We start from the raw sequence: 72,089 nt of genomic DNA on the forward strand, positions 1-72,089 counted from the left end.
ACATTTAAATCAATATACATGTATTAGCATGTAAATGTAAGGCTCGTAGTATTTTAGACTTTTTGTGGGGGCGTGAATTGCATTACGTTTGGATTGAGGTCAAATGTACTCGCATGGTGTCCTGGTGCGTGATTCCTGCTGTACCCCGGGTTTCACACGTGATACATCATGCCAAGGAAGGTGACCGCTGTCACTCCCACGGAATTTGAAAACCATTGTTTTGACCACATGAACATTCGTGTGAATATATTACAGTGACGTGTATGTCATTGATACATCCATTGATATAGCCTTCATCGTGTTTATCCCGCAAAACAAAAACATCATATGACTTATCACGACTTTTCTCTAAGGTATACGAGAGTGAGTGGTGTAAGTCCAAACTACCAGAGTATTATCACAGTCGGAAAAGTTAAACTGTCTATACCATATTGGTACAGACACGTTTCTGTTCGTTACATTTTGACACACAAAGAGCATATGTTTCCCTAAAAAACAGATATCAAGAAATGGCAGTAGTATTCACTAGTAATGGAGGAGTCGGAGATAAAAGATAAGATGATACCTTCAACCTGCAATATAAGCACAGATATTTATTTTATTTATTTGCTGTGTGTGGGTTGTTTTTGTTTTTTGTTTTTTTTTTGTTTTTTTTGACATATTTTATTTTTCGCAGCAGAGAAATTTGCCAGGATTGAGGGTCCCTGGGATCAGCCCCAAGGACAATATTTTCTTAACAAAGAAGTCCTGTATTTCCTGGACTTCGAGGGTTGGGAAGCCTTGGGGTGAGTCCCTTGGGCAATAGGTATCCTCACACAGGAGTCCTTAACTTCTAGGGTTGGGGAGCCCTGGGGTCAATCCCTAGGACAATATATGTCCTCACACAGGAGTCCTTGACTGCCAGGGTTGGGAGCCCTGGGGTCGGTCCTTAGAACAATAGATGTCCTCACACAGGAGTCCTTAACTTCTAGGGTTGGGGAGCCCTGGGGTCGGTCCCTAGGACAATAGGTGTCCTCACACAGCAGTCCTGAACTTCTAGGGTTGGGGAGCCCTGGGGTCGGTCCCTAGGACAATAGGTGTCCTCACACAGGAGTCCTTGACTTCTAGTGTTTGGGAGCCCTGGGGTCAGTCCCTAGGACAATAGATGTCCTCACACAGGAGTCCTTAACTTTTAGGGTTGGGGAGCCCTGGGGTCGGTCCCTAGGACAATAGATATCCTCACACAGGAGTCCTTAACCTCTAGGGATAAGAAGCATTGGGGTCAATCCCTAGGACAATAGGTATCCTCACACAGGAGTCCTTAACTTCTAGGGTTGGGGAGCCCTGGGGTCATTCCTTAGAACAATAGATGTCCTCACACAGGAGTCCTTAACTTCTAGGGTTGGGGAGCCCTGGGGTCATTCCTTAGAACAATAGATGTCCTCACACAGGAGTCCTTAACTTCTAGGGTTGGGGAGCCCTGGGGTCGGTCCCTAGGACAATAGATGTCCTCACACAGGAGTCCTTAATTTCTAGGGTTGGGGAGCCCTGGGGTCGGTCCCTAGGACAATATATGTCCTCACACAGGAGTCCTTGACTGCCAGGGTTTGGGAGCCCTGGGGTCAGGCCCTAGGACAATAGATGTCCTCACACAGGAGTCCTGAACTTCTAGGGTTGGGGAGCCCTGGGGTCGGTCCCTAGGACAATAGATGTCCTCACACAGGAGTCCTTATCTCTAGGGTTGGGGAGCCCTGGGGTCGGTCCCTAGGACAATAGGTGTCCTCACACAGGAGTCCTTAACTTCTAGGATTAAGGAGCATTGGGGTCAGTCCCTAGGACAATAGGTGTCCTCACACAGGAGTCCTGAACTTCTAGGGTTAGGGAGCCCTGGGGTCAATCCCTAAGACAATAGGTGTCCTCACACAGGAGTCCTGAACGTCTAGGGTTGGGGAGCCCTGGGGTCAATCTCTAGGACAATAGATGTCCTCACACAGGAGTCCTTAACTTCTAGGGTTGGGGAAGCCCTAAGGTCAATCCCTAGGACAATAGGTGTCCTCACACAGGAGTCCTTAACTTCTAGGGTTGGGGAGCCCTGGGGTCGGTCCCTAGGACAATAGATGTCCTCACACAGGAGTCCTTGACTGCCAGGGTTTGGGAGCCCTGGGGTCGGTCCCTAGGACAATAGGTGTCCTCACACAGGAGTCCTTAACTACTAGGGTTGGGGAGCCCTTGGGTCGGTCCCTAGGACAATATATGTCCTCACACAGGAGTCCTTGACTGCCAGGGTTTGGGAGCCCTGGGGTCAGTCCCTAGGACAATAGGTGTCCTCACACAGGAGTCCTTAACTTCTATGGTTGGGGAGCCCTGGGGTCGGTCCCTAGAACAATAGATGTCCTCACACAGGAGTCCTTAACTTCTAGGGTTGTGGAACCCTGGGGTCGGTCCCTAGAACAATAGATGTCCTCACACAGGAGTCCTGGACTTCTAGGGTTTGGGAGCCCTGGGGTCGGTCCCTAGAACAATAGATGTCCTCACACAGGAGAGACGTTTACAGTGTATGTCATTTTTCACGTAAAATACATGGTACATCTTCTTTTTTTTTTTCTTTTTTTTTTTTTGTCATAGTGTAAATCCGGTGAAAATGTAATCATCATCTTTATAGTTGTCAATGTCATTAATACTCGTAAACAAGTTAATCCCAAAATGTGGAAATTGACATTTTTTTAATGCTGGGTGCTGTAAAAGAACGTTCAATAAAATGTGTGTGTGTTTTAAACTCAAATTGTAAGCTGAAGCTTTTGGTATCTTTTATACAATGAAATGTCGATAAACACAGCCACGTGCTGACTGAAATGGATTAGGACTGACTTTCCTTATTCCACACATAAAATGTCATGAAGAAGTCTGATATCTGTTATTTAGATAATGAACTTATAAGTCATCACAGAGGACATATATTGAATCATCGGATATTACTGTTTGCTATAACGAGAACATCATTATTTATGATAAGTGTGACAGATAGGACATTTCATAGAAATTTTTATTATTTAATGGAAAGATAAACCACATATAGCTTCGTTAACTTTGTAACCCTGTCTGACGCCGTTTGGTTTATCGTTTACGTGGACGATGACATAAGATAATGACCATTATTTCTTCCATATCAATATCTTAGAATAAAATGGGATATTTATAGCTATAATATATATTTATACAAAAAGTGAACATCACCTACGTAATCCTAGGGCTAGATTATCACTATGTAATCTCGTTTTTATTCAAGGAATATGACAAAATCTAAGACTCCAGCTATATAACTATGATTAGTCTAGGGCAGAAAAAAAACTACTCAACAAAAACGCGCGTTAGCGTCTTTCAAACACCGTGTCTACCGTGTTGGATTGTCGTGGGTGGAGATAATTTTACCAACAAAAGACCGTCGAAAAATCATTATTACATTTTTTTGATGTTTTTCGCCGATTGCCACAGAAAAGGTGTCATTACAACGTTTAGTTTACCAGTAACTTTATCATCAAAAGTTCATCCAAAGGTCATGGGTATGTCTCGGCATATTTAATTGTCTGCTCGGAAAATATTCCGCCTAACGGTATCCGTTCCAAGAAGTCTCGGGCAATTCCAAGCATCTCTGACTCATGCTGAGCCCGTAAAGGCGACTGATGATTTCAGAAAAACTCCCATTTAGAAATGGCGGTCGGTCAGAAATAAAATCCCTACCCTATGTCCCTGAAAAAAATGTTTAAGTTACATCAAACTTTGAAAAAAAAAAAAAAAAAAATAAAGATGTCAAATTATCAAATTAAAAAGAAAGGAATAAATTCAGTCATAAGAAATGAAATTGTAAAACACCGATTTACGAAGTTGGTCAACTTCCTATATGTGAAATGTGCATGGTTATCGGCATTATGTATGGTCTATATATATATTAGCTAGTCAGTGTCTCACACTTTTTTTGTTTAATTGAATACATGCTTAACTAAACATAGATGAAAAGTTAAATTTTAAATCAAAATATCAGTTATTACCCCGTCCGAATTTGAACAACTTTGAAAAAATGCAACTCATACTGCTAGTACATAGCGAACAAATGTAAAGGTCGTAGGAAGGGACGGGCACATGTATGATAATCTCATTTCACGTCCATGTCTCGAGAAGTTATTGAGCACCATAATGTAATGCAAACTCCCAAAATGATTTTTTACAATTTTTATTTTATTCCTTATGCATCAGCATATAGGATTATAATATACATACAAATTATAATATATTTCACGGTTTACAAGATGGCAGAGAACACAGCCAGCATAATTCAAAGCATAATTAAAATACAACTCAATACAACATAACATTATGACGTCATCATGAAAAATGTCGTATACAAATGAGTAATATAAACCATCGTTTTTGAATGTAGGGAAAACATGTTCTTTTGATATTTATGATCATATAGATTCCAAAGTAACTGTGGGTGTTATAAAGATAAAGATTAACAAAATTAAAGGAAGATATCATCAATGACACAAACTGACGTTTAATTAGTCCGTGATCTCAGAAACGACGTCGTGTACATGTACCTGTAAAACCAAAATGATGCCAACTTGACCCTTAAAGTGACCTGGCGACAGCAGATAATATATATGACCTTTCAACCCCGTATGTAAATGAGGTGTCTAGATAGGCTGAGGGAGCAGTTCAGAACTTGTGTCCTGAAGGAGGAATTCGGGGATGTTTTCACTTCTTATTGTGTTTTGGATGTAAAAATTGGTATTGAGAGGCACGGTAGGTAAAAGATGAACGTTTCTTGATGGCGGTCGTATATAGTATGTCCCGTGTTAGTGTGAATAAATGTGATTTAAGTCGATTGAAGTAAAGGGGGATGCCGTTTCGCACGTGGAGGAGTTGCCAACCTTATTAAACATACTTTCTACAGTACACATGCCCAATATCATTTTTAATTAATATTTGATATGCAAGTACATGTGCGACAGAACAGTTTGTTCGTTCAATATATATAAATTAACAGGACGTTTTATAGATGGGATTGAACGTAAGCAAATTTTGAAATGAATTTTTATAACTTGTTCGTCCTATTTCAGAGAGAAAACGCATTAAACGCCTTAAAATGAAATTTTGTTACATTTGGTAGGGCACTTGTCCAAGTTGTTGAGAAAACTATGTAGCATTGTTGTTCTGGTAGGTTCCACACACACCTCAGACTCTGTGGGATTACCGTTCTGCTGAAAATGATACAATTTAGAACAATAAAAGAAAACATCTTCATGTACGTTGTACTGCACCATTTTACCTCGGAGTCATAACCCCAAGTTAAAACACAGTGTGGCGATAACCAAGGTGAATATGTCTATTTTTCAGTGAATGATAAGACATGGTTGAGATTTCCGCAAGTACGTTACGTTTAAGTAAAGGGAGATAACAAAGATACTTTTCTTTATTCCTGCACACCTAACTTATAATTATGTAGACAAGGTTAATAAATTATCCGGATGTAGTTCGCTGAAGGAGTACATTCCAAAGTTGGATATAGAGCTGATCGGTGGGTGCTTATTCAGACACGATAAAATTAGCGATAATCATTACTAGTCCCGCTATTTTGGACAAGATAAACACACCCTGATGTCCGCGAGGTATTGTTAAGACAAGGAAATCATGTCCGCTACCACTGACCATTGCACTATGGCCGTGTTTAGTTTCCGCCTCTGACGTCATAGTTACATGTTTTATCAGCTTCCCAACTTAAGCGTAAAGATTACTGACAACAGATCGGCCTGGGAGGCTCGCCGTGTCTCTGTAAAACTAACTGGATGTATTGTAACAATTTGGCACAGTCTGATAACACTTTGAAATATATATCAGAATTACGCATTACGTACTAAAAAGTATTTCTGAAACTGACTTGAATACAATGAACGTCTTTGTTGCCTTCAAATCCTGATGTTTATGTCAGACATTTGTAAGTAGGAAATTAAATTGTGTCTCAATAATACTATTTTTGCTCTGTGTCCAATGACAAAGCAAAACTTACTCCACTCCTTTTATTATAATATAGAAATACCATTAATGCTGCGAGCTTTGTTTGCTTTATATACAGATGACAATGACACAGAATCATGGCAAAATATTTGGGGTCACCTCTGCGGGTGACCTTCAGTATTATTTTACTAAAATGAACATAAAAACACATAAATAGACATATAAAAAGCAAATGTGAGCGGCAAAATTACGCCCATCAAAACACACAAATACATATAAAAAGGCAGAGATGAGCTTCATACGCTCATGCAAGTATCATATTTTATTTGAAGATATATCAATTGCTCAGATGGGAGGGATTTTTTTTTTCTTTTTCAAAAACAGTCACTCTAGTTAATTTTTAACAAAATTGTACTAATCAAAATTTTTGAAAATTTTTAATGATGGCGACAGTGATTTTTTTTCTGATGAAGATGTGGACACTAATGACCAATAAGTACAAGGTGAGCGGTAAAATTACGCCAAAATGACCGATATGTTTGCATATTGGTCATCCGCTAAACAATTATGTCTCGATAATACTATTTTTTGTTGTGAATAAAGTAATTTGTCAAGTGTGAAAGAGGAAGCTGTATTCGCAAGAGCTGATTTTCATATCGAGAAGAAAGAAATAGCCACTTTGTAGAAAGCAGTGACGTACATACATCTATGTATGTCCGTGGTAGAAAGGCAGAAAGGATGTCAGAGAAAGTGCCCATACAGGAGAGGGTGCTTGATACTGAAAGCTTGGTAGAAGTGGACAAATTAGTACATATGGTATTTTATTACATAATGCGTTTGATTTCCTTAACTATACACATACGCTATATGTTGAACTAATGCACGGCTGAAATGACTATTGCACGGTTACGTGCGAACTATTGAACACCTATGACGCTTTGGAATTTGGTCACGTGCAAACTATTGAACACCTGTGACGTTTCGGAATTTCGTCCTACCCTTTCAAGCGTCTAAAGTCGGATGTCAACACTGCCGACGACAGTCTGGTGACTTCTAGGCCTACATGGAAGTTGAGATGTCAGTGACTCTGTGTTTATAGTGATTATATAATAAAGCAAGTATATCATGGGTGTCTGTACATGTGCAATAGTCCAGAATAGTTGACCCTCGGTACAGGTAATCGACCGATGTTCTATTGCACTCGGCCTTCGAGTTCGGCCTCGTGCAATAAAACATCAGTCGATTACCAGTACCTCGTGTCAAATATTCTGGACCATTACACAGACACTCATGATATATGTATTATAATGTTATACAGGACATTCGAAGAAAAGAAGGAACATGAACTGTTATATTACTTATTTGAAATACATCATACGTAACTAATCAAGTGCGTCATACTCTAATAGATAAGAGTACATAATGCGTTTGAGTTTTCTTAAGTTTACGCATAAGCTATATTTTGAACTATTGCACAGCTAAAATAAATATTGCATGGTCACGTGCGAACTATTGAACACCACCTGACGTTTCGTTTGTTTGTCCTACCCTTTCAAGCGTCTAAGTCACTCAGTAGTTAACACTGCTAGACGACTGTCATGGCGACTTATGTGATTACAGGAAAGTCGAGATTTCAGTGATTCTAAGTGTGTTTGAGTGATTATGTAATAATACAAGTATATCATGGATGTCCGTGAAATAATTGAGAATATTTGACCCTCAGTACTGGTAATCGACCGAAATTCTGTTGCACCCGGCCTTCGGCCTCGTGCACAGACACCCACGATATATTTGTATACTATATTATATGAAAATAATGTTAGATGTATATACAAACAGACTTTTAAGCGGTAGATGTTTATGATAAGCCAAGTTAACACATTACATATCTTAGAATATAATAATGATATCCCTTTAATATTTTATATATAAGTATATCGCGAAGAAATATAACTGAGATTTGGGAGTGGCGACGGTATATTTGTCATAATTTTTAAATGTTATATTTGTGTTAATGATCTGTGACTCCAACATGCAATGTTGATACCAGGGGTAGGAATTCCTTTATTTGGCCAAAAACTGAAAAACAAATTTGGAATCATACTGTAGGGAACACACTCAGCGATTTTTCATGAATATTTGCTATAAAAGACATGATCGCGCTATATATTGAAACCATTATATCCTCCGATTAATCTAAATATATAAACACGCCCATACATATATAAATTAATACATGAATGTGTTATTTTAAACGAAAAGTAATCAACCTAAACCAAATGATATCGAGAACACTCCAAAAGATGGGATATTGTCAACACTGTATAACGATGGTTTTGTATTCGTCACCAACATGCAAGTTCAAACTAACACTAAACGGTGGTCGACGCGGGGACGGACTGTATAGTTTAATCCTTTTCTTAAAATGGCGAATTGTGTGCGACGCTCCTTTTCCGTTTTGTCTTTGCCCTGCAGAAAATTGTAGGCATTAATAACATTAACCTGTGTATGCTGTAAAATCCTAGAGCACATTATAGTATCCAACATTATGAACCATGCTGATAACTATAACATCTTTTACCTACTCCAACACAAATTAGATCATGCGAGATTCAGATTTCAGTTTCCCTAGATGATGTATCACAGACTGTAGATGATGAAGGCAGAGTGATGTCCTCATCATGGGCTTCTCTAAGGTGTTTGACAGAGGGAATCATTCTCTTTTCTGTCACAAGCTTAGATACTATGGAGTAAGTGATGAAGTCAACACCTGGATAGAAAGTGTACAGACAGCTACAGTATGTACGTATTAGTGGTTAAAAGTCTGAACCCTTCAAACTAACCTCTGGGTCGTATCATGGCTCTGTCATCGGCCCATGACATCCCCAATAACAACAACTCTAGATCTACTGTTAGGCTTTTTGTTGACGATACCATCATGTATCTGCCAGTAAGTTCTAAGTCAGATTTAGGTAAGCCTACAGAAAGACCTAGTCGTTGGGATACATCATTAAATCCTGATAAATGTTCCATCCTATCTATCTCCAACTATTAAAACTCATTACATTTCTCTTACAAACTACACGGAAAAGAAACTCAATCATGTACAAGACGCAAAAATATTTGGGAGTAACTCTCCAATCAAATCTCAAGTGGGAAGTCCATATTAGTAATATCTGTGCAAAGGACAACCTCAGCCCTGGGCTTTTTAAGAAGAAATATCAAAATAGGTTCCAAAAAAGTCAAAACGCAAGCATACTTCACCTTAGTAAGGTCAACCTTAGAGTATTCCGGGATCCACACTTTGAACACTGACATAAACAAGATTTAAAATGGTTTACCACAGAGCTGCCCGCAATGTCTCCAACCAATCTAGAAACACCTTTAGTGTTGGAGATATGTTAAACACCCTAGAGTGGCTCTCTTTAGCAAATAGAAGAAAAGACGCACGGCTTGCATCATTTTTATTCAAAATCAAGCATGACCTAGTAACTGTAAAGAAAACTGTCCCATTCAACCGCACCTTTTCTCTCGAAATTCCTTATCTAATTCATATCAAATTCCATTATATAGAACACTCATTAGAAAATTCTCATTCCTTCCCAGAACAATCAGCTGGAATGCTTTATCTCTACAACTTACTTCCTTTGATTCTCTATATTCTTTCAAATCTTCTATTCTTCAAGCATATTAGTAAACCAAAATTATTTGATTAATTCTAAACCAGTATTTTTTATCTCTCCCCTTTGCTAGTCATCTCCTATAGACATAGACATAGTCATGATGCTGACGTTGAACCTCCATCGAACGTTCTGTGAATATAAAGCTATGCGTTACAAAGTGTTGACGATATCCTATCTATTTTGGAGTGTTCTCGATATCATTTGGCTTAGGTTGATTATTTTTCGTTTGAAATACAAAATTCATGTATTCCTTTATAAATTTATGGTCGTGCTTATACATTTATATTAATCGGAGGGTAGAATGGTTTCAATATATAGTGCGATCATGCCATTTATAGCCAAATGTCATGACAAATCGTCGGGTGTGTTCCCTATAGTATATATGTATATTACATTTTTACCAGTGAAATATCAAAAACTATTCATTCTATAAAAGTGATATTTTTCACTAATGAAAAATATAACTTTTGCAAACATGGCCGCGTCCGGGTCAGGGTACGGGAGAAAGTACAAACGAATAAGGGCAATATATGAAAGTGACAGTGAGAAGGAATGACTTACTGTTACATGAGTGGAAGTTTGTTATCATCAGGACCGAGGAGTAAACAAAATCCGTGTGTTTGTCAGGACTTTCTCCCACTACTAGGCCTGCAGAACTGTTTTGTATGTCGCGTAGTGATCTCTGTTGTTTTGACGGGACTTTTATGAAATACTTATATTTTGACAATGTTATGGCAACATTTGTAAAAGATATAAACTTGGATACATATTGAAGTAAAAGAATTGATTAAAATATTTTTGAAGTAGTTTTTATATTTTTTGGGAATTTTTGTACTTTGGACTATATTTTGTAAGCGGTTAACGTATGCAAACTTTCGCTGTAGGCCCACGAGTGAAAAATATCAAAATATTAGCCACACGAGTGAAATATATTTGGTATATCTGAAGACACTGTTAGATATCCTCTATATATCCATCTATATATCTATATATCCTATATATATTCTATATATATATCTATATATATTCAGTTTTAAATAAAGGAATTACGTTCACTATTTGTTGAAATCAATAAATCCTTCTTGGTGTAGATCTTCAATAGGCTATGTGTCGATATACAAATTGAACGGAAAACAACAGTAATTTGCAAAAAACTCCGAAACGGACCGTGGATACGCCATTTTTGTATTACCGAGTCCATGTATGTGTCGTAGGTTCCTATCCATTGATACTCATTTTGAGAACGTGGTATAATTTGAATTTGACCTATATATTAGTTGCCGTCGGTGATATTGAAGACACTGACAAATCCGGAACATATGGTTCTATTTCCTTTGTTCCGGGAAGGGAGTGGGCTCCATCTAAATAAGTCTTGTTTCCATATTGCTGCATCGTTACATCGATTTTTAGTTTCAAAATTAACCATTTAGTTTGCATTCGGTATAGATGAAAAGAATAATTCGCATGATCGAAATATTTGTATATTCTACACATCTATCATCTACATTGTACTTTGCCTCATAACAAGAGTAATCCTGGCCTATTAATGGCATTAATACCTACATTTTTTCAAAAATCTAATGTTTCCGATGACGTCAGACATATTGTATATATAGCCCTAAATAACAGTTATCATCACAGACGTCGTTAGATGGCCTTGGCTGTTAATAGGACGTTAAACAAAACAAACCAAACCATCAACAGTTTTGTGTCGTCTGTCACACGTTCGTAAACTCGAAATAAGCGTTACTTATATATTAAACCGATACTATAACAACAAACAGAAAGAGTGTTTTTCTTACCTGTAGATGATTAACAGAACCAAAAGAGTGCTTTTCTTACCTGTAGATTCACAGACAACCAAAAGAGTGTTTTCTTACCTGTAGATTAACAGAACCAAAAGAGTGTTTTTCTTACCTGTAGATTCACAGACAACCAAAAGAGTGTTTTTCTTACCTTAAGATTAACAGACAACGAAAGGAGTGTTTTCTTACCTGTAGATTAAAAGAACCAAAAGAGTGCTTTCTTACCTGTAGATAATCAGAACCAAAATAGTGTTTTCTTACCTGTAGATTAACAGACAACCAAATGAGTGTTTTCTTACCTGAAGATTAACAGACAACGAAAGGAGTGTTTTATTACCTGTAGATTAACGTAACCAAAATAGTGCTTTCTTACCTGTAGATAATCAGAACCAAAATAGTGTTTTCTTACCTGTAGATTAACAGACAACCAAAGGAGTGTTTTCTTACCTGTAGATTAACAGACAACCAAAGGAGTGTTTTCTGACCTGTAGATTTACAGAACCAAAAGAATGCTTTTTTACCTGTAGATAATCAGAACCAAAAGAGTGTTTTCTTACCTGTAGATTAACAGACAACCAAATGAGTGTTTTATTACCTGTAGATTAACAGAATCAATTGAGTGTTTTATTACCTTTAGATTAACAGAATCAACGGAATGCTGACAACATGCAATTTGAAATAGGGGGAAAGGGTTCAAAAGTCACCAAACATGGGAAATATGAGAGGACGAATGAGAAACCTAGACCATTACCAATGTGTTTTCATTCTACAAAAAGGGATTTCTTTAAAAACATAAGGAATTTAAAATGAGATGAGGAATACACCAATATTTAGATAAATAACGATGTTATTCAAATCAGGGCAATAGTAAATAGGAGGGGAAAGTCATGTTTCAAGTATGACGACCACCTGAAACTGTCAAATAATCCGGCTGGCCATCGAACCATCAGGGACACGTACCTTTTTAAAACACGTGCAAGTTCCAAAGACGATAATAATTAATCGAGAACCCAGCCTGTTGGACATAATACTCACAAATAAGGAAAATATGGTTGCCAATCTAGAAGTACAAAGTGTCCTTGGCAAAAGTGGCCGTGGATGTATTGCCTTCCATTTCATATGTGGACACACTAAACAAACAAGTGCAATAGTGAAACTTAATTCCAACCACGGTAACTATATGAAGACGAAGGGGGTCACAACAAGTATACAGTATAAGGTACGAAACGAAAGATCACAGTAAGTAGACTATAGAGAGTGCAGACAACAATTAAAGTCAAGAACTTGGCATGGAAAGCTAGAAAAAAAGGAACAAAATATTGCGAAGGAGGTGAAATCCAATGTAAAACATTTCTTATTATTGGTCACAATAACAGTGGAGTAACATCACAACAACACTGGAGTAACGTTACATTAACGCTGGAGTAACGTCACAACAATACTTGAGTAACGTCACATCAACACTGGAGAAACGTCACAACAACACTGGAGGAACGTCGCAACAACACCGAAATAACGTCAAAACAGCAACGAAATAACGTCACAACAACACTGGAGTAACGTCACAACAACACTGGAGTAACGTCACAATAACACTGGAGTAACATCACAACAACACCGAAATAACGTCACAATAACACCGAAATAACGTCACATCAACACTGGAGTAACGTTCCAACAACAGTGAGGTAACGTCACATTAAAACTGGAGTAACGTCACAACAACACCAGAGTAACGTCACAACAGCACTCGAGTAACGTCACATCAACGCTGGAGTAACGTCACAACATTACTGGAGTAACGGCACAGCAACACTGGAGTAACGTTACATCAATACTTGAGTAACGTCACAACAACACTCGAGTAACGTCACAAAAATACTGGAGTAACGTAACAACACAGAATAACGTCACTAACATTGGCGTAACGTCACAACAACACCGAAATAACGTCACAACAACACTGGAGTAACGTCACAACAACACCAGAGTAACGTCACAACAACACCGAAATAACGTCACAACAACACCGAAATAACGTCACAACAACACTGGAGTAACGTCACAACAACACTGGAGTAACGTCACAACAATACTGGAGTAACGTCACAACAACACTGGAGTAACGTCACAACAATACTGGAAAAATATCACAACACCAGAGTAATGTCACAACAACACCCAAGTAACGTGACAACAACACTGGAGGAACGTCACAACAACACCGAAATAACATCAAAACACACAACAACACAATAGTAATTCCACATCAACACTGGAGTAACGTCACAACAACACTGGAAAAATATCACAACACCAGAGTAATGTCACAACAACACCCGAGTAACGTCACAACAACACTGGAGTAACGTCACAACAACACTGGAGTAACGTCACAACAACACTGGAGTAACGTCACAACAACACTGGAGTAACGTCACAACAACACTGGAGTAACGTCACAACAACACTGGAGTAACGTCACAATAACACTGGAGTAACGTCACAACAACACTGGAGTAACGTCACAACAACACTGGAGTAACGTCACAACAACACTGGAGTAACGTCACAACAACACTGGAGTAACGTCACAACAACACTGGAGTAATGTCACAACAACACTGGAGTAACGTCACAACAACACTGGAGTAACGTCACAACAACACTGGAGTAACGTCACAACAACACCCGAGTAACGTCACAACAACACTGGAGTAACGTCACAATAACACTGGAGTAACGTCACAACAACACTGGAGTAACGTCACAACAAATCTGGAGTAACGTCACAACAACACTAGAGTAACGTCACAACAATACTGGAAAAATATCGCAACACCAGAGTAATGTCACAACAACACTGGAGTAACGTCACAACAATACTGGAGTAACGTCACAACAACACTGTAGTAACGTCACAACAACACTGGAGTAACGTCACAACAACACTGGAGGAACGTCACAACAACACTGGAGTAACGTCACAACAATACTGGAGTAACGTCACAACAACACTGGAGTAACGTCACAACAACACTGGAGTAACGTCACAACAACACTGGAGTAACGTCACAACAACACTGGAGTAACGTCACAACAACACTGGAGGAACGTCACAACAACACCGAAATAACATCAAAACACACAACAACACAATAGTAATTCCACATCAACACTGGAAAAACGTCACAACAACCCTGGAGTAACGTCAAAACAACACCAGAGTAACGTCACAACAACACTCGAGTAACGTCACAACAAAATCACTGTTATATCGTATGTTTAAATCTGTATAGCGACTATGATCTATAGAAACAGCTAGCGCCTTCGTTCAGAATAACCTTAGTGTGATATTACTCTATTGATGGCGATGGAGAAGATGCGTACCCCTCCTGACTTCTGTTTTATCGTCCTTGTAAGTGATGCGAACCTGTATTGATTTGGAATACGAATTGCCGTTTAGTTAACGCGTCGGCGTTGTCGTCTTGTTGTATTCTCCCACAGTTCACCGACTTACATATATGTATGTCCTGGTTTAGACCTGAGAGATTTCTCTGTCAATCCCCTAGGGTATGACAGATTGCACGCGCTAACCTTAAACTTCTGAACCGGAAGTACTTCTGGAACTACTTTTTGAGTGATGTCACTATGGTCCCCATGTTGTTATTTAAATATCCGTAAGAGACACACAGTTTTATGAAATGACGAGCTGTACTATTGTTAAAATCAGAATAGTTTCACTGATACCTTATTTAAGTGTTTTATTTCTTTCTTTCTTTTAAATATGATTTGTACTGTTGTTTTAGCTGATGTTCTTCACCAAGTGTCCGTCCGTCCGTCATATTTTATTGATAATGATGATAAGTAATGCAAAAAGGTCAGTTTATATAGAGAATAATACATACCTTTTTCCATATCGGACCCAGTATTGGCCCCGAGACCCCAATATTGGCCCAAGCTTGGGCCAATATTGGGGTCTCGGGGCCAATACTGGGTCCGATATGGAAAAAGGTATGTTTTATTCAATTTATTGTATTCTTAGTAATAAATCACAGAACATTAATCAAAACAACAATTATAACTTGAAAAGAAAAATCAGATTCAAATTTTTAATGTATTGAATTATAAACACTTTATAATATTGAAGTTTTTTAAGTCTTTATGAAGTTCATATCTGTCAAATTTATAATGATTTCTAAATAAGTTCCTTTCCAAAGGTGTTTCTACCATGTCACTGATCAAGGATCAAGAATAAACATTGATTTGAATCAGTCAGAATCACTGTCAATTATCATCCTTGCTCTTTTCCTGCCCCTACATGTACTTGCTTCCTGATCATCACATTGCTTTGAACAGAAATTAAATATCACATTTCCAGTTATAGTTGCCCCACTCAAAATTGATTTTGCAAATTCAACATTCTTTGCCTCATGATCATTAACAGGAACGACAGAAGGTTTCGCTACATTCATCTCTTGATATTCAAATCTGTCTATATCATTTAGCACTTCCTCAACAAGTTCCTGGGAGGTTCGAATCTCCTGATTGAAAGTTACTGTTTCAGCATTTGTATGGTCCATTCCATGACGCAACGCTGATTTAGAATGATAACTGGTCAAAATTGCAGACATTTGCTTTTGCTGGTTATGTGAAGCATGGCTATAATTGTTAATTGAGCTAACGCTCTTGTGGCCCGAATGTTGTTGAACAATTGTTTGAGGAATACCCGCGTGGACAAAAGATGTGATTGTAGTTTTTCTCACGCTATGGTTGACTTTACGACCGTTAAGGCCCGCCTCGTCGCACATTCTTTTAATGATATTACCGATGGTGTTTTTCCCATTGCCTGGTATACAAACCACTTGTCTTCCAAAGAAATGTCTACGTTAGACTTGGGCCTAATGACACCGAGATAGAAGGGTGAATCTGGATGGTTCATGGCTTCAGGTCTTTTGTGGGCAAAAACCTTATAGGCATGTACAGGACATCGTAGATTTCCTAAAAGTGAAATATTACTTTTTTTAGAATTAAATAATAAATTGTTTGACCGTCAATTGTCATGATATATGTGTGGGACTGATTATTAGAACAAAAACAATAGGTGCTTCAACATCTATGAACATTTTCATAGTCATCAGCTTTCTAGTTTCTGATATATTTGTAACCCAGGTGTTATATACATATTCATATATATATAACATAGTATACGTATTGTACGTTGTATACCTCTCCAGGTATACATAAGTATTCATTGTGTATGTGTGCGTCAAGTCCCTGTGTACGTGACATGTTGTCTATATTATCCTGTCAAAGTACCTGTCTTGTGGAATGTAAGGTAGGTGTACAAAGTAGCCGGACCAGTCCGACGTGACATGGACATCAGCATGAACGCAACTCAGCAATTAACACCTGCACTTGCTTTGCACGCTCGTTGCGTTCCCACACCTGTTTACGTAACTTCCTTTCTGGCTTTCTATCTCTCTACCTATAGCTATCATTCTATTGCTGGACGTCGGCGCAAGCGGTCCAGCAGCGCAAAGCACTAGCTAGCATCGGTCATCGAGAGATGACCGATTTGAATTGTCGCCATATAGAAGCCTGGTAAGTTGACATTGTAGTAATGGTGAATGGTGTGTGGAACTCGCGTTCGAGACTGGGTGAGTGTGTTCGATTTGGAAGACTTTGTGAGTAAATGTTTGTCTTGTCTTTGTAGGTTTTATGATCTGATATTAAACCATCAAACGAACTACTTCTGTCTCTGGTATATTTCCACACCCCGGTGACAAAATGGCGCCCAACGTGGTTTGATAATCATACAGTATTGAAACCAGGCGGCGACTACACAATGTCAGACGGTAACATTATGTTCCTTGTCGAACGAGCCCAGCGGTAAAGAACCTGACTTCCGGCATAAACATCATGGATGTGCGGTGGAGAAGGATTTTGTTCGCTTAGTGGTGGAGATCCGGACTCCTCGTCGACGGAATCTGAGAGAGATGGCGATTTTGTGACTTTTTTGACATTTGTGTAATTGTATTTTGTGTTGTCTAATTAGTTCGGGAGGAGTGCGTAAGTATGTAGGGTGACCGTAGGTAGGAGATTGTGAGCGAGCTGAGGTATTGTCAGCTTGCCAGGCTTCGCGTTTCGGCTTTGTCATATTCATAAATTCGATTTTTCTTAGCGCGTAGCGTACTTTCCATCTTTTCATTTTTCTATTACTATTCGTCTATTTAACCATCTACAAATTCCCACTTGCTTTCATGTTACTTACAAATTCACGACTGAAACAGACACTTTGACAACTATGTGTTTATCGGCTACTTGTGCCTATATTATGTAATGTTATGTGTGTTTTGGTTCTTATGTGTATAGGATTTAATGTTCTATGTGTAGATTATATGCATTCAGTACAGATAAGTTACAAGTATGTATTGATTTTCAGCCAGGTACCAGTTTGGCAGGGGCTGGTTGCAGTCAGTGTACAGTTTAATATTTAAGTACAGTAAAGTATGAAGATTGGCATGTGAGTAACTTGTGTTACAATATTTATTTCAGCTTTGGTATGAATTCAAAATTACAGAAATATATTGAGAAACCTATTGACTGTAAAAATGTAAAACTAGTCAGTAAGCCTATTATAATAACTTCTAGCAAAGGGTTTTCTTTGAGTAGAAATTTAGATATTGCTAGGAATTTGGGTGTAGATCTCGAAATTGTTTCAAAAGCTGGTGCTAGGTTTGCGGATTATCTACCTTGGCTACATAGGAATATTCCCAAACTTGTACAGTTACACAGTCATATTACTCTCTATGTGTGGTTAGGTACTTGCGACCTGACAACTAAGCGTGGCCCATTTATTGAGTTACGTCACACAACTTTTGAGAGTGCCCAATCATATTTGTTTTACTATATAACAGAGTTCAAGAAATTTATCTCTTTGTATCCCTCTGTGAGGTTAGTATTTGTGGAGATACCACCCTATTCTATCATAGAGTGGAATCGTTATAAAGGTCATTCTGAGCCGGAGTCATTTCAGGATCAAGAAGTTAGTCTCAGGGAACAGCTTTTGTTCCTGAATGATTTCCTCAAATCGTTGAATTTCGACTTGGGGGTAACCTCTCCTTTGTTGAGAGTTGACCTCCTCAGGTACAGAAAAACAAAGGCCCAGGGGAGTTATAGGGTGTCTGTCAATTTTAAACTGTACAAGGATGGTATTCATCCTGGGGCTTTGTTAGCTCGTTGCTGGCTAAAAAAGTTTGTTGTATCGGTTTTGACAGTTTGTGTGTAAACTGATTATTTAATTTACGCCATTCACTGTCATATATTTGTTTCCATTCTTAAATACATGTAGATATTTTGTTCAGTGTTATGTACTACGTCACTTATTACCGGTGCCCGGTGTCGAGTGCCTTGTAGGTAGGGGATCCCCAATCACTTGGTCAACTCGGTCATCATTTACTGGTGTTGGGTGTAGGTATATTATCACTGTTGATTTTATAGTGCTATAGTTTTACACTGGTATATCTTATTTAAATTTGTAATTGTAAGCATGACTGATAATGAGCAAGCTGTTGCTAATGACAAACCAGATGGCAAGAACATCACCATGTCAGAAATGGAAATGATTAAAACTCTGAGTGCCACAGGGAAATATGATATTACTCCCAAAAAGGAGAAAATCCCTGGTTTTGGTGATGGTTTTGTTGGAACCAGTACTCCCTATACTGGTTACTGTAGGGGTGAGCCAGACCTTGACAATAATGAGAGCTATTTGGTGAAAGCTCGAGAGGTTCCCAAGATACCTCAATTTTCGGGGGAAGATCCTCCGGTTAAGGGGGATGTTTCCTATAGGGAATGGCGTTTTGAGGTTCAGTGCCTCACAGACGACCCAGAAATTACGGACAGTCTTTTGTCTCAGGCGATTCGCAGATCATTGCGCGGCACAGCACGTCGGAGGCTGATGTCGTTGGGAAATAGCCCAGACCTCACCTTAGTACTCTCCAAGCTAGACAACTTCTTCGGGGATGTAAGTACTAATGGCATGATAATGCAGGAGTTTTTTAATTCTTTTCAAAAGCCTGATGAGTCTGTAACAGATTTTGGTTGTCGCCTTGAGTCCATGTTGCATGTTGCAGTAGAACATGGATATTTGGATCCATTCTCAAAAAGTGAGCTTCTGCGTCACAAATTTTGGACCTCTTTGTCATCTGACAGGTTAAAAAGTCAGACAAGGCACAAATATGATACCATCAAAGATTTTGACCTACTCCTTAGAGAGATTAGGATGGTTGATAAAGAGATCAACTTACAGAACACTGTTTCTAAGGACAGTGCATCTTCTTCAACCTCTAAGGGAGTTAAGGCCCGACAGCATGCAGTGCAAAGTGAGTCGGTGACCAGTTCTGAATGTAAGTCATTAGAGGAAAGGTTTCATGCTCTTGAAAAAGACATGAATACCAAAATGGAGTTGTTGTTGGAAAAGTTGGATACTTTAGGTAATAAGGGTTCTGGTAGTGATAGGAAAGGGAACAGGAATAAGGGTTACTACGGTAACAAGAGTAAAGGTCAAAGTCAGGATCAAAATCAAGGTCAAAAGAAAGGTCAAGGTCAAGGCAAAAGTCAAGGTCAGGATAAGAAAAACCCAAAAGAGTAGAGGTCCCTACTGATGGCCGAGTGGTGACCTGTGGTGCTAGAGCTGACGGCCAGGATAATTTGATAGATAGGTTAGTTGGTGTTTCTAACGAGGGTACCATCTATCTTGATAAGCAAGAGTTTAGGGCACTTATCGATAGTGGGTCCATGGTTACGACTATTTCTCAGAAAGGTTTTGAGTCATTAAAACCACGTCCAGTGCTTCATAGTTTGGAGTCATTGGGACTTGAGGTTTCTGTAGCTGATGGATCTAGGTTGAAATATTTAGGCTACATTGAGTGTAATTTTACTTTACCTTTTTGTAACAATCTAGATATGCCCATCCCTGTACTTGTGGTTCCAAATACTACTTACAATGAGAGTTGTCCAATTATAGTAGGAACCAATATTATTAGGCAGTGTAGAGACCTGGTTAATGAAAAAGTTTGTTGTGATGTGATTCCTGCTGAATGGCAGATAGCTATGGACACTATTCACTGTGACCATTTTTTGGTTAAGTCCATGAACAAGAAACCTATTAAGGTACAACCGTTTGAGTCGGTTGTTGTTGACGGTTTGGTGAGGGGATTTGATCCCAGGATAAACCAGGTTGTTACAGAAAACTTGGCTCAGGACAGTAGTTATACTGTATGTCCCAGGGTTGTTAACATAAACCAGAGCTCAAGTGTTGTGAGACTTCATGTAAAGATATGTAACATTACTGCCAAGGCAATATCAATAAGACCCAAATCTGAGTTATGTCAAGTACAGGGGGTACAGATAGTCGATAATCTAGCATCGGATGTAAAGAGTATGGTCCCTCAGTCACAACCAGAGGAACTTGGTGTTGTTATAGACAAGGATAATTTGACTAGGGAACAGTTAGCTGAGGTCAGTCAAACACTTGGTAACTGGAGTAATATATTTTCCAAAACCCCAAGTGATTTAGGTAGTACTAATTTGATCAAACATAAGGTCGAATTATTAGATGAAAAACCTTTCAAGCAACCATACAGACGAGTTCCACCTGCTATGTTTGAGGAAGTACGTCAACATGTTAAGGACATGTTGGACATAGGCGTCATTCGCGAGTCAAAGAGTCCTTTCTCGTCAAACATAGTCTTGGTAAGAAAAAAAGATGGTTCGCTTAGGTTTTGCATCGATTACCGGATGTTAAACTCTCGAACCAAAAAGGACGCATACATGCTCCCTCGGTTCGATGACGTCATTGATACCCTTAGTGGTTCAAAGTATTTCTCAAAGCTGGACCTGAGGTCGGGATACTGGCAGGTAGAGATGGAGGAGGGGGACAAATATAAAACAGCCTTCTCGGTGGGTAATCTCGGTTTCTATGAATGTAATAGAATGGGATTTGGGCTCACCAATGCTCCTGCTACATTCCAAAGGTTGATGGAGAAATGCATGGGAGATTTACTTCTCCGTGAGTGTCTGGTATTTATCGATGACATCTTGATTTTCTCAAAAACTTTTGATGAACACTTAAGAAGGTTACAGTCAGTGTTTGCTAAGCTTGAGGAGCATAACCTGAAGTTAAAACCATCTAAGTGTGAACTTTTCAAGACCTCAGTATCCTATTTGGGACATATAGTGTCAGAACAGGGTATTAGTACTGACCCTGATAAGACAGTTGTAGTACAGAATTGGCCCATACCCAAAAATATCAAGGAGCTTCGACAGTTCCTAGGGTTTGTTGGTTATTACCGAAGGTTTGTTAAGGACTACTCTAAGATAGTTCAGCCTCTCAATTCTTTATTGAAAGGTCATGGCACTACAAAAAGGGCTAAGGAAAACCTTCGTAAAAAAGTAACAGTTCCTACTAAGTGGACCTGGGAGGAAGCCCAGCAGAATGCCTTTGATACCATTAAAAGCAAAATGGTAAGTCCCCCAGTCTTAGGCTATGCTGACTACTCCAAACCATTTGTGGTGCATACAGATGCAAGTGGGTCCGGATTAGGTGCTGTCCTTTACCAAGTCCAACAGGGTCACAAAGTTGTTATAGCATACGCTAGCCGTGGGCCCGGCTTAGACCCAGTGAAAAGAATTATCCTGCTCACAAGCTGGAATTCTTGGCTCTCAAATGGGCGGTCACTGATAAGTTTCATGACTACCTCTATGGCACGTCCTTTGAGGTGATCACCGATAATAATCCGCTGACTTATGTCCTCACTACGGCAAAGTTGGATGCTACGAGTCACCGTTGGGTAGCCGCACTGGCAGCGTATGATTTCACCATATCATATAGATCAGGGAAACTGAATGTTGATGCGGATAGTCTCTCCCGTCAACCACAGTTATTCTCGGACGCAGTAAAGGCAATTTGTCAGTCAGCCATGGTTTCTGTGCCATTGATTGCCTCTGTGTCAGATGAAACTGCCCCTCCTTCGGCCGGGGAGGTTGTAGGTTCAGGCACTGAGGTTTGTAGGGTTGATTGGGTGCTAGAGCAGAGGAAAGATCCTGCTCTTGCTAGACTGAGTACTTTGTTTAGTAGCGACCTTTTCCCAGGGGGAGAAGCATCAAAGAATGAGTCGCCTGAAGTACGCAAGTACCTTAGGGAACGTCGGCGCATTTCTTTAGATCAGGGTGTTCTATATAGGACAGCTACGGTAGACAGTACTCAGGTTAAGCAGCTGTTAGTACCAACAGCTTACAGAGCCCAGGTCTTGAAGGGTGTCCACGATGATGTGGGTCACCAAGGTAAAGACAGGACCCTTTGGCTGGCTCGACAGCGATTTTACTGGCCTGGTCTTGAGAAAGATGTGGTAACTAAGGTTGAACAATGTGGGCGGTGTGTCAGGAGAAAGACCCCTGTTAAACGAGCTGCAGGTTTAGTTCCAATACTTACTACCCGGCCATTGGAGTTAGTGTGTATAGATTTCCTCAGCTTAGAGAGATCTAGAGGAGGATATGAAAACATACTGGTTATGGTAGATCACTTCACACGATATGCTCAAGCGGTACCGTGTCGTAATCAGACTGCCCATACCACAGCCAAGGCCATATACGAGAACTTCATAGTACATTATGGGTTCCCGGAGAAGCTCCATAGCGACCAGGGTCGTAACTTTGAGAGCAAGTTGGTAAAGGAACTATGCAAGCTCGCTGGGGTCAAGAAAACTAGAACTACCCCATACCATCCTATGGGGAATGGTTCTGCAGAAAGGTTCAATCAGACCCTTCTTGACATGCTAGCTACACTAGTAGAGGAAAAAAAAACGGACTGGAAAACTTACGTCCCATCCATGGTTCATGCTTACAATGCCACCAAGAGTGAATCCACTGGGTACTCTCCCCACTTCCTGATGTTTGGATGGCACCCCAGGCTTGCCGTAGATGCCTTTCTAGGTATCGGTACGGACAGCGGCGGGGCGGCTAACCACGACTCGTATGTTGACAAACTAGGAAAGAAACTTGAGTATGCTTACCATGCCGCAGCCAGGGAAGCCGGTAAGAAAGCTGACAAAAACAAGGCTAGGTATGATACGAGAGTTAGAGAGTGTACCATAGAAGTGGGTGACTTGGTACTTGTCAGAAAAGTGGGTTTCCAAGGGAAACACAAACTAGCTGACAGGTGGAAGCATGATCCATACCGGGTGGTGAGTATCTCCGACAATGAGATACCAGTCTATAAGGTGCGTGGTGAGAAGGGAACTGGCCCCCTTCGTACACTGCACCGGAATATGTTGTTGCCCTACACTTCACTACCTATTGGTGAACTGAAGGAGCAGGTGAGCCGCAAAGCCCCCACAGCTCCAGTAACTCGGTCTAGAAAGGTAAGACAATCCAGTCCAGATACCGATTCTGATACAGATACGAGCAGTTCACAGGTTAGTTGTAGTGTGCGATATGTTATTCCACAGAGACGTAGGCAGGAGTTGTCTCCCCTATCCAGTATCCTCCCAAACACCCCAGAAGGGTCCAGGAGCTCGGAAAACGTTAGCTCAAGGTCAGTATCCCGAGTTGTTGATATACCTGCAACTGTGTCTCCAGTATCTCACAGGGATGATCACGGTTCTGAATCCACAGTCCATGTGGCCCCGGAAACTCCCAAGAGTCCGGAACAGACAGTCCGTCCAAAAAGAACCCGTAATCCCCCGGACAGATATGGAGATTGGGTTATGTCACAGCTCGCTAGGGAAGGACCCAGAGATGAAATATTTGTGTAAATAATATCAGAAACATTTTACACTAGAAAAACCGTGAATCATTATTTTAAAATGTGTAGTTGTATTAAATTCAGTGTATATTCATATATATATGGACATTACAGTGGAGAACTTCACCCAGATTTGTCCTTACTAGGGATTAGCTCTCAATGGTTAATACCTGGACACTCATCGCAAGATGTAAAAGTGTTGTGGAGTTAGGTTCTGGGATTAAATAATGAAAATCCTAAGTTTATTCAGTATTTTGTTTTAACCTTAGAGAGTTAAGGCTCTCTGAAACTTCAGTTGTTTTATTTTTTTCAGCTTGGATATTGGAGCTTTGACAATTATGTTAAGGTACGCCAAGGACCTTAACAGGTATTTTAGAGTTTTGCTGTAATTATTTAATATTTACATTTCTTGCAGCGCTACATTTCTAATTGTTTATTTTATTTTTAGATTTGTGTATGCACAAATATTTGTTTTTGTTGCAGGTAGACCACATAACTGGTTTCCAGCTGCAAGTCATTAGATAATCAATATATGTTAGTGTATTGATAATTATTAAAATGTGGGACACATTTTCCCTAAGGGGGGGGAGTATGTAACCCAGGTGTTATATACATATTCATATATATATAACATAGTATACGTATTGTACGTTGTATACCTCTCCAGGTATACATAAGTATTCATTGTGTATGTGTGCGTCAAGTCCCTGTGTACGTGACATGTTGTCTATATTATCCTGTCAAAGTACCTGTCTTGTGGAATGTAAGGTAGGTGTACAAAGTAGCCGGACCAGTCCGACGTGACATGGACATCAGCATGAACGCAACTCAGCAATTAACACCTGCACTTGCTTTGCACGCTCGTTGCGTTCCCACACCTGTTTACGTAACTTCCTTTCTGGCTTTCTATCTCTCTACCTATAGCTATCATTCTATTGCTGGACGTCGGCGCAAGCGGTCCAGCAGCGCAAAGCACTAGCTAGCATCGGTCATCGAGAGATGACCGAGTTGAATTGTCGCCATATAGAAGCCTGGTAAGTTGACATTGTAGTAATGGTGAATGGTGTGTGGAACTCGCGTTCGAGACTGGGTGAGTGTGTTCGATTTGGAAGACTTTGTGAGTAAATGTTTGTCTTGTCTTTGTAGGTTTTATGATCTGATATTAAACCATCAAACGAACTACTTCTGTCTCTGGTATATTTCCACACCCCGGTGACATATTGTATGGAGACCAGCTTTGAACGACAACCAGATTATTTCAGTAGGCTGCGTAGTTCCCTATTTGAAATATTACCAAAACGAAAAAAAATGAACGTTATGATTTTTTTCAATTGGTGTTTAATAAATTTTTCTGTCAGATGTATATTTGATTTTATAGGTTTGATATATTTACATACCTTTATCCTCAAACATTTTTGGAATGAAGTCCCTGGCGTCGCTGTTAATGCCTGTTCTCGTTTTCGTTGATCGTTCCGTCAATTGAAGATATTCCTCTCCTGTTGATGTCTTATGTAGACTAACATCTCCCCATTTTAGGTGTTCGTGTTCTTTTCTGCTTCACATGCCGAAGTGCATACAATTGTTGACATATATTGTATTATTCAGTGCTCTGGGATTTCCTAAAATAATGAAATATACAATCTCAATCAATACAGACAAAATCTTTACTGGTAGTAATTCAATATCCATTGGGCTGTGCCTTGGATTAATATCATTTATGGTTTCTTTCAAAATGGATCAATGTATAGAAAATATTTATTCAAGTGAAGACACCCGTCAGATGTATTTGTTTTTTAAATATTGTACATGTAGAAATAAAATGCTAAAAAAGATGAAGCATTTTCATTTTTTTTCTCTTACCTGATCCAAGAAGGTTTCTCTCATATAAAATGGTGTTAGTGGGTCAGCCCTATTCTCCTTATTTCCCTTTCCAGATTGTCTTAGTAATTTTCTTTTGGATTTCAGCACTTCACGAGAATGATTAAACTCTCTGTCTTCAATTATACTAATGTTTGATTGGTTGTCATTTAAGTGACGTTGGATACTACCTTGAATTGATTTCAATGTATCTGGTTCATATTCTCCTTTCCCGTCCTGCCTTTGTGCAGTCATGAAAAATCTGGCCAAATACTCATTTAGTTCGGTCGAACCAATGTCCTCCAAATTCCTGAATTCATTCTGTGAATTTAGATAAGCATTAAACTTTTTCATGTCAGACTGAGTTTTTTTTACGGTGTTATTGTTTCTCATCCGAGCCACAAACTCACGTGTTCCGTCGGTATCGATCTTGTCCTGGGGCTGGGGTTCCACTGTTTCCGTGTCAAATATGAATTCCGTGATGTCGTCTGCCAGTCCCGCTTCATCATGGAACGATTGGTTAACATCGGCTTGTACGACCTCTCCTATTGTAAAGTTTAAGTTATCAATTTCCTCGGTTACCATGTGTTCCTTCTCGGCGAGATATTCTAGCTCTGCAATTCGTGCTGCAAGCGAATTTAAAATCTTCTCTCCCATGTCCTCATTCCTTCGTCTACTCGACGCCATGTTGTTTGTTTTGGTTTCGCTGACAACACAGCACCTACGTCAAAACCTGAGATACCCGAATAGTTTGATGAGACGCAAAATTTAGAGGTGTTCCGCGAAGAGGGCCAATACAGGGTTTGGGGTGCATTACTGAATCAATAATGCATGGGTAAGGGTTACGGATCGGGAGATTTGGCGCCATAATGCATATGCAAAAAAACCTGTATTTATTACTAAGTATACAATAAATATATATTGTAACAAAGTTAGAAATTTATCACCATAAATGGTGAGGTTTATTATGTTTTGTTCCTAGTTTATTCGCCAGCTACTCAGTAGCTATATTGTATTGATCAGCTGATCGTTATTTACATTTTGTAACATGACCAACGTGGTCTAATTATAGTATTTAATAGGTAAGTATGCAAATCATTTTATGATGTTAGATGTTCAGTGCTATTTTCATTCAGGTTAAATGGTTTAATGAACTGTCCATTGTAAATTAATACGAGTCTCATACGAATGTTAACACAGCAGTGTGCTCTTGGCCGATCGCCGATTATTTAAAGTAAGTTTAGTACAAAGACAATGTTTTATAATGTCGAGCCCAGATATTAAGTATAAGTATTATGTTATAAGCATAAGGGCAACAGCAATTCATGTACTTACGATTTATTTTGACAGTTATGAAGCTGATTTCATCCTAGTTAAATATGTTGCCATCGTCAACTATGGCGGTGAAGGTCGACCGGCGTCTGAGTCGGACTAGTAAATTTAGAGTCGTATCCGGCTGTATTATAGTTTATATGAATTCCGGATCACATAATTAGTTCAGAATTTATTACAGTTATTGTGAAATCCATTTATGTTAACGATGTTGTATTTTAAGTGGAACTATATAGAATTGTAGTCGGGGTCGGAAGTTTCTTGGCGTAACTTGGTTACGCTGACAGCTTCCGGTTGCCAGCGGTTGCCAAATGACAGTCCCGGCTGTCACTGGGCTGTCGCTGAGCTGTCACTGACAGCCGCGTGGCTGTCACTGACAGCACTTGGGTATAAATACCGCGTTCCTTGCGCTAGACAGTCAGTAGCCATTCGACCGGCATCGGGTTTCCCCCTATATACTGTCAAAGACCATTTAGATGTACGTTCTTATTTGAGAGAGGGTTATTACTTGGTGTTATCACCAGTACTTTAAGCATTCTATAGGATTTGCACCACGATTCGTGTTGTATCATTTTCTAAGTACTAGACTTCTATATATAAGCCAGTGTTATCACTGTCTTGATCCAGTATTATTCCTTCTATATAGCCATTAGTATAACGTCATTATGGATTACTAGTAAATACATAGACACACAGCTATCAGCTGTTAGTAATTGGTATCACTTCGGATAAATTATATAAAGAGTTCACTATTTATTCTCTATATTCATAACCAATACTTGTGGTTTATTTCCTAATCTATTTATCTATTGGAAATCAGACATCCGAAATTTGTTAAAGTATTGCCTTGTTAATTTATCAACTATTTATTAATTATTATCCAATACTCTCCATTTTAATGTCATTATTACTTTACTAAATACTTATGAATGAATTATTGTGGATGGATTGAGGCTCAGTCACTAAAGGATTTTAATATTACTCTATAATCAAGTTGTAACGATTCGTGGAATTGTTAATCTGTATTTTTACAAATATGTACTGTGTATGTGAATATCTATTCTTCCTTAATAACAACATTTATACTTGAAAATATGGCCTTTGTTGTTCATTTATAATTCAAACGTGATTACTAAGACATTACCCTGACCGAGGAAGATATCAACAAGAAGACTGACCCCTCCAGGTGGACTCCGGAGACGCCAAGATAGGACTTTTGTATGTGACATTCCTGGTAGTCTGTGACTACTAATTTCGCTATACTGGCGAAGCGACCCTTATTTGAGACCGAAGGCGGAAATCGTTACAGTATATTGTGCCTTTATCTATTTCAACACATAATCTGTCCGTTCTACAATGTAATATATTGAACAACACATCTATATTATCGATATCAATTGCATCCTGTGTGCCTATCCCATACTATTTATATTTACTTTGAATCCAACCTGTATTGTCTATATTAATTTTACTGTGTGTCTATCCTGTATTGTATATATAGAGGATATCTAACAGTGTCTTCAGTAATACCAAATATATTTCACGAGTGGGGCTAATATTTTGATATTTTTCACGAGTGCGCAGCACTTTTATAGAAGGAATAATTTTTGATATTTCACTGGTAAAAATGTAATAAATTAATTTTATTGTGTCTATCCTGTACTGTCTGTATTAATTTTATTGTGTCTATACTGTACTGTCTATATTCATTTTACTGTGTGTCTATCCTGTACTGTCTATATTAATTTTACTGTGTGTCTATCCTGTACTGTCTATATTAATTTTATTGTGTCTATCCTGTACTGTCTATATTAATTTTACTGTGTGTCTATCCTGTACTGTCTATATTAATTTTATTGTGTCTATCCTGTACTGTCTATATTAATTTTATTGTGTGTCTATCCTGTACTGTCTATATTAATTTTACTGTGTTTCTATCCTGTTCTGTCTATATTAATTTTACTGTGTTTTTATCCTGTACTGTCTATATTAATTTTATTGTGTCTATCCTGTACTGTCTATATTTATTTTACTGTCTGTCTATCCTGTACTGTCTATATTAATTTTATTGTGTCTATCCTGTACTTTATATATTAATTTGGTTGTGTCTATCCTGTATTGTATATATTAATTTTACCGTGTGTCTATCCTGTACTGTCTATATTAATTTTACTGTGTTTCTATCCTGTACTGTCTATATTAATTTTACTGTGTTTTTATCCTGTACTGTCTATATTAATTTTACTGTGCGTCTATCCTGTACTGTCTATATTAATTTTATTGTGTCTATCCTGTACTTTATATATTAATTTGATTGTGTCTATCCTGTATTGTATATATTAATTTTACTGTGTGTCTATCCAGTATTGTCTATATTAATTTTATTGTGTGTCTATCCTGTACTGTCTATATTAATTTTATTGTGTCTATCCTGTACTGTCTATATTAATTTTACTGTGTGTCTATCCTGTACTGTCTATATTAATTTTACTGTGTGTCTATCATGTATCGTCTATATTAATTTTACTGTGTGTCTATCCTGTACTGCCTATATTAATTTTACTGTGTCTATCCTGTAATCCTGTACTGTCTATATTTATTTTACTGTGTTTCTATCCTGTAATGTCTATATTATCTACTCTGTATAAATGTAACTGATTAAATCGATTATATCCCTTGACATCGCTTATCTGTGTGTTAGTCTGACAACTAAAACGTCCCATCTGAACTAAAAGACAATTACACTCGAATATTTCTGTCAATCGGGCAAAAGGTGGGCGGAGTCTATTACTAAAGGAGCCTTCTATGTGCAGACATTTTCTCTGTTTTAGACGAATGTATCCTATACTTTCCTTTCACATTTTTTGGAGGCGAATGTTAATAATATAGAATAAATTGATAGCTGTCAGGTTGATTGAATTTGATCTAGTATTTTAGAATAGTGTAAGCTTAAGTTCAGAAGGAAGATATATGGGTAACAAAAACGTTTTCTTCATTAGCGAAACTAAGACATTATCATTTGCCAAGCCAAATACTAGCCCCTTTAGTTTATTTTTATTGTGAAATATTCATAATGAAATGTAGGTCACCGTAGCCTGTATGTTTCATTCACTTTCGAATTTAGCTTCATTGTCATCAAAAGTACAGGACATAACTATACAGCCAGTGTATTTTAAAAAGTTTCGAGTTAAATTATCTCATCGGTTTGTATCGGTATAATGATATTACAAGTTCTGTTTTCCCTCAACCGTATCTGGGTTCGGAAAACCAGAATCTTGGTATATCCCTCAACCCCATAGTGTAACTGTATGTTATCCTCTATATTGTTTTAAACTGTATAATTTTATTATTTCTCATCTTTCCACTATAACTGATGAGATGCTGCCTGCTTGCGTAAATATCCAACCCTAGTTGTGTAATTTATGTTAGTTTAAATGAAACTGTATTATTGTGTGTCTATATTTACGATTTATTTATCGCACTGTTCTGTTATATCGTATCTCCCGTGCCTGCAATATCATGTATACTGTTTAAAACACATGAACACATACACTTTATAAATAAAAGGTGTTGTTATCAACGTGCGATCCACAGGTGTTTTCAAAAGACTCAACAGCATGGTTGATGGTAAAATAGTAATAAAAAAGAACAAATACAGGTATTTGCATCAATATAACCTATACATTTAATTTCTAGAATACATCAACTTATATAAACATATCACAAACCAACGACCTCTGGTTCCACGGCCTCCGTACTGATACCAATGAGATCAAGTATAATACAATATATACATAGTAAATATACAAACAGGTCTTAGATGTCAGATTCACCGAATAGGAACAAAGATTGACAACTTGACAAAGTATAACTACCGCGGAGGGAAATCGTACAAAATTATATTTATAAATATTACTTGTTGAAGAAAATGTATTAAGAAACCTATTTGAAACAATACCAATACATATTCTATTCAACTTGTTGGATTCGTTGATATAATAATGATTCAATTACCAACATGAACTAAGAATAACCTTGAACAAAAGCCTTACAAAATATTATTATCTGTGTCTAAAACTACAAAAGCCTTACAAAATATGATTATCTGTGTCTAAAACTACAAAAGCCTTACAAAACATGAGTATCTATTAGATATAGATCACATTGTATAAGCCAAATCTCTTTTTTGCTAAAGCGCATCAGTATACTTTATACAATATATATCGGAAATTATTACATCTACACTTTGTATATAAAGTACATTTGTCAAATGTTTACTTATATAATGTATCGCCGTGACAGTTATACAACTTCCAATATCGTTCAATAATGACCAGTACTATAGTACAAATGTATGTATGTTAAATAAGAACCAGCAAGTCACTATCTACATGTAAATTAAAATATAGACAGACATACAATGGAGCACACAATACACCATATGTTGTTAGCGTAAACTTATGTGTAATACCTGTAAATATTACACCTGTATGAATGCAAAAATACATTTCATTGGATTGATGATATTGTTTTCGTACAAAAATATTTACAACTCCTACCGTTCAATTATGGAAATCATTGGTTCTGTCTCATTCTTAATTACCAATCGATGATCTACATAAACAACATATTTCTCAGATTTTAAGAATCTATTACACCACAGTTATGAATTTAATGCTATTGTTATATGTTCAAGTTTTCAATGGTAACATTCAACGAGAAGATCACTTTAAAAACGTTCGTCCCACCGATTCCAATTTTCTCTCCAGTCAATATACAACACCTAATTTTCTAAACTAACCATGCATGTAATTGTTTACAAGTTTAATTGATTGGCCTAAACAACATGTAACATTAGCGTTTATTGACCAATGGTATATGGAATACAAATGATAGTGACATAATGAAACTTTAAAATGTTTAAGCAAATGACGTCGTGCTTCACAATGAGATATGAAACGTCAAAATGTTAACGAGTTGTTTTGTGTCAAACAACACTTAAATCTTAGGGACTATTGGGGGCGGAGAAAAATGTTATCATATGCAAATTATGTCAAAATGAAATGGGATAATTGCTGGATAGATAGTGTATTCTAATACATATACCACACTGGCCTCATAAAAATGGAGAGTATGATGTAATGTATACAACTGGTCCCTAGAGTGCAGCTGTTTTGTCACTCAAAGTGGGCCTTGTGTGCTAAGCCACATTAATATTAGTTGTGGGTGAAGTCGACCAGTATTAATTACATATCATACTATTATTTTTAGTTATAGTAGCAATATGTCTTACATGTATATAAATTATATTAATGAACATGGGTGTAACCAAATCTGATTAACTTTCTTATTAAAACATGGAAAAGAAAATTAGTTTGACTTTAATGCACAATGTTATTCCACTATATAACTGTTGATTTAAAAAGCAAAGTGTAAAGCTTTAAGAGTAACTAAATATAGAAAAAAATGTTTTAATTTAAAAATGCGTTAAAATATTAGTACATAAATTATACTGACTGTACTTCATAATCCGTATCATCTTCAGTATGCACATTTCGTCTTTATCTTGTACGTTGCATTGTACACTGAGAGATGATAATCTCCCTTTAGCTTACAAATTTTAATCATACAAGATTTCTATTAAATCCAACATCGACCGCTCATGAAAATGTTCTTAATGAAGATGTCCTTTACTGTGGATCTCTTCATTAAAGAAGGCGGAGAAGATGTTTACCACAGCTAGATACCACAAACCTTTTAGTGCCAAGAGATATCAATGGATATTTTAATTGATTACTGGGGTCATGTCTGGAAACAGTTAAAAGAAAATAAATATGTTAAAAAACGAATCTATGTCTATAACAACAACCGCACATCCCAATATCTATTCGAATTTCTGTTTATCATCTTCTGACATTCTTTGAAGTCTCTTCGAATTTCTCATAAAGTGCATAGCTATAACATAACAAAAACTCACGTTCTCGAATCCACTTATCAAGTTTACTTTTTTATTTACAGTAGTCTGCACATATTAATGGTATAGCGATAAACATACAATGTGCAGTATGTGCCAAAATGATACAGAAAAGTCTTTTTTATACCTTTATAGATCGAGAGGTACATGAGATAGGTAAAGCGCCATGTTCCTCTAGCAAGTTTTGTTCCGATTCGCACACTCCCCCAATTGTTGGGGTGTTCTATATAAATTCGAGCATTGTAGTATAAATCATGTTCATAATGCAAATAGTAAATATTAAACGTTCACGAAAAGCACTATATACAGCTGAATCTACATTGTATGGTGCCATCTCGACTTTCAAACTGTTCGTCAAAACAACACCAGTACCATCCATTACAGCCACGACCATACACAACCCATACAGTCGAATTCATGTCATGTGTGTGATGTTTCAGCGCTGAGATGTTTTGTTGTAACTTCGCTTCCCAGCCTTTCGGCTTCCTCGTCCAAACAGTCGACTCAAAAGATCAAATGGTCCCTTAAATGACATTCTGGAAATACTGGATTTCTTCGACTCTACGGCTAAAACAGGTTCTGGAAGTGTTGGGTTCAATTTAAATCTTATCTGACTAAGCATTCCTACCAACAGTTCGTCTACGTGGTGGTTCAGCGCTGCCGAAGTCTCTGTGTATTTGGCGTCGTATTGTAAGGCAATAGAAAGGGCCTCTGTAACAAGGAAATTTAAATATTTAATGTCCTAATTAATCACTGCCCTGTTCAGGTGTAGCTCAATATGAGAAAAGATGTTTTGATCTTTAAGGTTAAAATGTATGCAAGTGAAATAAAGATCACAATGCTTTATGGAAATATATGTGAAACATGCAGGGAAACAATAAAGATGAAAATTTATCTATCATATACAACACTGTATATAAATATATCGGAAACACATATTGGCAATTTAACATGTATCTTTTCACCCTTCATCCTACTAACGTTATTTTTGTCAGACCTAATTTCTCTTTAAGAACGTTGCCTTCTCGGAAACCTCTTTTCAACCCACGTACGTTACTATTGACACACTTCAGAACTGGACTTATTTATTTATCTATTTATTTGCAAGCACTTTTTCATATTTCTGAAAACAACTTGTTTACCAACACTGAAGCTAGTCTGTCTACCGGAAAAAGAGTTGTATTGGTTGTCATATTCCATTTCAATTAATATCCAATATGCTTAAATTTACAAGAGCACGCCGTTGGGAATGCCCTGTCGTTGAACAGTTTGAAAAGAGTTAATTAATTCCAATATGTGCGAGAAGCCTATAAAGGGAGGGCAATGATTTCAGCATGTATTTCATATTGATGTTCGATCTGATAAAAAATGGCTATTTTAAACAATAATTAAAGCGTCATCAAGCGTAAACAAACGTCCATGGGATCTAAAAGTAAAATTCATTATACTTTGTCCTTTTTTATTTAAGAATTATTAGAAATATATCATAATATTAATATATATGTATATTATATGTACATACATATGTATACATGGATTTTCTTTTATATTTGCGTGGTGGATAACCTATGTACGATATAATTTACATCAAAGTTTTGAGATTATCAGTCACGAGCAACGTGGTTTGTTACAATGGCTACACTTCCGTTTGTTTTAAAACAGGTTATTCATTGTCATCTTCTCTAATAGCATTGGTCCTTTCATGTGTTTGATGACTAGGCTAATTGTTAGCGCTCTCCTGCTTAGAAAGACGCGTTGGTCGGGTTTACTTAGAGATGTCGAGTGGAGGTCTCTCTAATGGTTATGGCTATGTGTGGGAGACCATTTTAAAATCCTACATCATACTATAGACAACATATGTGTCTTAAAATATGTCGCTTATTTCAGAAATGCCACGATCATCAAAACCACGTTTACATCAAACGGTTTGGCCTTGGCCTTTGTTAAATAACTACACATCAAGTAAATATGGGGATGAAATAACCCAATGACGTCACTATTGTATAAAACCTCGGAAATATGTTGATAAATTCATCACATGTTGCGTGTACATGAGGTTTACAACCAAATGGTAACTAATATACTACCTACTTTCTCTGTTGCTGATTCTAAACAATTCCGTAAGCACATGCTATGTGATACATTACGTAACATGCTTTCACATATTTTCGCACAAGATATCAGGAATAAAAGAGCCCTGTACTAGGTGAGGATTTTTATTTTCCGCATTCCTATAATGTTAAAGATGATTTGCATTACACGATTTATCTTATCAGCGCAAGTAACGCCCATATATTTCTGCATGCACATAAGCACATCAACCATAGGATTAACCTATTTTCCCCAAAGTATCGTTCACAACCTTTCAAGATCAATATATATATTTATCCGTCTCTAGTTTACACTATGTCAAGGTCGTTTTGAGAGAGAAGTAATATGATAACGCTGTGCTCCAGTGTCCTATATCGGAGTTCATGAGAACTATCTAAAATAAAATTAGGGTTGAAACCTATCGGATCCAAACACCGTAACAAAACAGGTACATGACGTGCGTACGGTGTAGGTATCGCGTTCATTTTGGGCTGGAGAAAATCCGAGATTCTTAGGTGCAGACTATCACGTACTCAGGGCGTGTGTAAATGGTGTAGTGTATGGATTTTCGCCAGGATATTCGCCAACCGTTACCGAGACTTTTCAAATTTAAACCTTTGAACATTTTAACCATGTAAACGTCACTGTGCAACACTATAAATTTTATTTGCGTTTTCAGAAAACATCAATTTATACTTTTCAGTCTTGATGCCTGGTAAGAAGGGCATACGGAGTCTTACAGCGGGGGGAAACATGTCTGGTCGCGCAGATGACCAAACTATCGTTTGTTTTTTTATGATCGAGGAATCGAACCCCGGTCACCTACGTATAAGGCAAGAGCGTTATCATAGCGCCCTGACTACCCAACTGCGTAACGGTAGAGCCATACTTCTGCAGTAAACACGTTTGCAGCCAAATATTGCAGTAAATGGCTAAAGCTTATCCTTAATCTACTTTGGACAAGCTTGGTATTCTTCACTGAAGCCAATCTATGGCGAATCTCCAGTAAACATGCTTACAGTGCATACCTACTTAAAGACAAGTTACAGGGAACATTCTTGCAACTAAAGCCGACAACTGAACCAACAAGTGACAAGACTACCGTGTATGTCCCTAAACAGATTCTACAACTAAAAGTGGTATTATGACTGATAGTAGCATACAATGGAAACATCCGAAACATTAGCTTACGTTGATTTACGATCTGAATGGGTTCAAATTAATAATAAGAATAAGAGGTCAAGAACTACAGACATGTATGTCTCAGAAAAAAAGTTATTTTTAGGCTAAAAAATGAAATGCTTTATAACAAATTTCATTTTTCCCACAATAGCCTTTAATGTCGGTATTTGAAATGAAACGTTCTTTCATCATGATAATGCAATATATTGTTAGATTCGTTGATAACAGTCGCGATATACTGTATTTCCATCTTTTTTCTCGTTTCTAAATTTCCTTTCCACAAAACCCTTAACATGTAAATGTTACCAGAAGCACGATACAAATTACGTTATTTTATTTTTTTTCATTCGATATAACATATTAGATAATCCTTTAAACAATAAAACAAAGCGTTAACTTTATTGATAACTCCTTAATTGATAATGTGCTACACAAACAACTTAAATGCTAATTCAACGCGATATCCTGGTAGGCCAATGAATTATAAAGATACTATGTTATGGTAATTTGGCACTTAACCTGAGTTTGAGTTAGGCACCTCCCTGAAGTTCATCTTAATATAAGTACATTTTCAACACACAAGTAAGCATTTCTGGCATGGAATAGACATTTACAAAATACCTAGACATAATTTAAAGAGATTTTTGCCTTCTCTTCAATTAACAAAAAGTACACTTTCCTTGGAAGCAATGTATACCTTGTAGCTGTAGAATGCAGCTGCAGTGATCGAGTGCAGAAATCCCTGCATCAATCAGGATGTCATGACGTGCCTGGTAGGCATGGAACCTGTCTGAACTGTTGTCAAGGTTAGTTGGAATGTCAGTTACCTTGGCAATCTAGCTATCTCATATATTGGTGTCTATTTGTACGTTTACTGCCAGGAGACTTCAACAACTTTACCAAGACTTTGAGGCGTTGCATACTCTTGGCAAGTACACTGTAACGGAACAATATCGGGATTGGGAGGATTTGACTTCCGGAGGTTTGCGAACTTGGTGTTTAAATGAAAGATAGGGATAAAGACCTGCAGTAAAACATTGAGCAGGGGGCATCTTTCAAATGTTAAACAATGCTAACACCTGGGGCTCATTTTCCAAGAGACACGTTATTGTAAATCAAAACCTTCGCTTTTAGATATATGGGAAATTTGTGTAGATTTGTGTGTGGTAATATTTTGTAGGTCAAACGCATGGTTTTATAAAAAAAAGAAAAAGACCATGAGTTTAAATATTAACGTATCGGGTTATTTAACTAATGATGCCTATTATATCTAGATCAAGACGGATTGTTTTCTTTCCTAATGGAAGACACACCGACATCCCTCTCATAATGGTAGCTGGGAAAGTAAATTAAAGCTGTCACGTCATTTTGTCATCAACCATACACAGAAGCGTGAAACGACCGGAAGACCTTTCGTGATACGGAGGATGAAGTTTATAGCATTGTGTACAAGAACAAGTACTAAATCGAACCGTTATTTATAGGTTCGACATTCTGTAACGAGTAAAATGGATTTAATCCAGCTTGTCTCATTTGTAAAAAGCAGTTCGGTTAGTGCTTTGTATCTAGTAAAACTTATCTTTATTTGCTGATGGGTTTTTGCGTGATATTTTCTAAGGGTAAAAGAAAAATAACTATTAAGAAATATTCATATTACCGGTACCCTGATCCTCACGTCAATATACATTAATATAAAATGGGGAATTGAGATAAACAGCAGTGCATGTTTCCAAACGAGAACGTTGTCATTTTACTATGTCATGTAAACTGTTTTGATAATTTTAGTGTTTTATATACATGCAATCGTAAGCTCTCCAACCATACCAGTGAGTAACGCCTTATCACTAATAACCGCGTTTGAATCAAATACTGTTTTAGCCATTTCTACGTTGTACAAATTGTAAAATGTCCAATAATTACACGGAATACCGATTTTGATATAATTAGTTCGGTTTATTTATGAAATCCTACTAGTGTTTATGAAATTATAAGATATCTGCAATAGTCAAAGATAATCTGTTGAAATCAAAATAATTTTTATTCCCAAATGTTTTATGACAAGCTCTCGCGTATCTCCTGGTGAGTGTAATAGATACACATAGTCATAGTATGATAGGATAGTTAATCAGATGTGTAGGCGTAGTGTTTAACTCTCACTGGAATGAACTTTAGAATTCAACCTCGATTGCGGAGTCTACATAGCAATTTTAACTTGCACGAGTTTTGTTTGTACATTTGTCAAAAGTGTCACACAACTGTACAACGAGAAATGAAATAACTGCTACCGCATGGAAGTGTAAATGAAGGTACGACGGTAGACAGTGTGGGAAGATGTATTTTGGGATCGGGTAGGATGGAATTTGTCCTTTTGACTATGTTCTTAATGGTTTCTCTTAACCGCAATAAATGTATTTGTCATGTCAATCTGATACAAAATATAAGTCGCGTACGTCGAATTATTTATAAGATTAACATACAGGGACATTTCATAAGCACGATAATTTAAAACTCCGGTAGCAAATTATTCTTTTCGAAATACGTGTAGTAACATTCCTGTTTCGCTTTGCGCTCAATCTAACGATTTCCAGAATCATGTCGATTGCTGATGAAAAAACTTTAAAAAAAAAAACAGGGTTAAATTATGTTGACTGCCGATGAGTAAACTTAAAAGGGTTTCGGGAGAGAAAGGATGATGGAAGTTTTATGGATAACATCATGATCTCATTACGAAATATGATATTTCCTTGTACGATATGAAGATAGGCGTGATCGATCCGTAAAGTAAACGGGGGTTATTCTGGTGTGAATAGCCAGGTTTTCCTATTGCGGGCGTGCCATTATCTCGATCTGACCTTCGTTTTTTTTCATAGCGCGTGCCGTCGATGATGTAGAATTTCCTCTCTGTCTTGTACGTGTATATGTATGTACGTAGCGACGAAGCTTGGTCTAGCAGCTTCATTTCTTGGATTTGATCAAGCTTCACGCATTGGCAAGTTCGAGTTTCTGGATTTTTTATTCTAGGTCAAGGTAACAGTTACTATTTTTAGCGGGGGCCGGTAGGGGGCAGGCATTGCTTTAGCAATAACCAGTATGCTTGTTATCTTGTCAGTTTTCAAGAGCCTCTGTGTGAATCCGGGTAAATCATAGCTTGTTCTAGTCTACAGATATTGATTTGAATTACAGTTTCACTAGCTGGTACGCTATGATTTATTTCGTTAGATGTGTGTACATTGCTTAACACAAATACCTTCTCTATGTAATAGAACTACTTCATCATAGACAACTATCATACATTTAGGTCAATGTAACTTAAATATAATTTCAAGTATATAAAAATAACAACAAAACATCCTATTAACACTGGAATTAACATGGCCATAATTAACCTATTTATATCAGTAATTAAGATATAAGTCCCTGTCGAAGTACCCTTACCTTCTGTCGAGACTTTTCGTTTTCTGACAAGGTCAGCCTTATTTCCAACCAATATTATTGTTCTGTCTGTACCGATGTCGTACAGCAACTCGTTCAATATATCGGTGGCTGCGTCAAAGGTGTCCCGATGGGCAATGGAGAAAACCACAATATAGGCATCCACTCGGAAGTCTTCTAGATCATACTGAAATGTGAAAGCATACCGACAATTCAGGTAAAACGTAAATTGCATTTCTTATCTGTATTCCTACATTTTTGAATCGTTTAATTTTATGATCTAGTATGCATATCTAATGAATCATGGTACATTAATTCACATTAACTAATACGAGGTTCCAGAACTTTGCCCAAAGAAAAACAAGACATTGAGTTAATTTGGTGGGATACCTCATGACAACATCAAAGCATCTGTCTGACATAAGGCCATGTCGCTGATCAATGTCTGAGCTTTGGGCGTCAACATAAAAACATAACACAGCGTTTGCACGACAGTAACGGTAGAGTGATAAGATGTACATTATCGATAAAACCACCCACAGGTACTTCTCAGACAAAATTACGTAATGACGTAAGAACAAGAGCTTCCTACACATTTATCTGACATTTTTTAACTTACATTACAGTTGACTACATACGCGGTATAAAAAAATGGTGATTACAATAATTCTTTTAAAAGATACAGAACCTACGGAACAATATGTATGTAATAACCAGACATACAAATCAAAAGCGACGTTACAAACGGAGGCGTCCTTTTTTTAACGTTACGATCCGGTAACATATTTTTAAGCCAATGAAAATACTTGTAACAAGCAAGATCAGCAAGCATATTAGGTATGCTTATCAAAGCTGGTTGAAATTGTAACATAAAGTTATGGAAGATAATCAAATCAATCAATCAGAATCGTGGATTCTTCAACATCTTTTTTTTATCTACCAATCAAGCTGAACACCCTAGTTGGGTATATAACCCAGATTACATTCAATAATTGATTCGTTTTCTATAGGTCAGGTATAGATTAATATCACTGCATTACATTTGAGTTAAATTGTAGTATGTCTTGACATGATGTATGCCAGTACCAAATAGCTATGAAATCGACCAATTACACTGTAGATGTAGATACACAATTAAGTTATCTATTTTTAACACAGGGTTTGAGGCGGAAAAGGCTTTTCCTCAGAATTGACTCAGGGAAGCGGCGCAAAAGCAAATAAAAAAACAAACAGGGCTCCGAAACCAAGCACAAATTTAATTATTTTTTCAATTACTGATGGCCATGAGCAGTTGACACGCAAAGTATGAGGTAGGGTATAGTTATACTATTGTAACCCTCAACTGACCTCCAAACGTGCAGTACAATTTACGCCCGGAGTCTCTTCGCCTCAGTTGTGAGTTTGACAGATTGCATTTCCACAACCTGGAGATAATCATGAAACTTGTCAAACACAGTAAGCCTCACATCATTGGTTAGGTACTGGTTTACCGTCTATATGGCTCCGCTCGGTTTGGTCTCATTGACTAAAGTCAGTGTTCTGATAATGTCTCGCGCTGTCTTCTGCTTCCTTTAAATATCATGATCGTGCAAACGCATGCTATAACTTCATATTGCCGAGACTAACCCCTGGTTGGTACTGACAAACACAAAATATATGGAAATAAGAAATGACATTTATTGCAGGACGTCATCATTTTTCCTCGTGGATCTATCCAAACGATCCTGGGGACGTTAGCTTCTAAGATCTGAGGAAATTACCTCGATCGTGTGAACGCGTGATTACACGATGTAGAGGCGTATATAAATGAGGTTCTCGTGTTTAAGTCTGTGTATATCATTGTAAAAATTTAATCATGTCTCCACAACTGACACTAATGCCTTTCAAACACAGCAAAACCCAAGACAACACTATACAATGAGACTAAATTATTTTGATGCTGGAATAATTTTGGAAAATAATTAATAAAATTACATCAGAGACAACATCAATAAGAAAAATTCAGCAGTAACTTATACCGACGATCCAGTAACAACATGACCTATACAATACGCTTGGTTTTCATTGTATTGTTATTCTACAATATGATGTACTTACATGGATTATAATGTAGCACGGGAGTGATTTGTTTGATTATAATGTAACACGGTAGCGATTTGTTTGATTATAATGTAACACGGTAGTGATTTGTTTGATTATCATGTAACACGGGAGTGATTTGTTTGATTATAATGTAACACGGGAACGATTTGTTTGATTATAATGTAACACGGAAGCTCTTTGTTTGATTATAATGTAACACGGTAGTGATTTGTTTGATTATAATGTAACACGGGAGTGATTTGTCTGATTATAATGTAACAAAGGAGCGATTTGTTTGATTATAATGTAACACGAGATTGATTTCTTTGATCATAATGTAACACGGAAGCTCTTTGTTTGATTATAATGTAACACGGAAGCTCTTTGTTTGATTATAATGTAACACGGTAGTGATTTGTTTGATTATAATGTAACAAAGGAGCAATTTGTTTGATTATCATGTAACACGGTAGTGATTTGTTTGATTATAATGTAACACGGTAGTGATTTGTTTGATTATAATGTAACACGGTAGTGATTTGTTTGATTATAATGTAACACGGTAGTGATTTGTTTGATTATAATGTAACACGGGAGTGATTTGTTTGATTATAATGTAACAAAGGAGCAATTTGTTTGATTATCATGTAACACGAGAACGATTTGTTTGACCATAATGTATCGCGGAAACGATTTGTTTGACTACAATTTAACGATTTTTTTTATTACTGTTAAACCTGCATCCTTCAGGTCGTCATTTGATCATAATCTGTTAAACCTGTGAAACAGTAAACGCTCAACCTTCAGAGAACACGGGCTTTGAATTTACGTGTTACTCTTTTCCTTTGCTCGGGATTGTGCCCTCGGTTTTCCCTTTTCCTCGGAATAGGACAAATAGATTCATTAGCCAGTTTATCAATAGTAGTACCATACATTTCCTCCAGATCAAATGGTCTTGTCTAGTTTTCACAAAGGTATGTGATTATCAGCGGTTACTCTATTTTGAGTAAGAATTACTGTTTCGTCGACACTTTTTAATTCTCGTTTCTTTCAAATGTTTTAAGTGTAAATAAGACATTGAAGGCTTTATCTGTAAGTTCATTACTGCGGCTACTCCTCAAAACCAGGTGTAAATTAATGTACACCTTTATTGTAATTTTCTTTCAACAATGACAACCCAAATAAATAGTAACATGCGCTATCCTTCCAACTAAAATCTCTGCATTTAGATTTATTCCTATATGTGTGTGCCCTAACATCCATCTGCTGGTAGCCAGCTGGGTTTTTCATCAGCTGGTTCCTGGCCTTGTCTGGCAATCAAATCAGCCGCAGTGAGATGCTTATATTTACAATCATGATCATTCAAAGGCGCTGTTGTTTATTATGGTCACGTGCGTTTTGACGTCTCTTTCATTAGCAATCCAGCAATTGTATTAACTCACAAGGAATATAATCCCATCGGATGAAGGATCCCTACTGGTTTGATATGATATATGTTCATCATATAGCTCATTCAGTAAATGACCTTCAGGTTGTGGAACGGCGATCGGATGCCATGAAGACATCATTCATCTTCTATCAGGCTCTGTATAAAAATCCAACATGAAATAAGGAAGTGCTATTTCAAACGTTAATCCCGTTTCTTTAAAAGTGACGACGTTTATACTCACTTCCGGGTCCAAACCATCCGTACACTCTAACGTGGATTCCTCGCCATTGAGCAGAACAGATACCGTGTTTTCCTCCTCGTCTCTGTCTGTAAAAAATAACACATACTTATCTATACTGTTGACCTTTTGGACTGAAAGTTTCCCGCCAGTAACATATATAAACTGATAAACAGTACCATAAAAAATAGCAGCAGAAAAAAAAGGAATAGCAACAGTCCGGATAATTAGGGCGAATACCAGATCCGTCACTTAGACATTACGAACTATTTATAGCTTAACCTGTATACAGGCTGCTCTGTGAACCTGAAGATGGAAGCCAGGAACTGTAGCAAGCCAAGTCATTAAAATGTTTTGCTCTGTGACTAAAACAAATAGGATACTCCGTTACAAGCTCGCACGAAACCTTCTCAAAATGAGAACAGATCGAAGCGACATATGGCCAGTAGGAGGATTGTTTTGGAACCTGTAGTTTTTTATGAATTGTCTGTCTGTTCGTTGTCTATGAGATATATTTATTGGCTAATTTATCTACACTTAAGATCACATTAGCCATAAGGATAACAGCTAGTCACACGTGCGTTCTATCTCGTGCTCACATGCTGCCGTGTTGAAGCGTTACGAGTGCTGCTACTCAAAATCATCTGAAATTTATTAGCATGACGACTATTAGCTTATATCTTATACTAAGAAGTAAAAGTCCAGCGATCATTCATAATCTCCACATTCTTCACATATTTACAACATGCAATATACTTTATATTGTATGTACCGTATTGTTTTATGTGTGGTGATTAGTTCCACAAGTGTAAATTCCTTTCCTTATAATATACCGGGTTGCAATGGGTGCGTGCATTTTATTTTTTACTTCTATATCAAAGAAAATTATTTTCATCTTCAAACAGCATTTGATGTGGATGCGTGCTTGCTTGGTCCAATTATGCATTGTGACCAAAGGATTGCACAAAAGACACTCAATATACACGCACCATTCAATACAAAGTGAGATTCATATAGTAGAGCGGAAGTAACTTAAACTGCTCCGTACAGTTGTTTTGTTGTTCAAAACAGATCGAAGGAAATGTCTAAATCTGGTGGGGAGTCGCAAACATCGTTTCAGAATAATAGAGCTAAACTCAAAATACATTTAATAGATACTGGCCAGCATGTAATCAATATAAACACAGTTATATTCCGCGTGGTAAACCAATTAACCATATTTGATATAGACTAGTACTATCTCTCATTACACCATGATAAATATCAATACGGGCCACTGGATAACAAAATAAACAGCGATAACACAATCGTACACCCATACACAGAATAGGGGAGTTTTTACTAATAAATACATATAATGTACGTCAACTGCCTTGGTATTTTGAGTTGTTTCAGTTACAATCAGCATAATTAATATAAACACACACTGAAAAAGTAAGTAAACATATCGCTCAAAAGTCAATTCGCTGTACACACCCGAGAAGTACTCAATCCTATCTCAATAAGTGTAAACCCCACCTCGACCTGGTCATTTGATGTTGTAGTAGGTGAAGATGGACGATAGCAGTGTCAGAATTTGAAGGGTAGAATATTGGACTAACTGAAAGTCGGTCGAGCTTTAAAAATAGTATTTAATTATAACATGGCTTGGCGAATTTAATTAAACTAGATCTCTTTTATAAATTAAGTCTGCAAAATCTTGCCACAGCTGGAGATGAAAACATTAAACATATCTATTCTATTAATCTATATCTAACGTCCTAACAAGAGCACTTTATTTACGATGAAGCTGTACCCTACATATTTGTGGGCGAGTATAAACAAGACGTTTGCGCGTGAGAGATGTATTACCCCATGCCATTCACAGCAGTACTAATGTAGCCACTGGAGCAGAAGTCAGTATCAGTTAGGGTTAGACAAGATAAGCATCGCCCAAGATAGTACTCTACATACCAACTTTCTCAGTAATAACTTTGTTCGTATGATCAGCATACACCTGTACCTTTACAGTACAAGACACCATGAAATAAATATATAAAAAAGATACAGTATAGAGTTCATATGTAGCTGGTTTACATGAATTGTAACACTAATCTGAGGTTTTCTAAGGAATATAAATTGTGGTGCTAAATGTTCGCCAAAACCCAAGCTCCAGCAACGTTGACATAAAGCTCTATCTTCTATCATAGCAGTATTTCATAAACTTATAAAATAGGTTATTGATCATTTGTAATATGCAGTAGAAGAAATACATAATGTGAAAGGAATTGATAGTGATTGGAGCATGGACATGCGTAAAGCAATAATGTCAAATTCTTTTTTTAAAGATTAAAGTGTACATTACTACCTCTTCCAAATCACAGGAGTGGAACCAGAGATAACTCAATACATCGGGTACTAGTAGTTGGAGGATACCAAAGGCTGACTGTTCTTTTTAAACCGCTGAATTTAACCATGCGTTTGCTTACATAGCTATTTATAACTATATTGCAGAAAAGTGTGTCGCCCTCACAATTCTCAGGTCTAAACATTCTCGTATTAACACAGAGAAGTCAGTACAAAATGTAATCAAATGCTGTTCATTCACCTCACTTGATATAGCCATATACATGTTACATGTATTATCAGCCTCAGGACAATTATTGAAGCCATCACATTTGTATGGGTCTGGAAAATAATGTCTTTCTATATTCAGCTTTTTATATCTACAAAGTATTAAATTCCAATTGAATATAGCTTGAATATCAAGAACATGATAAGATACCGATATTTTGTATGAGCCCAATGTGGAAAGATACTAAGTCACTATTCATGGTTTTCTTAAAGCATACAACCGATATCATTGAAAATAAAAAGCTAGCTAAGCAGAACAACATTACATACATGTTTCGTAACAAAAGATTCTGCTTGTGGATCTGTTCATTATATATATAAAAGTATTCCACGTTGTTGTAAAATTACATTGTACTATACATGTATATCATAAAATGTTCGTATATACTTTCTATTTCGTGAGTAAAACTTATGTAACAATGATATAACAATAAAGATACAATATTCGTTGTATTTATAATCATGATACTATAGCAACCTCAAAAACAAAAGTTTATATGCATCGAACGTTCCATGTTATACTAGTACAGTATCCAAAATTGTAACATCTTTAAGGATTTGAGTGTTGTACTCGCATTTTTTATTTTAATCAACGGGTTCAGCCAATTTATGATTTTCTGAATTTCCCTCCAGGTTTCTCTATATTGGTCCCTTTAGGTCATACCCTTTGTAGTTTTATATTTATCATCTGACATCACCTGTAACTATTAAATATAGATAGTAAATTACTGACAGCGTATACTTTACTTCTTACAAAATGGCCCCATAATATAAAAAATATATCTTATAAGCACCAATATATAGATATATATCTAATAAACACCAAAAAAATGAAAAATTAGAACAGAGTCATAAAAATATGATTTCTAAGGTCAAAAGCTAAATATGTCGTAAGTTATAAGATACATGGGCTTTTACGTCATAACGAAGACTATATTTCGGAGATGAATATTGGATGTTACAGTTCTGGTAAGGGCATTTGTAAATCTAAAAAGTCTTTATTTTCGATTATCATAAAAAGCTACGTATAAATGTCTTGATTGTTTAATGTTAATAGTCGCTACTGTCAACCGAAATGAGAGTAAATACGAACATGATACCAATGTAAACAAACCGTCCGGAAGTCACTTCTGATTCCTGTTTGTACGAGAAGCTGTCAAAACAGGGTAATTGTTTATTGATATAGAGCGTATCAATCCGTATCACGTGACAGTCGGGATAAAAATAGAAAACTTGCTTATAACACAAACGTACGTACGCCTTCAGTCGCTGTTGTTCCTATGAACGCTTTCTCAATTTCAGAGATGTCAGGAATCGTTTCATACCGTCTGGTGAGAAATGATTCTAAACTGTCTTCCGTTGCAGTTTATAACCACTATGAATACCTATATACCAATCTGAAAGCAGTTAAACTGCTAAACCGTGAACACCACGGAAGTTGGTGACACAACAACTATAAACTGTGGCGGTGTTCGTAGCTGACTTACACCCTTTCATTTGCTTAACAAAGGGTTAGACTAGCCACCAGTTTTTTTATACAGAATTGTCCAGCTAATTCAGACATATTGTAGCGACCAAAATCATAAAGCTTAATTATAAATATAATTGTAATATTCTAGAGACAAGGAAGCAGTCTAACGAAGGGTGTTCATGGTTTACGTTTTCAACTGCTGATCATACTTTTTTATAGATGAATAACACTGAACATTTTGAATGTCCTAATTTCATAATTAATATTTACACAAAACATATCAAAGGGACAATTTTGTCAAGCATGTTTTTTTTTTATAATTCAAACAGAATCAATGAAATATATATCGAAACAAAAGAATCCGCAGTCAATAGTTATCTGCTACGTAACCAATGCCCAGTATGTAAATACATCATTCACGTGATCGAAGAAGAGTGACGACACAGTAAATCTGATTTCACGTATAATTATTTCTTTTTAGTTATTATTTTTAAATATGCGTGGCAAAAGGATTTGGTCTAGATTTCGAAATACGCACATGGCGAGCATAATTGACAGTTGTTAAATCTACTAAATATGTCATAAATACAGTACGTTCTATATTAAAACCGGAAACTAAAGTATCATGTTTAACTTTTGTTTCTTAGGGAATATTTATGGTGCCAAATTCTGGATATAAAGAGGACAGAACTAGTAATATTACTAAAACGGCTATAACATACTCAATAACAGGAACTCCAGGATACAATCAAATAACTTTGTATTTCTGATTGAAACACTAGTAAAGTCAAGCGTCGTGGACTGTAATCCCCTATCGAAACACTAGCAAAGCAAAGCGTGGACTAATGGAATCTTTCCCTGTCTTGGGGGTGTGACAAAGAAATCTCAACCCGAGGGGGAATTCATGAACGTCCAACCCGAGGCTTGTCGAGGGTTTGACATTCATGAATTTCCCCTTGGGTTGAGATTTCTTTGTCACACTCCCGAGGTAGGGAATAATTATTTTTCTCCCACCACTTCAAATAATTGCATATCAAATCGGTGGTCAAGGCATGTTTGTATACAAATGCACATGGTCGGCTCATGAATATCTTCATTTGAAGAAGTACCCATCACAACCCTAAAATATTACTACACAAGAAAACATAGGTATAAAATAAATTCACAATACGTATTCAAACAGACACTGAAATAAGTTATCAGTATTATTATTCTGATGTTAACAACAGTACATCTTGTCGTTTCATAAAACTCTGTGTCTCATACGCATATTTAACATTAATTAACAAAGCGGGAACTATTAGTGACATCACTTAAAAAGTACTTCCGTAAGTACTTCCGGTTCAGAAGGTTAGCGCGTGCAATCTGTCATACCCTATTGGTTGACAGAGAAATCTCTCAAGTCTAAAACTAGCGATAAACCGGTGAACTGTGGGAGAAAGTAATCTCTTCTTATTGAAACACTAGTAAAGCCAAGCGTGGACAGTAATTTTATTAGTGAACACATTTATTTGGTTTCTGTCGCGTTGTATGGTATGGAGTCAGGCGTGTTAGATATCGGCATTCTCTGCTTGGTCTTTATAATAGCTTTCGTTCTGGTATGATACAATAGTTTTGAGAAGTCCTTTCTCTGTTGGTGTTGATGTAGGAAAACAAAAGAAAAACAGGTGTACAGACTGGTCCTGTGGTACAAATGCTTATTCAAGTAGCAGCAAAGTTACGTGATTCCTGACAGGCGCCATGTGCAGAAATGTCTGAAGATACGAAGCTAACTGCGTGGTAATGTTCATAAGTTAATACGCCTGTTAGATACAATAGGTAAAGACATTTATTTCTGCAAATAGGTTAACAACAGTGACGTAAAGCAGTCCTTCTCAGGACTAGCCCCCTCCGAGGTAAGATTGGAGAAAGACTGTGGATATAGTCTGTCAGAAAGACAAACCCACAATTGCTGCCAAGCGACGAGAGAGTAAGCAGTATCAGCGTTCTATTTCAGTTCTAACGAGGGCCGCATATTCGTTAGCTCGTTCACAGGTCGTTATCTGTTTTCACCGAACCTCTGTTTTATTTACGGCTCAGTTACGGTTCATGTCCAAATGTTTGTAGGTCACGACCATGTTTTGTTCAAATTTTCTTCTTAGTTTGAAATTCGCAACGGCAAATAATACAGATACATTATACCATTAACAAATTCCTAATCTTAAACATATGGAAACGAAGTACAGGTTTTGGTTTGTTTTGTTCAATTAGGATGAACATCTTGCTTTCATGAAAATTGCTAAACAAGTACCAAACAAATCAATAAGCGTTGATACAATTTACAAGTGTAACGTCGCTGTGTTAGTATCCGTCGTTAGTGTTTACCAACTATCACTGTCCGTAAAAGTACACCAACGAATGATGTTGGTAGTTTGTTTATATCAACATTTCTGTTTGTCAAAAGTGTTTGTCATTTTTGTTGTCTGTAAAAAGTGTTTACAGACAAATGTGTTCGTCAGAAGTGTGTAGATACAGTCAAAAGTGTTCATCAAAAGTGTTAAGAGTCAAGTTGTTATCAAAAGTGTTTAGTGTTCGTCATCATTGTTTAAAGTAAAACAGGTTTGTCATAAATGTTTCCAGTCAAAAATGTTCGTCAAAAATGTTCCCAGTCAAAAGAGTTTGTCATAAATGTCTCGAGTCAAAAGTGTTCGTCATACGTTTTTACAGAAAAAATTGTTTTTCATAAATGTTGAGTCGAAAGTGTTTGTCATATATGTTTCGAGATAAAAGTGTTTGTCTTAAATGTTTACAGTCAAACGTGTTAAGTGTTTACAGTCAAAAGTGTTTACATTACATTAACCATGTTTGTGTGTCATGAGAGTTTACCAACCATTGATGTTCGGAATACCTAGTGTTTATACATCCGGGTATATCATAAAAACAGGACTGTTATGTAATTAACTCTAACATTCATTACTAACTTGATAACCTCCGAAAATTGCAACTTAAATTGGTCGTGCCAAATCTTGAACACATTGAAATTATGAGGGAAATGCTGTTGTGATTAAGACAAAAGCTATTTTATGAACGGAACATCGGGTGCAGAATATGATATAATTACTAGGTAAACAACTTTGTTAAGTAGCTACGTTGCCTTTGATAAGACGAATCTGTGGTGTATTTCTATATGGCAGTCTGCCAGGCCAGGTACATGCAGCTAATAGCAATACTCAGGTGCAAATGTAGACAGTGCTTTCCCCTAAATTATGTATAGCGGTGTACGATGTTTTCGTCTTAGATAACAATTCTACTTATAGTACAGCTAAACTGCATGACGTGTCGAAACATAAATATCCGAGACGAAAATACTGTTCAGAATTAGTGACTGTGTCAATGTTTGTCAAGATCAGCGGCTGTCAGTATATGAGTATTCAATTTAGTTGAATTTATTTTTGACTTTGAGCTTTACAGCTTATAATTACATATAACATAGAATACAATACACTGGCGGTCACTGCAATATAGCACGATATATTTACTATGGCTAAGCCTGAGATATATGAAATAACAAACCACTACTTGACATCGAACAAATGAATAGCTTTGATTTATTGTTAAATCGTTTTTATCGACATAAACTGGTCGAAAATTTTGATTTTCAATTTCAACATATTTCCCTGATAGAAATAGCCGTTAGGAGTGAGGATCACTTAGCCTGTCAAAACCCTCTACTTCTCATGTCAGGGGAAAAAACTCATTTTAATACAAAAGAAAATCTCACAACTTTATTAAACTAACAACCGTGTATTAGCACATACCTTATCATATCAAACTTAATCCTGCTATTGTTGACGTGTGTTACATAATTTACATATGATTTGACGAGCTTGTCTGGTTAAAATGCGGAAAAGATGACGAAAGTCAAGATGATTGTATTTTTTCGGATTTTTAAAATCATCATTGGAAATTAATTCAACACTATTAAATGTTGTTTTCTTAATTACTTGTGTTGTTTAGTGGAAAAGCCACCAAAATGCAAAAACAAAAACAAAAACGACATAATGTCTTTATGTACAATGTAACAATGGAATTATTATTATAATAAAAATATAACTTTAAAGTTTAAATTGAAATCTTATTTGGAAAAGATTATAAACAACGGGCTAAATACACTTAGTAAACAATCTAACCCTGTTGATATATATGGAGATACCCTACTACAATTGTTATTAAACTTTGTCAGTACAGTATTGGTTAAAGGGGCCTTTGTGTAGTGGGAATCATGTTGTTGAATGTAAATGTATGTGACGACAGTAGGAAACATCTTGTAGAATGAACTGTCAATTATGTTAGGATGGCTGCCTTTGTCCTTTAATGTCTATACTTTGTTATCTAATAAGAGTTAAAACTTATGGAATAAAGTTGAATTGAATTATACCTTCTTTATGGCTACAATAATGTTACTTTTCATACATGTAATGTAGGAGTATAAGTAAAATCAGGGTCAAGTCACATTCAATTTTCAATTTCAATTTCTTTATTAACTGTGGGACCATATTGCCCATTAGTATATATTATAATATACAAAATCGTAATATACGTGAACAGCAATAGAAATTACAAAGTTCAATCAACAATTATCCTGAAGGAAACGAATACATATGTGTGTTTGTGTGTACTCTGGAGTTGTCTTTGGTTTTTACATGTTACCGAGTTCCAGGACATCGCGTCTTACGTTTTGTTCAGTGAGATAACGTGCAGAGGATAGTGTTCCAAGGGATTGCCTGTTGTAGATACGGTGGGCGTTACCCGTTTTTTAAACGTGTCAAAGTAATCATATAGGTGTACTGCTTACTATGGCAGGGCAACACAGTCCTGTCTCGGTACTAACACGCTAAGCCGAGTATCTATCGGCCGACCAGTGGACTGTAGTTAACTACATTGGCCGATATACTACCAATGAACCGGGGTTCTGGTGCACAATCATTGACGTCAACACTACACAGAAAAGGTCGAATTTTCCTATTGACAAAGAGTACTTTTAAAGTGCTGACTTGAATGGACGGGTTCAGGTGAATAATATCATCTAATAAATTAGGCTGTGTAAAGGTCAAAAATACCTTTTGACCTTTGATGCTTTGCAGCAAATTTCTGACAAATTAGAGGCAAAACAAATACAAACGGTTTCGTTCATTTCATAATAAGAATGAAGCACAGAAAAACTAATTCAGAATATTACTGGTTACTCCGTGGAGAAGTAATAGGATGTTGGTACGTACAAAACCAATGGCACGGTTAACTCGTTACTGACAGAATGAGAAGAATGCTCTTTATTGTGGTAATAAATGCCATTTAGCTACAAACCGTCAGTTAACTTCCTTTGTGAAAAGACTGTTTGTTCAGAAACAACACCTTAGATTCTTTTCGAACTAAGAACAGGAGATGTTTCTAAAGATGTACCATTTTTGTCTGAGCTAAGGTATTTTTGGGACAGATATACATTCACTCTTGTAAAAAAAAACTGGTTCATTTTTGACAGAGCTAAGGTATGTTTGGGACAGGTAAACATTCAAACATGTTAAAAAACTAGTTCATATGTGGACCCGTTCTTAACCTGAAAATACTTTCTTATATAAATTTTACATGAAACGTACACTTTCGATTTGATGTAGGTTTCTTTTATTGGTTGACTGATTGTCAAATAGTGCAAAAAGGAGAAGGCATTAGGTCTCTTTACCTACAATGTCGTTAAAACACACAAGCTTGACCTTACTACATCTAATAACACTTCCTATTAAGACCTTTTCAGCTATTCCCCTCTATATGTAGTGGTATATTTCACGATATCGGTTCGTCCTTGAAGTTTTAAAGCTTTTAAAGCTAGTTATGCTTCTTTAATATGACTGAGATTTAAGTAGTAAAGTAATAGTGTAAAAGTCTTGAGCTTGTAGCAATATTATAAAACTACGTTATGTTTAATTTACAACCAAGAAATATCTATAATAAAAAAAAAATACATTGTTTACGTACCAATTGAATTGTCGAAAGCCACATATTCTGACGTCATAAACTGTTGTGTGATTGAAGATTTGCCGACCCCCGTGGCTCCAAGGACAAGCACCTTGAAATAAGAGGCGTTGCCGGAGATTGACGTCTGTGTGGCCACACGGGGTGTCATGAGCGGGAAAGGTCGCGTGCTTCCACCGCCATGTCCGACATTGTCACGTGAGTGTGTGATGTTGGTACTACCAGAGTTACGGCCTCCTTTTTTCCTGAAGGAATCACCTCTGTTGACTACGCCTTTGGAGGTTGTCTTGAAAGACCTTACTCGCCTGATAGAAGCGTCCTTGTTTTCTCGGCCATCACGAACATCGTCAAAAGACACAGATAGGTAACTAGGCTGGGCTCCTGAAGTTACACTTCCACGTCGACTACTGTCATCCTTTGCCAGATGAGTGTCCGGCGCAGTTTGACGTGACCGTAACTCGCCGGCGACCTTGAAAGATCCCGCGCGATTGTGTGACACATGGTTTCCTGGCAACAAGTGGCTTGAGGAATGGCATCCTGGTTGTAACCCGGATGATTGGCTGCCCAGATGACCGCCGGAAGGATACCCCGGCTGCAAGTGTCCGGAAGAATCCGTCATAGATTCCTCAGACAACATATGTCTATGATGAGAACGCGTGTAACTTTTTTGACTTCTAACACTTTTTTTAGACAATTTTTCACAATTTCTTTCAACAGTCATGTTATCTGTTAGAGATAACAAAAATGGAATTATTTAGTTATCACAATATAATTTGCTGGTTATATTCTGATTTCTATAAACTTTACATGGATTAAGTACATCTGTGTTGATGATATCGTGGAATAATCATGGCGTAGGTTCGTTTCGAGATTTTGGAGTATAAAATATCCCGTGTGAGAGTGCGATGCACGCGCGGCTGGTCTATGTATCGTATGGCGATGTTAGCCCTTCCGACTGTCTACTTACAGCCTATCTAAGGGGCCCTCTTATAAACACACTCTCGCAGGCAAACCACGTGCAATGTATGTGGTGGCCGGTAAAGCGTTAGTCATACCCTCCCTATCTCCTCATCCTCCTGTGCGTTTACGTGCACGGCAGTGTGTGGTCGCTTAGATCCTCTCCAAATTTTCTATTTTGAATACCTTCTCTGAGAATTGTCGAATATGAACCATCTTAAAATGTCTGCCGTATTGTACATCTGATACGCAAGTGCCAAGTTTTTAAAGATTCTTCTGCGAATCTCAAGTCTTCCAAGTGTTCAAATTTCAACAAGTTTTATTCCCGTGCGATGATGCCAGAATTATTAACGTTTTATAATCAAACCAGGAAGTGATATTGAAGAAGTGTATGGCTCAGACAACTATAAATCAAATACATTCTATCGCTGTAAACTTCATTTTTTTAACAACCGCATTCTAAGTTTTTGTGTCTAGCGATTGGAAAGCATAATTGATTATGACACAAAGCTCTAGTGATACTAGGGAGAAACCGTGATAGAGTATTCTTTGTTTTTGTGTCTTGAGATTAGAAACATAATTGAATATAACACAAAGGTCTAATGATTAAAATCTTCTAGAGACAATGAGTGTTAAACTATTCTTATTTTTTTTAATTATGCATTAAGATTTTTGGTGGGAGATAAAGGTCTGATGGTACTAGAAACTGTGGCAAAGAATTCCAAGTTTAGGTGTATTTTAGTTTTTTGTGATTGGAAAACACAAAATTACTTATAATCGTACATATATTGTTTTGATGGGAGACACAGATCTAATGATACTAGAGATATATTGTATCAATAAGGATGCAGTGTAATGTTAAGTGTATTTACCACAAGGAACAATTAGAAAAAAGCACATGTTTAAAAATAGGATATATTCGGGCCGCCAGCCCTCTATGTAATGTTGTTATGCCGCGATAGCTCAGTCGGTTAGAGCGCCGGCCACGTAACCTAAGGTGAGGGGGGGGGGGGGCACGTAACCTCAGGTGAGGGGGCCGCGATAGCTCAGTCGGTTAGAGCGCCGGCCACGTAACCTCAGGTAAGGGTGGGGGGGGCACGTAACCTCAGGTGAGGGGGCCGCGATAGCTCAGTCGGTTAGAGCGCCGGCCACGTAACCTCAGGTAAGGGTAGGGGGGGGGCACGTAACCTCAGGTGAGGGGGCCGCGATAGCTCAGTCGGTTAGAGCGCCGGCCACGTAACCTAAGGTGAGGGGGGGGGGGGGCACTATAGCTCCGTCGGTTAGAGCTCCGGCCACGTAACCTCAGGTAAGGGGGAGGGGGGCACGTAACCTCAGGTGAGGGGGCCGCGATAGCTCAGTCGGTTAGAGCGCCGGCCACGTAACCTCAGGTAAGGGTGGGGGGCACGTAACCTCAGGTGAGGGGGCCGCGATATCTCAGTCGGTTAGAGCGCCGGCCACGTAACCTCAGGTAAGGGTGGGGGGCACGTAACCTCAGGTGAGGGGGCCGCGATAGCTCAGTCGGTTAGAGCGCCGGCCACGTAACCTCAGGTAAGGGGGCCGCGATAGCTCAGTCGGTTAGAACGCCGGCCACGTAACCTCAGGTAGGGGGGCCCCGATAGCTCAGTCAGTTAGAGCGCCGGCCACGTTACCTCAGGTAAGGGGGCCCCGATAGCTCAGTCGGTTAGAGCGCCGGCCACGTTACCTCAGGTAAGGGGGCCGCGATAGCTCAGTCGGTTAGAACGCCGGCCACGTAACCTCAGGTAGGGGGGCCCCGATAGCTCAGTCAGTTAGAGCGCCGGCCACGTTACCTCAGGTAAGGGGGGCACGATAGCTTAGTCGATTAGAGCGCCGGCCACGTAGCCTCAGGTAAGGGGGCCACGATAGCTTAGTCGATTAGAGCGTCAGTCACGTAACCTCAGGTAAGGGGGCCATGATAGCTTAGTCGGTAAGAGCGTCAGTCACGTAACCTCAGGTAAGGGGGCCATGATAGCTTAGTCGATTAGAGCGTCAGTCACGTAACCTCAGGTAAGGGGGCCACGATAGCTTAGTCGATTAGAGCGCCGGCCACGTAACCTCAGGTAAGGGGGCCGCGATAGCTCACTCGGTTAGAGTGCCGGCCACGTAACCTCAGGTAAGGGGGCCGCGATACCTCAGTCGGTTAGAGCGCCGGCCACGTAACCTCAGGTAAGGGGGGCACGATAGCTTAGTCGATTAGAGCGCCGGCCACGTAGCCTCAGGTAAGGGGGCCACGATAGCTCAGTCGGTTAGAGCGTCAGTCACGTAACCTCAGGTAGGGGGGTCACGATAGCTTAGTCGATTAGAGCGTCAGTCACGTAACCTCAGGTAAGGGGGCCACGATAGCTTAGTCGATTAGAGCGTCAGTCACGTAACCTCGGGTAAGTGGTCCGCGATAGCTCGGTTAGAACGCCGGCCACGTAACCTCAGGTGAAGTTCTGTGGTGCGTGGTTCGACGCCCCCTTCCCGTGCCGGTTTATGTTCCACTGGTACGCTGTCGTGGTTGTGTCCGTGGGCAAGACACTTTACCCTAATTGCTATGGATGATACGGGCCTTCCGTATGTTGTTCAGTGAGGTAGTCACGAACTACAAATACTCGCCTCGAAGTGACCCTGCCTGTTCACGGGACGATAAATCCAGCAATCAAACAAATTATGGTGTATCAATACTATTTTGCCGAATTCATAAGGATCGAAACAATTCAACGATGAAAAATAACGCAGGACTGACGTCTGTAATATGATCGGCATTAGTAAAGCATAACAGATTTCCTATGCGAGAAATGTATTTGTATTTGAATCTAAATCAATGTAATTGCATAAAAATACGCAAAGTATCCATACTCACTGCATAATACAATTATACATATGCAAAACTTAGCACTGGCCTTATGCTAATCAGCATATGATAATTCTAACATAGTGTCTTAAACAGAGACGAAGAAGAAAAAGAACCGGTCTATTATCTCATGTTTATCATATACAACAATAAAACTAAGACTTTTAACACGTCCTTTGCTGTATTCATTGACCAATGGACACTGACTGAGTGGAGGATCCAAATATCATGCAGTACACCAAAGTAGTTTGTGTAAGGGATGGATTGTTTATATATTTTCTAACTTGTCAACAGGAAACGTCCTTGGACGTATCACGCAGGACCACCCCGAATCATCCAACTCTGCTTATTACGTAATATTGTATCTAGGACAAACAGAAAGTGTCACGGCTATTGTTATCTATGTAGTCGTTGTGCGCATGTCACTTCAGTCGAACTCTTGTTAACACAAACTGATTGGTTTGTCTTATCAACAGTAATCTGTGTGCAGTCAGAAACAATTAGTGGTGGCGAAAGACAAAGTCTAAACAATCAGACATTGTCCCAGTACGTCTCATAAACCTATACTACCCAATTGGACCAGCCACCAGGTTATATTTTGCCCGACTTACGTTATAAATTTAGCTAATGCTGGTCTAAGAACAATGGTAAATCCGAGGATTGTTATGTATTCAACTCAGATAGGCATAAAAACAATTACATCAAAGTTTCGTTTGTTCACTTTTAAATATTTTTCTTTTCTTTTCAAACAGTTTATATCTATAGCAAAACTTTGAAAAAAAAATAGTAGCATCATCGCTGTTAGTTTCAGGCATACTTAAAAATGTATCGTTTAAAATTTAAATTCTTGTTTGCGGAAACAGCCAAGGATTAAGATATTTCTTCCGCGTGCCATAACCATGCATGTGCAGCTCATAAAGACAGCCCTGTAGACTATAGGTTCAATCTCTGTAATGCATCTCTCATCTTTCAGAGATCGTTCTGGAAAGTGATTAACATCTAAAGTACATCGCTACCGTTAACATTGTGAAGGTTTGTTTAATGAAGCATTTCTATAGGTTCCTATCGTACCCATCTGACTGTTCCCATAATAAACACCATGCAGCCGATACCAATATTAATACGCCTTTCATTTATTATAAACTTGTGATAAGAGAGATAGATTTTAAGTGTTATGATTATACCATCGGTAAACGTTTATAAAACCTATATATGTCCGCCTTGTCTGTCTTCTCTAAAGGGGAACAAAACGGAACTAACGAGTATATGAAAACAAACATAAAATAGCGCGTGCATTACTATAGAAATATCGGGTTATGTTGTAATAGTTCACATCTGTGTGAGCACAGGTATGTCCTTCACAGGGTGAAACGAGTAGTTATAATGTAAAATAGTCTATATATATATATTCCTATGATTATTTTGATATCTGCCCTAAAGGTCCATGGGTGTACGTGTAGTTTCTCACGGTACATTTTATACAGAGCATGAGCTGTGTCTGCGTGTCGGTATTAAAGGATTCTCTAGATTGGGTAATTACCCAGATACACGTTTGGAACGGTCACCGATGGGAAGTCTGTTACAGTAAACATCCTAAAACTATGAGACAATGTGTTAATAATAGAATGTACAGTGTGTCGTTCTAACAGAGCTAACTGGTCTCTGACGAACGTTTCCAGATTCCTACAGTTACGGCCGAATACAATGGTTACCTGTGCATTCTGTAGTTCAAAGATTATAACACCAAATTGACATCTTATATGCAGTTGTCAATGCAGTGAATATACCGCTCTGATTGGTCAATATTGAAAGTGCGGTCTTCTCATGTATTTACAAATATTACATTTCTTGTAATGTACAATGAACTTCAAGACTCCAGTAGTGCGTGTCCATCTGTTATTATTAAAACACAAGTATTTCGAAATTTCTCATATAATTACTGTCGTTTACTGTCGACTCGAAACGCAAAATAGTCTTTTGAGAAGGGGATTTATATTGAAGGACGATCTATCCAGACTGAGCGAGTTGGGTGGTTTTTCTCCGGATACTCCGGCGTCCTTAAATGAGCCTGGCTGTTAATAGGACGTTAAACAAAATAAACCAAACATACATATGACCGTATGATACCATTAATAGTACCACGTATATAATTATGTTCTGTTCTAGTACTTTATGTTATGCTGCGCGTGCTAGTATTATTATGTTATGTGTGTATGTGCATGTGTGTGTCACTACTTAAGGGTGAATGCATTTTTTTTTTCTTTCAATGTTGTTTGAGATCTACGTGTGTTGTTATTTATTTCTGTAACTCTTTATATTTTGAGAAAATAGAGGAGATAATAATAACAAACGTTTGAATTTGTCGCTATCATTATGAAATAAGTATATCTAACCCCAAACTAGTATATGTAAATACCTAGTACGCGGGGTCATATATGCAAACAAACAATACTATCATATGAACCGTAAGGTTTTGGCAGTTTTGACGTTGTCAGCCGGTTTTCGTGAAACGCACTTCTCCATGCTTGTGAGCACCTGACAATTGCCAATTGTTTTGCTAGTAAATTATAAGAATGAGAACTATTAATAGTTATATGCCATATAGCCAAATGTAGCGAATACAAGATAACCATCTAGATTGGCCAGTTAATGTAATTGGTACCCTCAGAGACATGACACAATCTATCACCGTTAATACGCACATAAGTCTCACTTTATTATGGCAATTCGGTTAAACCCAATATATCAGCGTCTACGGACGCTTATCCAAGATAAGAAGGGAAATGCATGTTGAAACCGGCTGTGGCGTTTTTTTTAAGAAACATCTATACAATCGCATGACAATACATGACACATGATTTCCCCTAAATCACCTGATTCCGTTTATATTTCCACTGAACAGCTGTTCTCAGCAAACGCTAGTAGGATGGATATCAGATTGAAGACAGTTGCCGCATGTCCATTGTTCTTAAAAAAAAGCTATTATACTCCTTATTAGATCATTCTGTTACGATGAAAAGAATCCTTAAAAAGTTGTCTGTTATAAATTGACCGATAAAAGTGTTGCTATGGCAATTTCCATTCTATATATGATAGCTTATCCAAAGAAGTTTCAGTATGACTGAACTATGCGTTTTCGAAACTTCATCATCACAAAGACGGTTTAAAAGATAAAACAATAACGTGTCTAATTTGAAATACAATTAAATGTTCTGTGCCGAAATGTCGCGCGTCTTTTAATTTTGGCATCTAGTGCATACCCATTTGATTATATAATTCTCAAAGCAAGGTAGATAGCATAACTATCGATTTTTCACCAAATTATATCATTATGTCTACATCCTTTACCCAAACATGCCTAAATGTTTACATTATCCTTCTTAAGATATTTACATTAGTGCTGAGCCTGAAAACAGACAAAGCTGACGGTTTTTTATTAACATATCACAAATCATCTTTCAGAAGTCTAAGTTGTTCTTCCATTGGTAAACATGGTGAGGTTTTGTCAGACTCTGTCATGTATCAGGAACATGTAGATCATCAGTGTGCACGATCTAACCTATTAATATACGTTAGGTGTAATTATAGAAATACATACATCACTGATGTATATATTACTTATCTAAACACTGTGAAGTTAATAACGCGCTCTGACGTCATCGCACGTGAACTCGATCCATCTCTTCATGAACTACACGTAAATAGAAGTCTCATAAAAAGTCGTGAATGTTTAACTGAATTATTTCAAGCTAATTGATAGCCGTCGTGTTTTGTAGGCTCGTTAAATATGTTCTGTTTAACAAATAGATCCTTCTTGAATATGATGTTATGTTAAAGCGTTAGTATGATACAAGGACATGTTTCCACTCTGTAAGTAGGGTTCTGTGCGCACTAAGTCACACCACACTCGGTGTGTATTCTTTTATACACAGTGCAGATATTTATTTTATTAAATCAAATTCCATCGTCATATCTCTCGCTGGCGTACTAGAGGGAAAACAAGGTCAGTCAAGAAAGGCTGGGATTACATCTAAGATCGCCCGCCGAGGATTTTGAAATTATCAAAATTCCGCAGGTTCTCACCAAGGTACAATAATATGTTTCTATCGCTCTGACGTGCTGCAATGACGTCACTTTTAAGTGTAGGTCAATGAGGAAAGTTCCATCAATTTCACGTTAAAATCCTACCGAGGCTTTACTAAGTAGTTTACGTATCGTGGCGCCCTGTAACATTGCTGCCGGGAAGATACGAGGTCCTGTGGGATATTTCTCCGTATCGGCGATTATTTATTACGGAATTTGAAGTTAAAACATAAAAAATCTCCAATATCTATCAGTGATACCAGGTCGGTCTTGTTCTGAAAGCCGCACAGAGTTTCGTCAATGTAAAGATATGTTTTGCTTTCAATGCTTAAAGTTTTGCAAATTCTATAATAAACTTCATAAGGAGTCCACATAATTCGGTCACTATCAATGTATTACGTACGGTGTTCGTATATCTCTCAGGGACACGTTACCGGCCCCTGTCACACTTTACCGGATTGGGCCACCGGACGTGAAACGGATAACATTTTTGGATATCCGGTGATGTTCGTCAATATCCGTTTTATGTCCGTTTTATGTTCGGTTCATTCGTTTCATGTCAGGTGATGTACGGTGCGTCCGGTGGTATCCGTTGGAAAGTTTTGTGCATGCACAAAACTTGAAACGGACAGTAACGGATAAGAATATTCGTTGGCTGTCCTGTGCATGTCCGTTTTGTCCTGTATATATCCTGTCATTGTTCGTTTATATGCGGTAGGTGTACGGGGGGCATGCGTTACCCAGTCCGTTGATGGATCTTGAACGCATACGCCACGCATAAACCGGACCTTCAGCGGACACATATAACGAACACATAACGGACACATAACGGACAAACACAGGATGCTTGCAGGATTAACACCGGACACGACGAATAGACAAACGGATTGAAAACGGATAACACGCACAGAACGGATGAATACAGAATACCTACAGGATACCTACAGGGGGAGGAACTGACTACCGACAGAAACTGATTAATTATCGCAGGCATATAAAAAGGTTCTTGGAAGCTTCCAAATTAGATTCACAGACAGTTGTCAGCATGGAATGGAATGTCAGACTAAAGTTTCTGTGCAGTTTAGGGCCGCCTTGCTGCAGGCAGAAATGCACATGAACAATGTTCAGATGGACCTTCACCAGTACCTTTCCCACAGGAGAAGAAGGCACCGCAGGCAACAGCGAAGACGTTATTGGTCGAAGTCATGGCTGAGCCCGTAACTTTTTGACAACTGATCGCCGGAGAAATGCATATATCTTGTTTTTTTCTGCACGCGCGCGTTAATGTCCGTTAGGTGTTCGGTTTGTCCGGAATGCATCCTGTACACGTCCTGATTCACCGGTTCATGTTCGTTTGTTGTTCGTTACTCATTCGGAGACACCCGGTTGGTAGTACGGTAGCCGTACGTTACATGTTCGTTATTGGTACGTTTTATCCGTTCCATATTCGGTGCAAGTACGTCGTCAGTTTGGATTTTTCTACCGGACTGACAACTTTGCCACCGTATACCACCGGATAACAAAAATGTCTATCCGTTGATATCCGGTACACCAATCCGGTCAAGTGTGACAGGGGCATTGGACGCGGTATCTGTACCTTCACGGATATGGCATCTGTACATTCAGGGACATGATATTTGTATTTTCAGGGATATGGCATCTGTACTTTCATGGACGTGATATTTGTATTTTCAGGGACGTGGTACCTGTACCTTCAGGGACATGGCATCTGTACTTTCAGAGACATGGCATCTGTACTTTCAGGGACGTGATATTTGTATTTTCAGGGACGTGATATTTGTATTTTCAGGGACATGGTATCTGTACTTTCAGGGACATGGTACTTGTACCTTAACGGACGCGGTATCTGTACCTTCACGGATATGGCATCTGTACCTTCAGGGACATGGTATATGTACCTTCAGGGACATGGCATCTGTACCTTCAGGGACATGGTATCTGTATTTTCAGGGACATGGCATCTGTACTTTCAGGGACGTGATATTTGTATTTTCAGGGACATGGTATTTGTATTTTAAGGAACATGGTATCTGTACCTTCAGGGACATGATATTTGTACTTTCAGGGACATGATATTTGTATTTTAAGGGACATGGTATCTGTATTTTCAGGGACATGGTATCTGTACCTTCAGGGACGTGGTATCTGTACTTTCAGGGACATGGTACTTGTACCTTAACGGACGCGGTATCTGTACCTTCACGGATATGGCATCTGTACCTTCAGGGACATGGTATATGTACCTTCAGGGACATGGCATCTGTACCTTCAGGGACATGGTATCTGTATTTTCAGGGACATGGCATCTGTACTTTCAGGGACGTGATATTTGTATTTTCAGGGACATGGTATTTGTATTTTAAGGGACATGGTATCTGTACCTTCAGGGACATGATATTTGTACTTTCAGGGACATGATATTTGTATTTTAAGGGACATGGTATCTGTATTTTCAGGGACATGGTATCTGTACCTTCAGGGACATGGTATCTGTACTTTCAGGGACATGGTATTTGTATTTTAAGGGACATGGTACCTGTACCTTCAGGGACATGATATTTGTATTTTCAGGGACGTGATATTTGTATTTTCAGGGACATGGTATCTGTACTTCAGGGATATGGTACCTGTACCTTCAGGGACATAGTATATGTACTTTCAGGGACTTTACACGTGTAGCGTATCGATGCATGCTAGCTTATAAGAATTTCAATATTTTAACCATATTTGACGTAGATTATTCGTTATGAGTTTAGTAAAACTTGATACAAACTCGCATTAGTAGTTTTTTTGGTAAACTAAAAACTGAATGTCGAAATATTTCATTGAATAACAGTGAGATGACAAAGGATGGTACAGACATGCGAGTGAATAGGCCCCTTTAATAGTGACGGATAAGAAAGTTTTCACTTATAACAGTTGGTAGCAAATTAGTAATGGATATAGAAATATCTGTCCCCGCCCTGTATTGACGTGCAATGGCCACCCACACCGATATTTTATAGATGTAATCGTTAACAAGATTGATCGTGGTACTACGTCATTGTCATTCTTACGTACACAACTAATCAGTGCATATAGACCTCGACTGAAGAACACAATATGATGTGCATTGTCTGATCATTTCGGTACTTACATTCACGATATACTTATTGCAGAGAGACAGGTCAACTGCTACATAGATGAGAGCATACCACATCTTCCCGGCGATTAATTAGCATATATAACTCTATATACATCACAGGTAGGAGGTCTGACGCTATGTAGGTATCGTGCGTGTTCATGCGCGTGTATTACTCAGCATGTCTGTCTGTCTGTCTGTCTGTCCAGATGTACCTATAATTCTGTAACACTGTCGTTAACCACCCCGTGGTAGGATGAGGCATCCTAAACATGGACTCATGTAAAACAGGATTTTATTCAGGACACTCTAAGATCAACTTTACCTATGGTAGCGATTGAAATCGTTCCTGTCTTCTTCCCGTTAATCTCCATGCCCTTCTTACCTGACTTTTCTATTTATACGCTCTTTGAACTCATACTTTCTCAGGAGAAGACCTTAAATAGGAGTCGCCAATTACGTCATGACAGCCAAGATTAATCGCCCTTTATTCCATACCGAGAGATAGGTTCTGTGATCAAGGTAAAGTTACCGGATTAGATAGTGGGTCTTTCTTCCAATCAAGCTTTAGAATTGTGTCATGTTTATTAATGGAAGCGCATCGTCAAGTTGCATGGAGAATTCACCACCCAAGATTCTTGCTACAAGCAGACAAAAACGGTATTTGGGCGATAAGAGGATGTATAAACAGCCTGTTGGTTAAACGGTGTGTCAGCTGTCCGCCAGTAACCGCCTTTCTTGTGTTCATATAATGCCCTTGTTCTACACCAAAGCTCGACTTCAACGTCATTTATTAAAAAGAAACACTTGATACATTTTAATTTCTGAATATTAAGTATCCCTCGGATGCATCTTAAAAACGTACATGTATGTGTGAGATCTCATTTGGACGTTACACGTGTTGTTTTTCACATTGGCATTAGAAATAATCATTTGTACAATGATTTTATCTATCTGTATCGAAAAACCACCTGCAAGCACGTGCAAGTTGCAATTACGCAATCGAGTCATTTCTAATTTGTCCATCGCGCATGCGTGATGTGAATGTAAAAGAAGCTGACCACCTGTATATATAACAGGTTTTACCTATATCGTGCATTCGGATAATGTCAATGTGACGCACACTAGTTTATACACGTGCAGATTGTACTCGTTCCTCCCGAACGGCCTTATGTACTGCCAACGCCCGTGCCAAATATTGACGCAATACTATGAGGAAGTGGCTACACAGCCGAGTAAAGGTTTCAGATCCAGCTGGTAGGCTCATTACTCCAGTTATTCCACTGAAGCTGAAAGACCAGTGACATTTAGTTCAGTGTTCCTTATTTCCGTGTAATTATTTTCAAAACAAAAATTCCCGCAGAATTACAGCCCATTACAACCGTGCTCAGTGTAAACAACTCCCGACATTGTCTGTATCTGACTCTTTGTCAGTATATCGGCTATCATAGAATCATCATCATAGAAATATCTCTACCTTAATAAAGGTCAAATGAGCTTTTTTTGTTTTGATTTTTTATATTTCCTCTGTGGTTTTCGTTCGACATTAAAATAGAATTTGCCGGATTCAAAACTTTTTTCTAAGAATTGAAATCCTATCACCGGTATGTAAGAATAGTGCCTATTGTCACACAGTATGCTTTGTTAGAAACCACTAAATCTGGGATATAATCTTTTCTCTTCATGCTGAACATTTACTTTTCCCCTAAATGTCTCCATTGACAAAGCTGTGATGAGTAAAGAATTGGCAGAATCACACCAGAATCTTTAAGATGGTAGTTCCTACTCTCTGTTTATAATGAAGCTTTGTCGGGTTATTACAACTGGTTAGCAGGTTTCCTATGGGTCTTCTGCAATATCCTACGAAATCAAATTACAAAAGCACACTTGATAGTTCAAAAACTGACGGACAAATGCCCTGTTTTATTTTACGATGATGGTTGTGGCTATAAGGAACTTGATGAAATAGTTTGTTTGTTATGGATAAATAAAAATGTCCGCATTGCTCATCGCCCCTATATTAACTGAAATCACCGCAGTAAAATGATAGACATGTATGTGTGTTTTGGTGGAATATTCACGTTGACGCACCAATGCAGGGATATTTTATTTAACACTGTCCGCTTCTCGAATACTAAGTTTTATAATGATAAAAAAATTATACATTTTGTATGAAACCAAAGACAATTGAATTAAATTAATGTAAGATACTTTCTGGTAAGATATAAAACCCATTCATAGTGACAGAGTGAATATGTTACGCGAGTACTATATGATAAAATGTAATAGCTTTAATGTAATATAATGGATATATGATATAGTGTATGAGTGTTACTGTATTACCCGTAAAAATACGATTTAGAAAATTACAAGAAGTGTGATTTAGTCAATGTCAACAGTTTTATATCAATAGTATCTGTGGAACAGTGGATTAACAGCCTAGGGGTAGTTAATTAAAACTTATCGAATCTGGTGTTGTAGTAGTTTGTTAGTTGATACATGTATTCTCTGTTGTAGTCAATTTCATTGGGAGGTTTTTGAGATATTTCCAATGCAGGTTTGGCTGGTATCAGATTGTACCATAGTAAAGTACTCCGTCTAGAGGAACGCTCTCTGTGATCAGCTGGAACATGTAATGTAAATATCCGTCTTATGACAGGAGGTGCATGCTCGCTGCTGCTGTTCGCGTCCAAGAGTCCACTTCGCCAGATGCTGCCCAGTTCTTCCAATTTAACGAGCACGATACGTAAACTACAGCACGAGAGCACGTGAGCACGTGAAAGACTATCACGTACAGGTCGGTCCAGAAACACGTGTACAAGGTTTATTGACAAATCAGCACGTGCTTTTCCATTGCTCGTTAACATACAAAATGAACAACGATATAAATATGACATAATTATCGACTCAAGTACGACAAGTATTATTCGAAGTCTAGACTTTAGATTCAATTTAGCACGTTTCATACTGTTGCAGCCATACATGTGCGAGAGTGACACGAGAGTATAAGCACGTGTTATCTCACGTTTCCAATAAGATGATGTGGTTGCACGCAAAATCCAGACTACAAGACGGCCTATAATTGTTATTGGATAATGAAATAAACCGTCCGCACAATTCGTCCATGGTGGCACCATCAACGCACACCCAAAATGGTTACACTATCGTATATAATTATTGCTTAATTCAAACCAAACGATTCAGTTTTCTATTTTTATTTCTAAACTCTATTCTGATCACGTCAAGGATTGAGAGATAAACACCCTCTACCAAACCATATATTGCTGTTGGTAACCCAGGCATCTGTTTCTAAATGAGATAAGTTGTTTAATTTGTATCCAAAAATAAATTCTGTCCCTTTGATAATCGGGCTCACTGAAGCGCTTGTCTAACATCCGGAATTTCTCTGGCACTTATGCGCTGTCGATTTGTCTCTTACTCCCGTCTATCACGAAGATTGACCGGAAGCGCCCGGCGAGTTCAACATCATTGTCAACATAGCAAAGCCAACGTTAATCCATGTTGATTAAAGAGATCAAATCATACGTGTCCAAATCGAGGTCAAAGTACAATCAGTGACAATGCTGATCATTAGGGGAATAATATCCCTTTAAGATCAATACAAAAAATGTAATGTGAATACGCCGTTATCAATCAAACATTTTGTATACATTGATATGCTTAAATCAAAACCCCACCAAAGGTTAAGGGGGGAAAAGAAAAAAAGTTCCCTTTGAAAAAAGAAAAACCAAATTACCCCAGGGGCAAAAACCCCCAAAAACATGATATAGGAAAACACCCGGTTCTTTCCAGGGTTTTTAAGGGGGTAAACCGGAGACCAAAAAAAACCACCCCACGGTAGTACCGAAAAAAGTAGGTTTTCAATCCAAACCATGGTGGGGGGTTATAAGGCAAAAAACCTTTAAAACCATTTGGGCCACGAGCCCCCCACTCAAAATAAGGCCCGGGAAAAATAAAAATTGACCCCTTGACCAAAAATATAAAGGTAATCAATGAAAAAAAACCTACCCGGTATTTCAACAAAAAAACAATCCAGGCTTTGTATTTTTAAAAGGGGCAAAAAAAAAATAAAAATTTCCCTGACACACTTTAAACCACCAATCTTTCATCACAAAAAAATTTATTTTACAGACACAACTCAAATCTTCATACAAAAATGCAAAAAGGGGAAAACCCCAAAAAAAAGAATTCAAAACAACAAAAACATAAAACGTTTTCACTTTCCAAAAGGATTTTTTTTTAATTCCCATTTTTAGCAACCAAAAATTACAAAAAAGAAAAAAAAAACCCAAAACCTTTTTTTTTTTTAAACAACACCTTTTAACTTTCCTTAAAAACGGGGGATAGAATTACAAAACAAAAAAAAAATTTTTTAAAAAAAATATGGGCAAACAAACCAAACAAATTAAACAAAGACAACTTAAAAATCCATCTTTTTTAAAAACCCAAAAAACAACCCTGTTGAATACTAATTATGAAAAATTCCATGGGGCCGAGGGATTTTTAAAAATTTAAAAATTTTTGGGGGACTTACCGGGGGTTTATTGAATTTTTTTTAATGTAGCAAAACCAAAACCCAAAAGAGGGAAAACAAGGGCCCCAGGCCTTCGGCCCGGGGTTGAAACCGTTAAAAAGCCCGGGCCCCAAACCAAAAAGCCCCACTCGCAGGACCAACAAAACCATCAAACCCTAATAAAAGTTAATAAGAGAAAACCATAAAATCCAAAAAAACAAAAAGTATTTCCCAAAAACAAGAAAATTCCCCTCCAACAAATTTTTACCCGGGCAAAAATTCACAAGGGGTTTTAAAAGAACCAAACCCCCATCTATAAGAGGGGTTTATTCCCCCTTTCGGGAAAAAAAATTTTTACCCCCCGGGCCCCTGGGGGGGGGCCCCAAAAAAATAAATCCCCTTAACAACCCCACGCATGTAGTTATCACAGGGAAAAAAAACCCCACATACCCCACAGACTTTATTTAACCCCCGGAGCCAACACCAACAACCAGTCCCCTTTAAAAATACACCCGACGTAGTTATCCCGGAGACAAACCCCAACTACCCGTTTTTTAAAAATCCCACAGACATGATTTTATCACACGGAACAAAAACCCCAACAAAAAACCCCCAAAAATCACAGAATGTAGTTATACACGGGAAAAACCCAACCCCCCCCTTTAACTACCCCAAGACTGGTTATCAAACGGAGACAAACCCCAACATACAACAGTCTCCTTAACAACACCACAGACATGTATTATCACACGGAAACAAACAACAACAAAGTCCCTTAAATAACCACAGACATGTATTTATCACACGGAACAAACACCAAATACCACAGACATTGTTATCACACGGAGACAAACCCCCAACATTTACCAAACCCCAGTTTCCAACATACACCACAGACAGTTTTACACACGGAGAAAACACCAAACATCACCACAGACATTAGTATCAACGGGACAAACCCCAAATAAAAACAGTCCCTTAAACATCCCAAGACATGTAGTTTCACACGGGGACAAACCCCCCACATACGACGTTCTTTAACCACCCCCACAGAATGTTTTATCACCGGAAAAAACCCCCAACAAAAACATCCCCTTAATAACCACGAATTAGTTATCCAGGGGAGAAAACAAACATACACACAGACATGTAGTTACACCAGAAAAACACCAACTCCCCAAAATTTCCCCTTAACAACCCACAGAATTATTTAAAACCCGGAGACAAACACCAACACCCCAAGTCTTTTAACACCACCAAGACATGTATTTAAAAGGGGGAACAAAAACCCAAAACATACCCCATCTCCTTAACATACCACGAATGTAGTTATCACACGGAACAAACCCCAACTACCCGGTCCCCTTAACACTCACCAAAAAATTTAGTTATACACGGGGAAAAACACCAACTACCCGTCCCTTTTAAAAATCACCACAAAGTAGTTACACACGGAGAAAAAACCCCCAACATACACAGTTCTTAAAACCCCCCCACAACATGTAGTTATCACACGGAAAAAACCCAAAAACATAAAACGTCTCCAAAACCACAGAATGTAGTTATACACAGCAAACCCCAAAATCCCGCGGCCCCTTTAACCCACTCACCACAAATGTATTTTCCACGGAGACAAAACCCCAACTACAACGTCTTTTAACATACCCCACAGAATGTAGATCACACGGAGAAAAAAAAACCCACCCAACCAACCCACAGACTGTAGTTATCACACGGAGAAAACACAACAAAAACCCGTCTCCTTACAACCCCACGACATGTAGAATAAAACCGGAGAAACCCAACATACACCACAGACTTATTTATCCACGGAGAAAAAACCCCAAATCAACAGTCCCTTAACATACCCACGACATTAGTTATCACCGGAAACCCAAACACCCAACATACACCACAGACATGTGTTATCACACGGAGCCAAAACAAACATAAAACAGTTTTCTTAAACAACACCACAGACATGTGTTCACACGGAGACAAACACCAACATACAACGTTCCTTAACTACACCACAAAGGGTTTTTATCACACGGAGCAAACAACCAACATACAACATCTCCTTAACATAACCACAGAAATTTTTCACAGGGAAAAAACACCAACTCAACGTCCCCAACATACCCCACAGACATTAGTTATACACGGAGACAAACACGGAACAAAACAAAGTTTTTCCATACCACCCCCCAAAGACATGTAGTTTTTCCACGGAGACAAACACCAACATAAAATCCCAAATGTAGTTATCAAGGGGAGCCCAAACACCAACATACAACACCCCTTTAAACATCACCACAGACATGTATTTTATCACAGGGAAAAACACCAAATACACAGCCCCTTTAACATAACCACAGACATGTGTTATCCACGGAGCCCAAAACCCAACATACCCGGTCCCTTAACACCACCACAGAATGTATTTACAACGGGACAAACCCCAAACATAAAACAGTCTTAACTCACCAAGACATGTGATCACACGGAGACAAACACAACATCCC

The 72,089-nt window shown here is 38.0% G+C and overlaps 1 protein-coding gene across 1 annotated transcript; it reads right to left on the minus strand.

The window, feature by feature from the left end:
- Nucleotides 1-31,137: 31,137 nt before the first annotated feature.
- Nucleotides 31,138-54,997, minus strand: LOC117337543. Its single transcript, XM_033898569.1, has 4 exons — nucleotides 53,998-54,997; nucleotides 43,908-43,993; nucleotides 40,159-40,342; nucleotides 31,138-34,161 (listed from the first exon to the last, which is right to left on the minus strand). Exons 1-4 carry the CDS (start codon nucleotides 54,713-54,715, stop codon nucleotides 33,887-33,889), a joined length of 1,263 nt encoding a protein of 420 aa, XP_033754460.1. The 5' UTR covers nucleotides 54,716-54,997; the 3' UTR covers nucleotides 31,138-33,886.
- Nucleotides 54,998-72,089: the final 17,092 nt, after the last annotated feature.

Source organism: Pecten maximus, chromosome 11 (genome assembly GCF_902652985.1).
Source record: "Pecten maximus chromosome 11, xPecMax1.1, whole genome shotgun sequence".
Lineage (NCBI taxonomy): Eukaryota > Metazoa > Mollusca > Bivalvia > Pectinida > Pectinidae > Pecten > Pecten maximus.

Bases quoted from the DNA above. Each gene is read 5' to 3' on its own strand.
- LOC117337543 (XM_033898569.1), bottom strand. From the start codon at position 54,715: ATGACTGTTGAAAGAAATTGTGAAAAATTGTCTAAAAAAAGTGTTAGA. The intron at 43,994-53,997 runs GTACGTAAACAA...TATTTTTTACAG, and splicing joins GGCTTTCGACAATTCAATTG to ACAGAGACGAGGAGGAAAAC. The intron at 34,162-40,158 runs GTAAGGGTACTT...TCCTTGTTACAG, and splicing joins ACGAAAAGTCTCGACAGAAG to AGGCCCTTTCTATTGCCTTA.